General features: G+C 44.6%; 1 protein-coding gene across 1 annotated transcript; it reads right to left on the minus strand.

Annotated features, from left to right (window-relative positions):
• Positions 1–2,358: 2,358 nt before the first annotated feature.
• SLC30A1 (solute carrier family 30 member 1) lies at positions 2,359–28,217 on the minus strand. Its single transcript, XM_033939206.1, has 2 exons — positions 26,992–28,217; positions 2,359–4,642 (listed from the first exon to the last, which is right to left on the minus strand). The coding sequence occupies exons 1-2, from the start codon at positions 27,587–27,589 to the stop codon at positions 3,717–3,719; spliced, it is 1,524 nt and encodes a 507-aa protein (XP_033795097.1). The 5' UTR covers positions 27,590–28,217; the 3' UTR covers positions 2,359–3,716.
• Positions 28,218–69,552: the final 41,335 nt, after the last annotated feature.

Below are 69,552 nucleotides of genomic sequence, written 5' to 3' on the forward strand. Positions count from 1 at the left end.
AGCAGACCCCTGGGAGAAGGAAGTTTTTTCCAAAAGCTGTGCAACATCTTTCTGCAGAATGCTCATGAGAATGGACAGAGTGCCCTAAAGTCAGTACTCCGTTCTTATTGCACTGGAATAGGCCACATAGTTTTAGTTTGTCATTTTTTTCTGCTAATTGAAAGTACTATGTCACAATCCCTCAAAAAGGAAAAAAATAGTTCACCTTTCCTTTGGTCCCCAAAGGATCAGGCCATACGTGTGGGTTATGCCAATAAGTTAATATAATTCTGTTCTTTATTGTTCTAATCTAATCCTTAGACTTATATACTGGCTCATCTCTTATAGTTAAGAGCTCGACTGGTGTCAGTTGTTCTATTAAGATGTTTGAAACAAAAGCCGGTTAAGAGGGAGCTTGAGTGACTCTGTAGGAGGTTTAGGCAGATGCATTTCCTCTAGATACTCCTTAGAGTATTTGGAACCAGCGTCCAATTTAATGTCCAGGTCGTCAGCCATCTGATGAAGAAAGGAAGAAAAAGACAGCTAATCCGCCAGAGCCCGGCCTCGAGAAGGGCTCAAGTGGAGGCGCCTCGAGTGGAGAACAAAGGTGAAGCCTCTCTGGAGTACTGGTAATCCAAAGAATATGGAGACTTAGAGGAGGCACTGGAAGCAGTGGATTCCTCTGCGTCTGGAAGTGGTGACCTCGATCAAGGAGTTGGAGACCTCGAAGAGCTGGAAGTTCTGGAGTGAGGCCTGGATGAGGAAAGCTGCTCTTTGGAAGAAGACCTGTGTCTCGATGGACGCCTCGATGAGGGCCTCAATTGACGACGAGAGTGGTGCCTGGAAGCAGGTTTCGAGTAGGATCGAGGAGACTTCGCCTTATGTACGAAAACAGGTAATGCTGCTGGTGAATGAATAGGGCTAGAAGCTGTATATCGAAACTCAGTGGTTTGGATCGAGGAATCTCAAAGCATTCGCAAAGACTCGGCTCCTTGCATAGAGGGTGCAGATGCCAGACCAGACACTCCCAAAGACTCAGCTCCTTGCATAGAGGGTGTAGATGCCAGACCAGACTCTCGCAAAGAATCGGCTCCTTGCATAGAGGGTGCAGATCCCAGACCAGACACTCCCAAAGACTCGGCTCCTTGCATAGAGGGTGTAGCTTCAGCTCGAGGCACAGGCAGAACTATATTTGCTCAGTAACTTAACAAATTGCTGCTCCAACATGGTCTGGAGAGAAGCCTGCAATTGTGGATCTGAGTCTGAAACCACATGCTGAGGCTAAAGGCTCCAGTGGAGATATGCTTCGACTTGGAGGTCTTGGAGAGCTTGAGGACCACCACAGGAACCTTCTGCTTAGGAATCTGACCTGAGAGAAGCTCAGGTGAAGACAAAGCAGGTGTACTTGAGGCCAAAGACAATCCAAACGAGGAAGGTCTAATGAGACTTGAGGTCGGAGTCATGGAAGCAGGAGGACCCTTGATGAACGGTGGGACCGAGGCAACACTTGCAGTCGAGGGTGTAACTGAGTCCATCCTGAAGAGTTTTTCCAAAATCTAACGACATTTAAGGGCTCGCATGACTTTGGACAATGGTCAGGCTCGAGGCACTTAAGACACCAGCGGTGTGGGTCTGTGAGGGAAATCGCATGCTGGCACTTGCTACACTTCTTGAAGCCCATTGCTGGCCGGGATATAGGAGGAAAGATAGCTGCTGCGAAGTCAAAGCCTGCAGGCTGCGGCCGAGCAGCCTGCCCTGTCAGTCAGTCTACTAAGAAAAAGAAAAATAGTCTCTTTTTTTTAGAAAATAGAGAAACGAACACAGCGATTCGCGACTAAAAAGGACACAAACCGCGGTGAAGAGAAGGCACGAAGCAAACGAAGTTCAGCGCAGAGCTTCAAAGACAGACTTCTCGGCTCTGCGGAAAACTGAGAACTGAGGAGACTCGCCCTGTGCTGGGCGGGAAGGCACTCGTGCATGCGCGGTGTGGCTGACTCAAAACTTCTGAAGTTTTCTACACGCAAGTATGCTTGAAAGACTGTCCGCATCCGTGGATGACGTCACCCATATGTTGAGAATAGGCTGCCTTCTTGTCCTGGGATAATGCCATTAATAATAACACCAACATGACCCAATCTGATCAAGCAAAAGAGATTTATAGGCCTACCACTATGGCAACTCAAAAGGCCACAGAAATTGAAATAACTTAGTTGATCATTTTAATGTTTTAATCTCTGCATATTACTACTTGCCATTTTGAAAGTGTGCACAGTCCTTTTATCTAAGAATGCATGTTGTTAAAAGTACTTTCTAAGAACATACCTGGCTTACAGCAGTGCATAAACGTTTACATTAAAAAAAAGAGACAGTAAGCAGTGCTCAACGTTCAATTCATTTATATGCCCTATGTATTTTGTACAAGGCAGGTGTTTTGCAGAAAACTTGCAGAGTACATAAGTGCAAATTGCACATGCTTTTAAAAAACAAAACAAAACTTATTGGTACAAATTTAGAGTTTCTATAATCCTATCAGAAAAAGGAAAAGAAAAAGGAAAAGGTACAAGAAATTCCAGTCACATGACTATTTATGCAAAGTTGGCTTTTTCATGCAGAAAATGAATCTAAATTTATGAATGAGAATGACAGACATTGGTAACACTTGTCTTATCCAGGTGTTAAATTTTAATTGCAACTTAGGTCTTAATTTACATGTAAACCTGACCAGTTAAAATGAATATTTCCTAGCTTGTGTAATAAAAACACACAAGCACAAGACAAAATTGACTGTAAACAACTTACAAAGAGACTGGAGTGCTATACTGGAAAACATGGCTGGTGAGGTATAAACCCTGAAAGCCTTTGGTGTCTTATCATTACTATCCCCTCAATGGTTGTTTATTTAGAACATTTTATTCCTATAAAATTTAACAAGTCCATTTCATGTCTGGTGAGCTTAATCCAATTTCTTTTTGCCCCACTTAACCTCCCCTCCTCCCAAAAATCAACCCATTTTTCTATCCGAATTGCTGTGTTGAAGCTGTGCCAGGGGCTGAAGGGGGAGCCATTATACCACATTAGTAGCCAACAGTTTACTCCTCTCATGGAAACATGACAGTCAACACTTTTCATAAACCACTATGATTTTTGCAGTGTTAAATCAGCTAAAAAGATCAGCATAACCAAACGGTATATTTCCTGCAAGTCAAGAGAACAAGTTAAAATAAATATAGAAATATCTAAATATCTCACGCAGGTTCTTCTCATTCCATTACTGCAGGTCCAAAAATCTTAAGGATAAATGCAACAAATACTACCCAACTGTATCCATTCTCTATTAAACTTTGCCTCCTCCATAAAAATGAGCTGACTTCATGACATACTGCACGTAAACCTTTGTTAAAAAAACATCTTGGAACTATATTATTCAGCAGTTAAAAATCAGTAACCTGTATTTATAATCAGGTGATTTTGAACAACTGTATGTTTCAAGTTCAATATTTTTTTTAATGAATGGCAAAGAAAACTTTCCTTTTGTCTAGTGATCTCTTAAGATGAAATGCTATTTGGATGCAGTGTGTGCTACCAAATCAAAAGATGTCACAATAAAAAGATATTCCATTATGTTAACTACATAAAGTTATACATTATAAAAACAGGACCTAGCAATTATAGTGTATGACAAAAAGGAACCGAGTATCTGTGTTTATAGCCTGCAATAAGATTCACAACTTTTGGATTTACAAAGATGATTCAAACTGTTGTGTGTCTTTGTCCTCTTCTAGCACAACAGCAGCTACTGTGCATTCCTCTATGCATTTTTCTATACAGTTATCTAGATGTAGGCATTCCTCTGAGTTAGTTCTTTCAGATTTAATTTCTGGAGATTCCACAATGCATTCTAAAGCAGCTTTATTCGAACTGTGCTGTCTAAAGATGTGTCTTCTTTCACAACACTGCATCATTGGACACTGCCTTCTGCAAGACAGTTCACAGGAAGACCCTTTAAAATCGGTTGAACTGTCCACAGAAGAAAACTCAGGCTGTATGGTGGTTGCATGGATTCCTTCATTGTGAAAGAAGTCTTTAATACGCTTAGCCACATCCATATATGAAGCTGGATCACGGCATTTTATATGAGCTGTGGCAATAATTTTGCTTCCTGCAAGCTGCCAAACGTGCAAGTCATGGACTGCTTCAACGCCATCAACTTTGATTAATTTTTCATTTAAAGCATGAAAATCAATTTGTTTGGGCACGGTCTGTAAAAGGATGAGACCAGATTCTTTAAGTAATGGGTAAGTCGTATACAAAAGTATACAAACCATTATCAAACAGAGAGATGGATCCAAGTACAACACCCAACAGGGACCAGCTATCACAGCATCATCTGAGAGTGAAATAAGAGTATTATTTTTATGTTCATGGTCACTGCAGTGATTTTCCACACATGGATTAATACACTGCCCAACCACAGGGCAAGGCTTCCAAACGTAGTAAAAGACTGTAGCATTGACTACAACAATCACAGATCCCAAGGCATCTCCAAGCACATGAAGAAAAACTCCTTGCATATTGAGTTGTGTTTGAGTTTCTTCCAGCACAACAGGACTGTCTTTGATAATGTTCCCATTCTCTTTATGATCTGAATGCTCCTTTAGAGTACCTGTTAAAAACATATATGAAAATATGAACATATGGCTAAATATGTATATAAAAATATCAATTCACAAAACAGTTTAAGCAAAATATAGGCACAATTAGACCAAAGTGCAATTATGACCATTACTCAAACAAACAAATGAAAAGAAACCACTAGAGAAGTGCTTCTCAACCCAGTACATGGGACACACCTAGCCTGTCAGGTTTTCAGGATATCCATAAGGTAGACTGCATATACATTTGTGGGAATCCTGAAAACCTGACTGGTTGGGTGGGCCTTGGAAGACTGGGCTGAGAACCTCTGTACTATAATAAAAATATAAAAGACAGATCTCCCAGATTCTCTGTTACAAACAGATCCTCTGGGATTAAGACAAAACTACTGAATAAGCAAACACCTTGTGAGTCTAGGCACAAGCGATTTAAAAATCTATAAATTCATTAAAATCTTAATAAAATACCAAGACCCGACTTTTTTTTTTTTAGAATAAAACATAAGACTCATATTAGAACTAGTCCAGTGAATAAGTGGTAGTGTCATTGAAGCCTTGATCTTTGCTCCACAAGCTAACTAATGCTGCTACAAAGGGATCAGCCACTAAGTGAAAGATGATCCAGTTGCTGTATAATAGTTGTCATCTAGCAACCATTTAAGGTCCATGACTGCATGCTTCCAAGAAGAGACCTTGTGCTTGGTTCCTGGAAAATTAGTGGTATTGATTACTGGGACAGACAAATTAGAAAGAATGCTAAAGGTACCACAAAAGGTGAAATACCTGTTAAAATGTCCTTTCCTATAGCCCAGCTGTACCATCTTGACAATTGATTTAAATCCTTTTCCTACCACAAGATGGAGGTAGAAAAGCTGATTTTCCCCAGTGACATCAGTATAAGGTTCTCTGTGAAGACTCCAGTATACATCAGTCAAAGCACTTCAGCCTTTATCCACCAAAACATTGCTTATGCCTTTTAGTATATCCTTACTTTCTTGATGTTTTCTTTTCCTTCCCTCTCCCTTTCCTATTGTTTTTTTTTTTTTAACCTTAATTGTTTCTTTTATAAATACTGTATTTCTTCTCTCGCTTTTCCTTTTGTTTGACTTTATATGTATATGCTAATTTATTAAATATGTTCAGTAAATTTGTCCTTGTTAATTATGCATTTGCTGATTTTATAATATGTTCAGTACGATCTGCCCTTGTTAGTTATGTCTGTTTCCCCTGTTATTGTAATCTTTTTATCAATTGTACATCGCCTAGAATTTGGAATAGGCGATTAATCAAATTTCATAATAAAACTTGAAACTAATTATAATGATTTTTGTAACCAAAACGCAACTAGAAAGAACATATCCCCAAGAGTCTTGTATACCAAAGTCTTCTAAGGGAAGAGGAAGGGTTGTTCCGATGGTATAGCCAGACTAAAAAGTAAAATTATACAGGTATGACAAAAATTCACATTCCTTAGCATCCTGGCTGCAATGTCCCGACTACTGGGGTGTACCTGAGCAGAAACTCAAATGAGCAGGGGAAGACAAGGTCCCTTGTCTGAAATACTTAAAAAAAAAAAAAAAAAAAAGAGAAGAATGGAACAATAACCAAGTTGCTTGTTTCAGCAAATGTAAGCAGCCTCAATGGCTGTCTTTATCCAGCACATCAAGAAAGCTTTGAATGCAACCTGGTTCTTTTGGGGGCCATGGAAAATGACATACAGATGATCAGATAGTAATTATGTTAGTAAGTACGTTAGATTGTGAGCCCACCAGGGCAGACAGGGACAAATGATCGAGTACCTGAATGTAAAATGCTTAGACAATTAATAGATGGTATATAAATAACTAGCTTAAATGAAAGGTCTCCTGTAAATTTCAAAACAAGACTCTCTAGATGTCCAATCTATGGAGCCTTCTTGTTCAAGTCTAAACTCTGATCCATAAAAGTAAGCAGACCTCCTGGATCACCTTAGGAAGGAAAGAGGAACACCTTGGAGTCCTCCAAGAATGAGAGATACAAGTCAACAGAACACAGCCTGGGCCAACTCCAAGGCACAAAAGAGAGCTTCCAAGAGCACTCAGCACCAAATTCAAATCTCAGGAAGAAAAAGATGGATGAATGGGGGAAGGGAGCTTGCTGCATTTAAAGATTTTGCTGACAACATCCCTTTCAAATATTGTGCAACGCCCCCATGAGTTTTCAGAACCCCCCCCCCCCAAGAATCTAACCCCTGTAAAAAAAAAAAAAAAAAAAAACCCAAGAGGGCCATCATCTGGATTTTGAAAGAATTCAGGGCCAATCTCTGTTTGAATCTCTGGTGACCGAAGAAGAATGCAAACCTGAGACTGTGACCCATCGTCCTAGTCTCTGGGAAGAAACACATTTCTCTCCTATATGAATAAAAACATCTCCCCGATATACCTATAAATAGTACAGGAGAAAAGAGTGCTGTGCAAATTCGAAGAACTGAGGAAAAGAAACCACCCTTTTCGTGTCAGTCAAATGGCCCGACTGGAAGACGTCCGAATCAAGCAGTCAGTCAAGAAGAAAGTAGGTGAATCGCCTGGTAGTGCCAAAACGGTACCACTGCCCACGTTTTCTAAAATGTTCGTGAAGCCTTGGGTAAGCGAAATGGCATGTGCCAAAACCGAAAGCGCTGCTCCAAGAGAGGCAAGCAAACCTAGTGCCGATTCGGAGTCCATAGTGAAAATGTAAATATTCTTCCAGTATTTCTGCAGAAATGTGTAACCCTGAGAGAAATTAATTCAGCAGAATGGGATCCAGCCTGCCCAATGCCCCCGTCTTGGGCACCATGCAGTAAGTCCTTAAACTTAAGTGAAACATCCCTTAGTTCCTGAAGAACTACAAGAACTGCCCTGAGGACCAGTAACACTTAAAAGGGAAACACAAAACAGAGACTCCAAGAACGAACCAGAAACCTGAGGAGGATGCAAAGTTGCAAGCATCCTGAAAAACTGTTCACAGCCCCCTGGCCTGACATTATAGTGTCTTCCCCCTCATGAGAGAGCCTAGAGCAGCGACGGCGAACCTATGGCACGCGTGCCAACTGTGACACATGAAGGCCTTGCAGCTGGCACGCGCAGGGCCGCCATCAGGGCAGTACTACCAGGGGGTGCACAGGAGAGAGAGCTGAACGGGGACGATGGGGGACCCGCGGGATTAAATATAACTCGAGCCGCGAGGCTCGTCTTCTACTCCGACTGCCCTGCCGCTCACACAGCCGATCGGAAATCTTCCCCGACGTCAGCGCCGACATCGGAGGGAGGGCTTAAGCAAAGCCCGCCCTCAGACGTCAGCGCTGAAGTCGGGGAAGATTTCCGATCGGCTATGTGTGCGCGGCGGGACAGGCAGGAAATAGAAGACAAGCCTACGCGGCTCGAGCTACATTTTGCTGAGAAAGTTGCTAAGATGGGCTGGGAGACAAACGGGGAACACAAAAGGGGGAGTGAGTGCGTTTTGGACACAAGGCATGAACTTGGGAGAAAGGAAGGGAGGGAAAGAGTTGCTGAGGTGGGGGAGGGAATAGGTTTTTGCACACAGAAGGCATGAACTTGGGAGAGAGGAAGCGAGGGAAAGAGATGCTGAGGTGGGGGAGGGAATGGGTTTTTGGACACAGAAGGCATGGACTTGGGAGAGAGGAAGGGAGGGAAAGAGATGCTGAGGTGGGGGAGGGAATGTGTTTTTGGACACAGAAGGCATGAACTTGGGAGAGAGGAAGGGAGGGAAAGAGATGCTGAGGTGGAGGAGGGAATGGGTTTTTGGACACAGAAGGCATGAACTTGGGAGAGAGGAAAGGAGGGAAAGAGATGCTGAGGTGGGGGAGGGAATGGGTTTTTGGACACAGAAGGCATGGACTTGGGAGAGAGGAAAGGAGGGAAAGAGATGCTGAGGTGGGGGAGGGAATGGGTTTTTTCACACAGAAGGCATGAACTTGGGAGAGAGGAAAGGAGGGAAAGAGATGCTGAGGTGGGGGAGGGAATGGGTTTTTGGACACAGAAGGCATGGACTTGGGAGAGAGGAAGGGAGGGAAAGAGATGCTGAGGTGGGGGAGGGAATGGGTGTTTGGACACAGAAGGCATGGACTTGGGAGAGAGGAAGGGAGGGAAAGAGATGCTGAGGTGGGGGAGGGAATGGGTTTTTGGACACAGAAGGCATGGACTTGGGAGAGAGGAAGGGAGGGAAAGAGATGCTGAGGTGGGGGAGGGAATGGGTTTTTGGACACAGAAGGCATGGACTTGGGAGAGAGGAAGGGAGGGAAAGAGATGCTGAGGTGGGGGAGGGAATGGGTTTTTGGACACAGAAGGCATGGACTTGGGAGAGAGGAAGGGAGGGAAATAGATGCTGAGGTGGGGGAGGGAATGGGTTTTTGGACACAGAAGGCATGGACTTGGGAGAGAGGAAGGGAGGGAAAGAGATGGTTGTGTACACGGGGAATAGAAGAAAGGAGAATTTTTGGTCATAGGGAGGGAGTGAGGTACAGACAGTGGCATACCAAGGTGGGGGTGGGGGCGGTCTGCCCCGATTTTACGCCCCAAGGGGGTGCACAGCTGGCCACCCTCCAGTGTTCTCCCTAGGCTGGCAAACTGCTTCTCTTTAGCCACTTGAGTGCCACCGCCGCCATTGGGAACAGGCCGGTGCCAAGTTCTCCCTGCTTTTCCCTGTGGGGCCGACCAACTCTCGCCACCCGCGTAAATTCTGATGTCGGAGAGAACGTTCTGGGCCAGCCAATCGCAGCCTGGCTGGCCCAAAACATCCTCTCCGATGTTAGAATTGACATCGAGTGGCGAGAATTGGTCGGCCCCGTGGGGAAGAGAAGTAGGGTGAACTCGGCGCCGGCCTGTTCCCGATAGCGGCAGTGGCAGCCTATTCCCCAGTGGCGGTGGCAGCATTTTCCCAATGGTGGTGGCATAGGGGAGGGCAAGGAGAAAGAAAGAAAGGGGGAGACAGGGAGCCAAAAAAAAAAAAAGAAAGAGGGCTGGGTGAAAAAGAAAAATGGGGCACGGAGAGAGAGAGAAAGACAGACATACAGAATGAAAGGGGGTATGGAGAGAGAGAAAAAGAAAGAAGGGGGCAGGGTGAAACAAAGAAAAAGTTTGGGGAGGGAATGAGGTCTGGAGGAGAGGAAGCATACAGGAGGCTGAAAAAAGGGAAGAAATATTGGATGCACAGTCAGAAGAATAAAGTGCAACCAGAGACTGATGAAATTACCAAAGGTAGGAAAATGATTTTATTTTCAATTTAGTGATCAAAATGTGTCCGTTTTGAGAATTTATGTATGCTGTCTATATTTTGCACTATGGCCCCCTTTTACTAAACCGCAATAGCGTTTTTTAGCGCAGGGAGCCTATGAGCTTCAAGAGCAGCGTGGGGCATTCAGCGCAGGTGACTGCGCTAAAAACCGCTATCGCGGTTTAGTAAAAAGGGAGGGGGAATATTTGTCTATTTTTGTATAGTTGTTACTGAGGTGACATTGCATAAAGTCATCTGCCTTGACCTCTTTGAAAACCCGGGGAATATAAATGATAATTAACATTTTCTCTGCGTACAGCGTGCTTTGTGTTTTTAAAATTTTATTGTTGGTAGATCATTTTGACTTGGCCACAAAGGTAAGGGGGAGGGAGGGGAGCTGCTGAAAGAGTCTATCTTGACGTGGTTGCAGGCTTACAAATCTTTTGGTCAAAGAGTGCGGCGACAGAGAAAAGTATGTGTGTATTCGGCCCATGAATGAAATCATTAAAACATTATAAATTGCCAATAAATTGAAATGAAAACCAAAGGATTGTGAATCAAATTGATTCTCTGACAATACAAAGATTCCAACCTTTAAAAATGATGTTACATAGTTCAGGCAACTTTATAAAGAGTTTTTCGATACTAAAATCTTGTTATTAAGGTTTAATTGCTGTGCTGGCACTTTGAGGAAATTCTTTGGTTTTGTGCGGCAGTTTGGGCACTCGGGCTCAAAAAGGTTAGCCATCACTGGCCTAGAGTCATTGGAAGAAGTCAAGATCCCCTCAGAATGAAGTACAGAAGGTCAGGGAACGGCAGAATGAGAACTGTAGGATCTATAAGAAGAAAGAAATTCTCCTAGGAAAAATCAAGTTTTGCAATGTAAAGAGGAGTATACTGGAACCATGAAAACAGTACTAACTCCATGCAACGTGAGCGAAATACGTATGTCCTTTAAAGTGAATACGTACTAGATGCAATCATGATGCTGCATCTACCGCCCCGTGGAAAACAGCAGCATCCTAACAGGTATCAGACAAAGCTCACATTGCTAATGAAAGCTTCAGGGATGAGGTAACTGGCTCCTGGTTAGGAGCTGTATAGCCCTTCCTGTCTGGTCGGGGGTGGGGAGGGGGGGTCCGTCTAGCATGTGCCATGAGAAGTCCAGGCCCCCTCAGAAATAGAGAAAGAGAGTCCTGGCCGCAGGAAGATGCGAAGTGTCATTATGCCCATAGAGAAAGCCCAAACTTGGAAACTGTTTGTACTACGTTTAGGCATATATATCCTATGCCACTACTAGACACATAAAGCACAGCACAGAGGCCCAAATAAGAAGGACAGTTACCAACAGACAAAGGCTCAATCTGCAGGGACCCCAAGAGAGACAATGAGATACCTGTGTGAAATACAGGACACTATCTTACTGCTGATCTCACTGTGCCCTGATTTGCCGTATGTCGACCCAGTCCGGAGACAAACCGAGACTGGGTGACCTAGCACAGGTCAGAGTCTCTCTGGTAAGCCCCTTGAGTGCTAACCCCAGAGTCCGATTAAACTAGCGGCTTCCTTCAAATGAATACAGCAGAACACAGACAGACATATAAATCTGCCCAAGCTTGTCCCAAAGCTGGTGAAAACACGTACAACTTGTCTGAACTGGAAAGGAGAGAAGCCAAAGCATACCCTGACCAAAGTAAGCTGGAAATAAAGTACCAGAATACTGCAGCTCTCCCGCCATCGCGGGAGACCCAAGCGCACGCCTGATTCTCGCCGACACGTGGCCGCTGCATCAACGCTCCTAGAAACATAGTCGGATTCAAGCCCCGCAAAATTTACCCTGCTGCGGCCTGCATAGAAAGAAAATCAGACTCAGGAAATAACTAGAAGAATGGTGCGGTGCTTCCCACAGCGCCGGAAAAAACATGTCCCATCTCATGCGCGCTGCTGTAAACCAGCACCTGCACAATCAGCTGCACATGGCTGCGACAAACACCGACAAAAGAGAGCCTCGGAATAAACAGGACTACTATTGCTGCACTGAAACCCAACAAGGAGAACAAGTGTGAGCATGAAATCACACCGCTACTGCCGCGCTGTAACCAAGAAGGAAGCCAAGCGCATGCATGCAAAGGGCGGGAAAGTCCTGGCTCCCTCAACGGATTTCTAGCCATAAAACTTAGCCTCAATAAAATATTCATTCCTGACCAAACCCACAGTACTAAGACTCCCAAACAGAACCTGAAGTTCAAACAGTAAAAAACACATACTTTCTCACAAGCTTGTTGTTAGGGCCGGTTGAAGCCAGTAAGAGCTGGTTGTGCAGCACTAACAGGGCAGAATGTAGCAACTGTTGTCTCCTTTTTTTCCCCCAGAGAAGGGAAAGAAGAAAAAAAATCGAGACCCAGTCAGACCCTCTAGCAATGGAGGTAGGGTGAAGCAGGGACCTGGGGAGGCCCAGGTGTAACCCCTAAAGCTGGCACTGTTCAGCTGGACACCCCTGTCTCACTGAAGAGAAACCTCAACAGGAGAAAATAATTTTCCAGTCACAGCCAGAATTCAGGAGCTAGTTGAATAGCGACCATCACTGATGGGAGATATAGCATACTGAAGATACAGGAGGAGTGCCACCTGTTAATCAGTTTCTCTATCTCCACCTGCTGGTAGATGTGTGCTATCCCATTGATCTCTAGATTCATCTGCTGCTGTTGCTAAGGAGTCCAGCATTTCTACAATGGGACCTCCCCATTTGTTGTTGCTCAATGTCTTGCCATCTAAAGTGGTAACCAACGTCCAGATTCTATAAACTGTGCCTAAGCGCGTCTAAATTATATGTACCGCTCCGCTCGGTTGTCAGTCAACTGCTAGGCACTGCTTATAGAATCAGGCCTAGAAATGCCTAGGCAGACTTAGGCGTTGCTAGGCACCGATATATTAGGCCAGGTTTTACTGGGCCTAGTTTACCAGTGCCCCACTCAGATGCCTAGTAACGCCCAAGTCCACCACACGTATTCTCCACCATAACCATGCTTACTTTTCAGGTAGGCACTGGAAGGCGTGACTTAAGTGCCGCTAGGCACCACTTCGAACTCACCCGGAACTGGTTAATTTTTTTTTTTTTTTTAATCAACTTCATTGGCAAAGTCAATTATCACGCCATTTAATCTAATTGAAACAATTTGGGTTGAGCACAGATTTTAGTTAGGCATTGCTAGGCATCTGTAATTAGGGTGCTATTTATAGAATCTGGCCCCAAGTGTCTGAATGTTAGACACTATATGGAGATTACAGACAATACACATCAGCTTCTCCTCAACAAAGCGCATCACACCTCCCTCCTAAACGGTTTTAACATTACAGAGTAGGAATCACCTTCAATAGCTTGAAGAGTTATGTCTACTTCTCTCAAGCACAAACGAAAGAGTGACCCTTGAAACGCCACAATAATGCAAATCCAGCAAAAACAAAACAAAAAAAAACTCTGTGGAGAAGGTGATGTTCAATATGCAGTCTTTATTGAAAGTACAATTTAATAATCCATATAAAATATATCTAGGACCCAAAACGTTGGGCGCTATGGACCCAACACAGTCCATGTTTCGACAGTGCTGTCTTCCTCAGGGGTCCCTAAAGATCCATATATAAAAGCTTGTGGATTAAAAACTAAAAACAAGATAATTTCTCACCTGTGCTGTAGATTATTAAATTGTACTTTCAATAAAGCCTGCATCTTGAACATCACCTTCTCAGTTTTTTGTTTTTGCTTTTCTGCTTCTCTCAGTCATGCAATCAAATCATCAGCAATTATTTCTGCGCAAATCTTCCCTTTAGTTGCTTTTACAGAAAAAAAATGCCAGAGATCTGCTTCTTGGCTCCATACAAACTGTATAATATTCCTCTTTCACCATACCTGGATACATTTTGCCATTATCTTCTGCCTTTAACATAACCCTGGTATCATCATGACAGCAGTAAAAGAAAATGCAATTGAAGCTATTCTGCTGCAGTTCCTCCTCAAATGTACATCCAATTTTTTCATGGATTCTCTCCTGAGCCCTCTTCACCTTGTTGTGATCACCAAAGCAGTATCCAACTGAGTGAAGAGTCCTGCATCAATCCAGGCAGCAGTAACAATCTCTGCTGTCTCTCTCAGGCCAGTATGGTGTCAAACTAGTAAGAGCTACGTGGTTATATAGAAACATGACAGCAGATAAAAAAATAAATGGCCCATCCAGTCTGCCCATCTGCAGCATCCACTATTTCCTCCTCTCCCCAAGAGATTCCATATGTCTAGTTTCCTCTAGAACACATGTGTCAGACACAAGACTCGTGGGCCGAATCCGGCCCGCCTGGCTGTTTTATGTGGCCTTCGGTTAAGGGACGGCATTACTGGGGAGTAAACAGGGCTTCACAATGTTGCTTTGCTTTCTGTTTTGGGCCCTCACCCGACATGGGCCACAGTGATCATCAGTTTGTGTGCATCGGCAACACAACAAAAACTACCCCAGCGATGTACCCCATTGCCGGCCAGTAATTTACACCACCAGTGTGATTGTCAACTTGCGCGTGCATCGCTAGGGCCAGCGTAGTTAAATTCATTTCTGGTGCGCTACTGGCATGTGCAAGTTGACACCATACCAGCGGTGTAAATTACTGGCTGGCACTGTAAACAATTTTTATTGACAGAAAACGGGCGGAACCAAAGGAAAACAGTTGTATACAAAAGACAGCAAACAGAGGCGGGATATCCGTTAAAACAACTCAGAACAGTACAAAATCAAGTGTCATTTATACCCACCCAGAAACCAAGAAATCTCTTCCAATCACCCTCCCACCCGTTCACCCTACAAGCATGGAGAGAGATGCAGTCCCAGAAGGGAACAAAATATCACACATGATTCCCCCAGGGCAGTCAATGGGGCTAGACACCCTCTCCCCCCAAAAAAAAACAAACAAACCAAAAAACACAACCCAGATTCCCCTCCCCTCACCCGCTCCCCACCCCCAGAGCAGAGACGCACAAAAAACCAGAACCGACGTGGGTACACCCAACAATTAAGGTAGAGAAGTATTAGCCTGCGTCCCCCTAGGGGACATAGAGCGCAAATATGGGTCCCAAAGAAGCAGAAGACAACCCCGACGTTTAAGAGAGATCCTCACCTCCCGCGCCTCCCAAAGAACTAACGCATGGAGGTGGGTTCTCCACTACCAAAAAGTCAGGGGGTTCGGAGAAGTCCAATGGTGCAGAATATACCGGCGAGCCAGGAGACACACCTTACGACAGAGCCAACGAGCATCTCTGGGCAAGTCCCAAAAGCACCCAGAATGTCCAGCACCACCTGATCAACAGTACTAGCCACAGTACGACCCAAGATGGAACTCAAATACCAAACCACCTCAACCCAAAAGGCCCGAATGCACCAGCACTCTCACAGGGCATTTGAAAAAGAATTGCGGGCTCTACCACACTTGAGACACAAAGGTGAGGCAATACCTCCAATTTTATGAAGCTGAACCTGGGTTAAGTAGCCTCTATATAAGACACAAGCATAGCATTCCTGTAGCACAGCTCAATGGATTAAACGAGATAGACCCACAAGGTTCCAGGGGATATTCCAGGAGGCTAAATCCATGTGAAGTTCTGTTGCCCAACCCTCCTGAATCCTCCGATAGTACCGAGCAGTCTCGAAAGGAAGCAAGGCTTTATACAAGGCAGACACAAAGGTCTGAAAAAGCTCAACTTGGGCAAAAAGGTCCTAAAGATGAATGCTCAACGGAGGCCGGAGGGCCAACTTTGATAGCGAAAAGATATAATGCTTAGCCTGACAACAGGCAAAAGTGTCCCCCCAACAACGCCCCAAACAGTCCTGGAGAGCAGCCAGAGGCCTCAACCTCCCGTCAGCTAGCAAAAGATGTTCCACCAAAAAAACAATGATTGTCCAGCCCGAGCACAAAAAGAGGATTGCCCATTAGGGGCAACAAATTTACTCGCCCGCAGATTCCCCCCCAGATGCTGCACCAGGCCCTCCCATGCCCCCCTCATAGCAGCCAAAAGCACAGTGCTGCGGAATTCCCGAGGCAAAGCCTCGTGCGACAGATGAAGCAAAGCAAGAAAGAGAGTATGGAGCATACAAGGCAGCTTCAAAAGAAGTAGGGGTATATTGAGATTCCCCAAACAACCAATACTTAAGGTGGCGCAAAAGACAAGCTAAATTGTATAACCTAAAGTCTGGAATATCGAGACCCCCTTGCTGCCACCCACCCATCAGGAAATCATATCGCAACCTAGGTTTCTGCCCCTGCCAACAAAACCTGGAAGTACTCGATTTAAAGCCCGCAAGTCTTTCTTGAGTAAGCGCAATGAAAGAATCCGGAACACATAAAGCCATTGGGGAAAAATGACCATTCGAATCAACGCAATCTGACCAAGCAAGGCGAGTGGCATATCTCTCTAGCGGTCCAATTGTCGGGTGGTACGATCAAGGAGCTCCCGAATGTTAATCGAATAGAGGCGAACGGAAGAAGCTGAAAGTTGGATCCCAAGATATGAAAGGAATCTTGTCACCCAGCGAAGCAGGAAAGAAGCCCCCCCAACTGGCCCTGTAGCTCTGGGGAAGAGGGCAAAGCCTCCGATTTGCCCAAATGCAGGTGGAAGCCAGTGAAATCCCCAACAAAACTGGCAAAGAACTATGGGAATCCGTTAAATAAACTAGCAGGTCATCAGCAAAAGCTGCCACCTTGAAACAAAAAGTATCTAGACACCCCTTTCACCTCGGGAGTATGGTGAATGGCACGAAGCAGGGGATCTAATGACAAAATAAACAGGAGCGGAGAAAGGGGGCATCCCTGCCTCGTGCCATGAAAAATCTCAAACTGCGAAGACCTGCAACCATTCACCATAAGAAACGCTGTCGGGGACACATAAAAAGCCAGCAAGGCCGAAACAAATGCCCCGAAAACCCATACTTACTTAAGGTCGCGTATAAAAAAAATCCCAGTTGACCCAGTCAAACGCTTTCTCTGCGTCAAAGCTGATAAGAAGCGAAGGTGTGCAATGGCGTGTACAAAATTCCAAAGAGGCAAGAATCCACCGAAGATTCTTCTCAACCGAGCAGCCCTTAAACCCGACCTGGGCCTCATGGAGGAACTCTGGAAGAATGCGGGCCAAACGGTTAGCCAAAACCCTAGCCAACAACTTCACCTCACAATTGAGTAATGATATGGGGTGGTATGATTCCAACTTAGTAGGATCATGCCCCGGCTTGGTAAGAACAATGATTTGGGCCACAATTGAGATAAGCTGGCATAGTCCCCGCATCAACCATCACATTAAATATAGCCGTAAGGGGTGGAACAATATCTAGTCGAATCAACTTATAAAATTCAGCCCGAAAGCCATCGGGAGCGGGAGTCTTCAAGGTAGGGCTCTGACGAATAGCTAAGTCCACCTCCACTTCCGTCAGCGGGGCATTCAACAGTGTCAAATGAGCAGGGGTCAACCGAGGCAAGGTGTTCAAGTACATCTCCCCTGGCAGGCCTTGCAGTGAAAGCTCAGCATACAACGCACCATAATAGTCCTGAAACGCCCGACAAATGGCCTCATCATCAGTGAGAGACCCAGAACTCTGCGAGGTGAGAGAAAAATTTTCTGTCTGCTTTCCCGGTAAGAAATCAAACGGGCTAAAAGGCGGCCACATTTATTACCATAGGCATAAAGTTTATACTTATAGTAAGCCAAACCTTTAGACGCACGTTGGTGAAGCCTCTGATTCAAAGTGACTTGCATATCTAGCAAGGCCTGTCAATTAGCTGCAGTGGGGCAGCAAAGAGCCACCAATTGCCGGGATAAGCATAAAATTTCCCAATCTCAACTCTTCTGAGCCTGTGTGACATAGCTAATAACATGACCTTGGAGAACTGCCTTGGCAGCCTCCCAAAAGAGGACCCGGTCATCTCCATGTTGTCTATTATGAAAGGAGTAATCCTTCCAGCAAGCCGACAATGAATCATACAACTTAGGATCTTGCCCGAGCCAAAGAGGATATGTCCATGAACAAGGATGTGAAGTCTGACCAGGAGGAGCCCACTCCAACCACACCCAAATGTGATCAGAGATCGCATAAGGGCCAATCTTTGTCCGTATGGCCTGAGAAAAAATAGCCCACGAAATTAACAGGTAATCAATGCGGGACTGGGTAGAATAAGCTCGAGACATGAGTAAAGTCCTTCTCCAAAGGGTGCAAAATCCACCAAACATCCTCAAGCTCCAAGAACTGACAGAACGACGGAAGTCCCCTACCGTCCTGAGACTGATGATTCGGAACCGCAGTGACACGATCCAAGGAAGGATCAAAGACTGTGTTAAAGTCCCCTCCCATCAACATTGGAAGACCAAGATGAGGCGAGAGAATCGCATGTAAACACTGGTAAAATTTACAGTTATAGGAGTTTGGGGATAAATACTACCCAAGAGAACAGTACATCTCACAATGTGGGCCTTACAAAAAAACATATCGCCCATCCGAGTCAGCCGCCACAGGAACAAGTTGATCAGCCATCCCCTTACAAATAAGAATAGCTACCCCAAACTTCCTCCCCGAACCCTCCACTGCGACACATGAGTTCATCCAGCCTCGCCGAAGTTTGAGATGTCCCGCTGCGGTAAGGTGCGTCTCCTGCAGTAGCACAATGTCAGCCCGAAGCCTTTGTAAATTACAGAGAATTTTAGAACTCTTCACTGGGAAAGTAACCCCCCAATATTCCAGGTCACCACTCTAACCATGGAAAGAAAACAAAGAAAATGGTCGATAAAAGGTAAAAAAATACCAATAGAATCCTAGAGGACCGTTCCAGCAAGCGGTCTCCAGAATACAATCGTTCTCTATCAGAGGTGGCCAAGCCACCCATCATGCTCCTCCCACGTCAGTCTGGATAAAAAAAAAAAAAGAGCATATCCCTCTGCTCCAAGCCCCAAACCCCACCCCCACCAAACCCCCTCCCCCCTCCAAGTCCCCCAAAACCCCTTACTTACCCTCAGAAGAGAATCCATCACGTACCGACGCCACATGGATGTCAACTTTGCTTTAATCTTAACATAGCTGTTAACAGGACCACTGATTTTGAAATTTTCTTTGTACTACTAAGCAAGTAATCAGTTAGTTAGTCACTGACCAATTCATCAGTGCTATAATTTCATCTTGTCTTGATCACCGATGTTTCTTAAAATACAACCCATATCTAATAAGATCTCAGAGAATTGTTAGTTCAGCTACAGGTAGTTAGTTCTCTTCCTGATCCCAAATGATATAAAACAAATCCAAATTTGCAGCCTTGGGTTTTGTTTTGTTTTTTTGGGTTTCAATATTAGATAATCACTATGGTGACACTGTTGAAAACCTGTGAATAAGAAAATTATACTAATGTGTTAGTGTCAATATGGGAAAATAAGATAAAATTGATAACTACATTGCATATTAATGCCTTTTGTGCCTCAAACACATAACTATCAGAGCACTTAAACATATTTCAGTATTTTGTGGATTTTTACATAATTTCCTAGCAATTCCTGGTAAAATTTAAAGCTAGTTCCCAATTTTCCACATGAAATTGTACTTTTTTCCTTAGTGCTTTTTAAAATTTTCTCTAACACCCTATTGATAAAAGCCATTGCTGTCACATTGTCTTATCACTCAGCCTGCTCTTTCCCATATCAATGGAGGAGCCTCCCCCAGAGCCAAGTCAAACTACTCAGTCCCCAGGAAGATGATGGACCTCCCCAACAGCAAGGCCCCCAGCTGAGGGCTCACATCAGTTGTCAATACCTCCTAAATGGGAAGGGGGCCAGCAGGACCCCTTATAGGTGCCCTTGAGATAGCGGCAGATAGCAGTAAGTCCTACGAGACTGGTGCCCATCGATATAAGAGGCCACTTGGAGAGGTTCCATATGAGTCCAAGTTACAACTTATAAGGTTGCCACCAAGTAGTCCAAAAGCTGGACACTGAAAGACCCATAGGTCTGGGACCAAACAAGCCACATTTATGGACCTGCAACTTGCTCATGTGCTCTTTTGTGAAAAAGACTGCTCCCAAAGCCATATCAAAGCAAACTCACAAAATATTCCAAGGTCTAAATAGATGACAGGTGACTCTGCCTGATTCAAAGTGCTCCAGGAACAGGATGACAGCTATGGAATAGACGCCCCCCTCTCCCCCCAACTAGCCACTCATTCAGGTAGGGACAAAAACTGAATGCTCTGGAAATGCAAGTGAGCTGAACCACCACTATTCACCATTCAACCACCTCAAGGATCCACTAGTCTGAAGTGATGCAGGCCCTCTGATGATGACTGAAGGGGGCCAATCTGTCCCCTGTCTGAGCCATCAAGGGGCAGGCCCAGTGCACCCTTAATGGGAAATCCTGGATCCTCCATCCGAGTCAGATGGCTTCAATTCTCCTGCCATTTGGAAGGCTGCATAAGGGCCAGCTAGGTTCTGGGACTGAATCATACTGTTGCTTATCTGACAAAGTGACCAAATATCCTGAGAACAGGCCTTGGCTGGGGATGGGGGTAAAGAGATGCACTAGATTCCTTTCTGGTGCAATTCCAGGAGTCACAGAAAATGAGCCTGCCCCAGCTTCACCAAAGAGTAACTGGACACAGCTGTGAGATGCTTGTTGTATGCTGCATCTGCAGTCCAATGACACAACCAAAGCCACCTCCAGGCAACTACCTGAGGCCACAGAGCACAATGTGATGCAAAGAACATTAGTTAGGAAGGCTACCACAGATTCAAACAGGCGACCAAAGTAACATGGTTCTTGCCACATACCTTACCTTGCCACCTTACCTTTTTCCTATGCCATTTCCTAGACAGCCATGCCCCCCTTCCCCAGAAAAGCATTCATCTTGGTAATAGACACTACAGGATATCCACATTGGGGTATATCCAATATTTGACCAAAAGGGATGCAAAAGGGCAGAAAGGGGCAGAAAGAGTATGGATTAGGACCCAAACCCACACCTCCTGCTGCAAGGGCCCCATGGATTCCAAGCTATGAGAAAATACAAGTTATTACCCATGAACAATGACTTGGGACTGCAGAGCCAGGCTCCATGCTCAACCAGGTCTGGTCTTTGAACCCGACAGCACTAGCCTGAACAACCTAGCACCTGCTGAAGTACAGAAACACAGTTTTCTCACAGAGGACTAGCTATTATACTACCGATGTTACTAGGAAAAGTCAGAATCTCTACCATCATCTGCTGTTAGGGAGACAATACAACCCAATAGTCAGGATGGTTCAGCCTGAATGCTATATGAAACAATGTTTTATTTACATGTTTGCTGTTAATATGGTTCTCTGTACTAATACAAATTAAAATTTACCTCATGGTACATGTCTGCTGGTAAAGTAGTACCCTCAGCTGACTTACCTACCAGCAGTAGTATGGAGCCAAACTTTACCAAAAATTTTTGTTCGTGAATTTTTTTGCCTACTTTGCTGACCTGTAGAAATGGAAGCACGTTCGCAAAAGATTTCAAACTTGGCACAGAAACTTGCCCCAAGATGTTGTACAAAACCTCAAAATTTCAGACTCCTAGGTAGTTCCCTTCTGCCGCAGTGCTTAAGCAAAGCTGGTGTTTTAGGTCGCACGAGGCATGGAGTGGATTGATTGCTTTTGTTCAACCACCCTTAGTTCCTGACCAAATTGAGATAGATCCCAAAAATTTTGTAGTTTCATTTGAGACCCTAGACAATACCCCTGTAAAATTTGGTTGGATTTCAAGGGGGTCGAGCGTGGGCGGTTTTCAGTATTGGTCCACTTGACATGGAATGACCCCCGAGGCAGCTAAGAATCTTTTGGTAGATTCTGCCCATTATGTGTCTACAAGTGCAGCTGCATTTTCATTGGCAGATCTAAGGTGGTGAACAAGTGGGTGCTCTGTGTTTGTGTAGGACTAGAATACAGTTCCACCACTTGCTGAAAACACATTTGTTTACACGGGCATTTTTCTGCTGAATGTGATATGCAGTGCTTGAGATTAGCAGTCTTGATTTTTTTTAAATTATATTTTATTTTTTAGCCCACCTAGATTTTAAGTGGAAAAGAAGTTTTAAACATTTAGCAACTAGCTGTAAATAATTACTGCCACAATTTTTAACCTGCCATTAATTTACACACACACTGCTTTTAGCAAGCTGCGATAGTTTTGGAGCATCTTATGCATCAGCCCTCAGGAAGGGAATTACCATATTTTTTAGTCTATAAGATACACCTGACCATAAGATGCACCTACCTACATGTAGAGGAGAAAAAAAAACCCCAAGAAATAAAATTTGGTTCAGAATTTTTTTCCTTGGTTTTAACTCCTCTACACGTAGGTGCAGCTGGTGGTAGGCAGCCCCCCCTTTTTTTTTTAATGCCAGTGGTCCAGCGTAATCTCACTAGGAGTTTTCCATGCTCCTGCTGGTTGGCTGACTCCTTTGTTGCTGCAGAACGGCGAATAAGGCAGGAGCTTTTTGCTTCCTGCCTGGTCCCACACCGCTCCGAATCGCAAGAACTGACAGCAGCCATTCATGGAGTTATGCGGGACCAGGACCAGGCAGAAAACGAAAAGCTCCCGCTCCTGCCTTATTTGCCGCTCTGCAGCAAGAAAGGAGGCAACCGTCCAGCAGGAGCACTGAAAGCTCCAGGCGAGACCGTGCTGGACCACTGGCATTTAAAAAAAATAAAAAAATAAAAAATATATATATATATAAATATAAATTAAAAGTGTTTAACATTAAGTTATGGACTTTTAATATTGCCAGGGAAGGGAGCTGGGTTCAGAGGCACAATTTGGTTCGGAATATTTTTTTTGTTTGTTTTTCCTCCTCTAAATCTAGGGTGTGTCATAAGGACAGATGCATCTTATAGAGCAAAAAATACAGTAGGTATTGATGCTCCAGTACAAGTCAACAATAATTTATTATTTCTATAACACTACCAGATGCATGCAGAGCTGTACTTTAAACACACAAGAGAAAGTCCCTGCCAAATAGAGATAGAGCATACAATCTAATTGTGACAGACACATGACAGAAGGGTGAATCTATATACGGTGCTCAGGTAGGGAATTAGAAGGGGAATGATGAGTCAGATAGGGTAAGGAAATATGGAGGGAATGTCAAGCAGAAATGAGTGCTTTACAAGTTGGTTGATGAAGCCTCATTTAGAGTATTTAGACTATTTTGCTAAAGACACACAAAAAAAACTTGAAGAGGTTCAAAGGAAGGAAACAAGTGTCTTTTGGTTCAACCCCCAGAGTTATATGGACTGTCCAGATTTAATCATATTTCTTTAATGCTTAAAAGACTGCACTAGTTATCAATAGAATATGATAAGATCTTGTTACTCATGCTTCAAGTCCTGACAAATAGTATTTCACAAGCTATTTCTGCTAGTTTACATATACATCAACCTGTTTGATCTCTACACTCTTCTTCAGCGCATTTCATAGATGTTCTGTCATTTCTATTAATCAGGCTTGAGGAATAAAGAACCTCAATATTTTAAGTAGCAGGGCCTAAGCCAGTGATCTTTGCAAATTTTAAGTTGGGGCCATTTTGGGTCCAGAAGGGCTGAAGGCGAGCCAACATATATATTCCTATATGGGACCATGACATTGACCAAGCCCCTCCAGAACACCTGCTCTCGGTCACACATGCAGAACACAAATAGCTCTTCAAATACAGAATAAGTGACTAAAGCAGACAAATAAAACCCTGATAAGAGTGCAGTGACCTAGAAATATGCCCTGTACAGCCCCCCAAGCACCCCTGCCTGCCCACTAGATTACAGCTGGAGGGCAATGGACAGCTGTAATTTTGGTACCAGCTCCCTTGTGTGGCTGCACCAGTAGTGTAGCTGTGAGTGGGTCTGGGTGGACATAGGCCATCTACTTTGGGCTCAGACCCAGTGGCACATCTTTACTCTCAGCCCATGGGGAAAACCTGGACCAGCTGAGGAACAAGATAGAGGACCTAGAGGCCAGTTCAGAATGTTTTTAAGACAATGTTGCAGAAAGTGGCTCACAAGTACCGATAGAAACATTTGAAAATGTTTTGTCATTACCTGTTTTGCTATTACCATCACTATCCTCTCCATCATACTTATTGCCACAGGGGGGGGGTGTCAGTCATCCTTACCTAACTAGACTGTGTCACTTTGTAGCCCCTCCTCCTCTGCCCTGTTGAAGTGCATGCTCCAAGGCCATGATGTGGTTGGAAGGGCCAGCTGAAGACTCCTGGCATCAATTCCTTCCCCTGCAGGCATTTCAGCCTCTCTCAGCTCTATCCCATCTACCCCCCTCTGTACCTTTTGAACTTTGCAGTGATTTGCCAGCAGCAACTCATGTGAGCCCAGAGCCTTCCCTCTGATGAAACTGCCTGTTTCCTCATAACTGGTACCAGGTCAGAGGGAAGGCTCTGGACCAGTGCAAACAGAAGATATGAGTCACTACTGGCGAAGCACTAAAGGGTTGAAAAGATATGGAGGGGTGAGAGGAGAATTTGAAGACTATCAGTCACCCGAGGGGAGGAGGGAGAGTAAAAGGAAATATGCTAAGCAGGGAGAATGGGATTATCATGCCCACCCAAAATTGAGTGGCTGGCTAAGCTTCTGGGTTGCATATAGCTAGGTAAGGCCCTGTCCTAAGAAGCCAGACTCTGAATGTACTGCACCACCAGAGAAATACAAGTTATACATTTCTTTGTGTGCAATCCAAAATACAAAGACAATAGATATAATTCTCAAAACTCACATTTTCATTAATTAGACTGAAAATAAATTTTTTTCCTACATATTTGTCTGATGATTTTATTTTTCTATCTTGTTCTCTGCTCTTAATTCCATTCCCAAGGCCTCCTGCTCATTTGTTATTTTTTGTTCTCTCAACTTTCTGCCTTCCTTTGCTTTGGTGCTAATTTTTCAAAGAGTTTTTTTCCCCACTTCCTCAAAATCTACTTTTCCTTTCCTTCTCTTCCTGTTCTCCATCTGTGTGCACCATCTCTTCCCATTCTCCATCTATGTGCAAAATCTCATTTCTCTTCCCCTCAATATGTTCCATCTCCTTTTCCAACCAATATTGCATCCATGTTTCTCTTTTCCTTCCCCTTTTCAGCATTACCTCATATCCCTGTCCTTATGCTTCCTTGCTCCTTCAGTGATTCTTTGCTGTCTCTTTCCCTCCCCACATCCAGTCTCTCCAATTCATTTCTCCTGCACTACTCATCCCCCATCCCCCATCCCATGGGCCAGCATCTCTCACTATGGTCCTCACTCCCTGAGATTGACTTTCCACTTCTACCTGGTCAGATCTAGAATCTCCCTTTCCCAGCCCTTTTCAAATCTGGTATTTCGCCCTCACCACAACCACAATCTTGATCGCACACTCAGCTTCTCCTCTGCCCGATACAGTCTGGTCTTTCCAGCCTCCTCTCCCCTTTAGCAGGCCTGCCTACCACCCACAGCACCTGATACTCTTACAAAGTTGGGTTTTCCTGGCAACTATTCATCCAGACTTCTTCTTGCCACCTCAGGGGCCTTCCCTCTGTTTGTCCCTCCCATGAGGCAACAGATGTTGCAGCAGAGAGAAGGGCCCAGAGTGGCCAGATGGCCTAAGCTTGCCATTGTAGGTGTAGGCAATTAGATCAATGCCAATGTTAAAAGATTCTAAAGAGAACTGTTTCAGCAGACATTTAGCGAGAGGATTTCTGATGGTTAAGGTAGCAATGTTTTTAGATCGTGCATTTTTTTTACCTTGAGTAAGGTATGATTCTGAAGGTATCATACCTTTATGGCAAAGTGTTTATATTCTGCATTTTATTTTTTGTATCTGGTTTTAAGCTGTAATTTATTTACATGTCATTGTTATTAAAATGTACATGAGACTTGAAGATCTGAATATGTATACACTAGAAAAAAGAGATGATACAAACATTTAAATATACAATAAAAATCTTTTCCAGAGACAGAGAAATGGTAAAACTAGAAGATGTCAACTGATACTCAGTATAGTGCACTTAGGAATAAGGTCAGGAAATACTTTTTCCACAGAGAGTCAGTGATGCCAGTGGAGGTGGAGAAAATGTGAAAGAATTCAGACATCGGATAAATAGAATGGTATTTTTTTAAAAAAGTAAAATGACCTCATGAATGTTTGTGTGTTATAATGGGCAGGAGAGGTGCCTAGAAAGCAATTCTAATAAAGAGGCTGACCAAATTTTGTTTTTGACCATAATTTGCATTTTAGCTGAAAATGCCTGAGAAATTTTGGTCAGAACTAAAAACATGGTCCTACCTCTTATCTCCCCCCCCCCCCTCTCTGGTGGCTTCTCTGGAGAAGCATCCCATGTTTTATTCCTGCTCCCTGTTTAACAGCCACTATTTTGGAACTAGGAATAGCACAAGCAAGAGCACATCTCCTGCTTATGCCATTCCCCAATTACAAAATGGAAACTGACCTCCCACAGTAGTCGCATGTGGCTGCTGCAGAAAATTATAGCCACTCCTGCCCTGAAAAAGCCACTAAACTACCAGGACTTTTAGAATATAGGCCCAAGGAGGGCAGGTGGGGCCAGGAAAAGGCCACATCTCCAGTTTTGGTTGGCTTCTAACTTCTATAGTATGTGTCCCACAAGTAGCAAAGATCAGGATCAAGTATACATACATTTTAAACCACATTCATATGTTATGAGTGCGAGTGTAGTGTCTCTCAATGGGAAAGTGGGGAAGACAAAGTTAAATTTTAGTGAGTAAAAAATGATGATACCAATCTTGCTGGTTTAATCATAAATCGATAATGAATAACTGTTGGGCAAACTGGATAGGTCCTAGAAATCTTATCTGCCATCATACACTATGAGACAACCCTAATCTGTGATTTTATAAGTTATTTATCTTAAAAATGGCTAGAATCCACTTTCCAATGATACTGCTAGTTAAGCCTCTGCCCTTCATGATACCCCCAACCACGGGCTGCTGCAGAGGGCGATCTTCAGGCGAAATAATTTGAGAAGGCCAGCCAGCTCTAAGACCCCGTGCAGCACACCATCCCTTACAGTTCTCACCTCCTTTCTCCTGCGCCCCTTCCACGCTCATGCCATTCTCTACCAAGTTGTTGGTCTCTTCATTGCTGATAGCAGCCCCTTCTTCAGCACTGCGGTCCCGGCAGCGTTGGCTCTTGGCGGCCGCGTGGGAGTGGCCGTGGCCCCGGCCCCCAGCGCTTCCGCCATGGGAGTGGCCGTGGCCACCGCCCGAGCTACCGTGAAACATGAACAGGCCGATCAGATTGATGACCAGCCCCCCAACCCCGACGCCTATGACCACCAGCGGCTTCTCGATCACCTGTGGCTCAGTGAAGCGCTCGATGGCCTCCAGCACGATGGTGAAACAGAGGGCGGTGAGGAAAACCGCGTTGACCAGAGCCCCCATAACCTCGGCGCGGACCCAGCCGAACGTGTTTTTTTTGGTGGACTGGGTCTTTTCGGCGAAGCGCACGGCGATGAGAGCCACCACCAGGGCGATGACATCGGACAGCATGTGGAAAGAGTCCGAAAGCATGGCCAAGGAGACGGTGATGCGGCTCACTACCACCTCCACCAGGAAGAAGATAAAGGTCAGCGTTAGCATGCAAAGCAACCGCAAGCGATTCGGCTCGCAGGCCATTTTCCACGTCCAGTAACACCGCTCTCTATTCCGTCTAAAGTTAGCCGAAGAGTTCCTCCGGCCCTCCGAGAGACACAGCAACTGTGGGGCTGGAAAGATGGAAGCCGGCCTCCCGCCCCTCTCCTCACGGTTTGACAGGAACCAACAAGCGACTCTCCAGCCGTTCTAGAACGCTGTAATCCGTTTGAATTTTTTTTTTTTCTTTCTCCGCCTGAGGAGTCCGTTAACAGTCCCCAACTTCCTTCCAGGTCCCAGTCAGCCAGAGAGACCAAAGTTCAAACCCGGCTGCAGGAAGCCGGTCTACGCCCGGGCTCATCTCCTCACCGGCCAGCTAAAGAAACCCCGCTGTCAGCCGCTCAGCCGAGCTCGAGGTAGGAGAAACCGGAATTGTTCTCAGCGCTACCTTTGTCGACGGCGAGAACCCGCTCGGTTTTCCTCTTACTGGACATCGCAGCCTCTTGCAGACGGCTTAAGAAAAACTTTGCACCCGAAACCTGCAGTTTTCACACGGAACGAGTCCGACGCCAAACCCATGCTCCTCGAAGCCACGGGATTGGCTGACTCGCCGGCAACACACGCCAGCCATTGGTTGCTCATTTCAGACCCGGCAACGCAGGGGAAGCTTCTAGTCCTCTCGAGATAAGCCCCGCGGTTCCCGCCCCCTTACTCTTTGACCATTGGTCCCCTTGTTGCTTAGGTCACAGTTGGTTGGTGGTTGTGCTTTTAGCTTTTTTTCTCATTTCGGAAGCGTTGAGGTGCTCGTTTCCCATCCTTTGGATTTCCTCCTTTGGGTAGGCTCATCTTGCTGAGGGGAGTCTTTATTGAGCATAGCGGTTGTCGGTCATTGAGTTCGTAATATTTCTTCCCTCCCACCTTTTCTTTGCACTGGGAACGCTATTTGCGCGACAGATGCAAAGTAATTAATATTCAATTTTCCACACATTCCTCTCGGCTTTCTCGAACAATGATTTCATGGATCTGACTCAGTAGCAGAGGGCGGGGATGTGCTGATTGAACATGAGTTACTCCCTACTTCGAAGAAGTGGGAACCGGGGCGAGCTCACCATTTTAATGATCTTTTAAAGCCGGCGTATTTCTTTACTGCCATCCCAGCATTACACGTTCCTGTTAAACACTGTCCCGATCACTAAACACCAGTCTAAAGTCCCGGGCTGTGTTTTCAGTAAATGGAATATAGGACTAGCCCTGTTTTAAAACAATTACCTTCTGGCAGAGCTGAAAACAGACCCAACTTCAACTGCTATTAATATCTATATATTTTTTAATAGCTTATTTAAAAAGAAAAATGTCTGAAGTGTATAGTATTATTGAATTGTATCTACTTGGTGTTCTTCAACCTAAGCTCTGTTAAGGGAAATTAAAAGAAACAGCCTTTTCACTTCCTGTCACATGAAAGTGTCTCGCTTTCTAGCACCCAGCAGTGGTTAAAGCTTTTGAATTCTAGAAAGTATATAAATGCTCTTGCTCTAATAACATGCTATCCTTTAACTGCGATCCTGGCCCGAAGTTATTTCATACAGGCTTCTGGAGATGGAGATTGCTCCACAACCTGAGGGTCACAAGAGGGGGGGGGGGGGTTTGTTGTTGTTGTTTTTTAAGTATTCCCATGCCATTTCTTTAAAAATACTGAGATCTTGTTGTGTCTCACATGGGCCACTAATAAAACTCAGATCTTATAATGTCTCACTTGGGTCACCACTACTGAGCCTTAGCAAGCTAATAAAGTAATACATTCGGTATTTTAAAGGATTAACAATTAGTATAAAAAGGTTAGATGAAAAGGGGGATTATGTATGTTAACCTGTAACCCCGTGTGTCTCAAACTTTTTTAGCTCAGGCACACTAAACAGAGCAAATGTTTTTCACATTATAATTGAAATTATAAAACTGCAAAACCAACAAAAAATTAAATTTGAGAGTTATTTATTTAAAATTCTTTAAGCTATGTATGGGTAATTGAAACAACAGTAAAACTAAAGTAGATATAGAATAGAATTTCTAATCAATGTGATGGATGAGCTCATTTATCAGTGCAAATTAACTCAAAACATGGCTCGATAGTCAACAAGCAAAAACGCATGTCATCCACCATCTGCAGTTCTCTTTTTTTAATCTTCCTGTAAGAGCTGAAAATTCAAGTTCGCAAAGATAAGAAGATCCAAACAATAACAAAGCCTTGATTACTTTGTTGTTCAAGTTAGGATAACTATTGCATAAAAAATAAAATTGCTTGGTTAGTTTTCAAGGACCAATCACGTCAAAGAATGATGCTTGTCTGGGCGGTTGTAGCTTTATGCACACAGATTCTCATAACATTGATAGGCTTGCATACACAATGTACGTCATCTATTCTAGTGTATACTTATGAAGGGAATTTTTTAAAATAAAGTAAAATTCTAGAATCTCTCATGGCACACCTGGAATCTCTTTGGGGCACACAGTTTGAGACTTTGTTGGGGAGAACGGGATATAACTCATTGTGAGCTCGTTGGGGAGAATGGGATATAAAATGAAATAAAATACATTTTTATTATGGCAGGAACTCACTTGTCTACAGGACTCAGGATTACAGTGGTGCCTCGCACAACGAACTTTATGTCTTGATCCGTACAACGAACTTTGTTTCACACAACGAAGTCGCCCGAGCTGCATCCTTCCGCGCAGGCACTGCGCTTAACTGCCCTCTCTCCGCCTGGCTCCCTCTTGCCCCCCCGACTCCCCAACACGATCGGGGCAAAAAGGAGCCCAAGCCCTCTTGCCCCGCCGATTCCCCAACTCCCCACACAATATCGGGCCAGGAGGGAGCCCAAGTCCTCCTGGCCACGGCGACCCCCTAACCCCACCCTGCACTACATTACGGGCAGGAGGGATCCCAGGCCCTCCTGCCCTCGACGCAAACCCCCCCTCCCCCCAACGACCGCCCCCCCCAAGAACCTCCGACCGCCCCCCCAGCCGACCCGCGACCCCCCTGGCCGACCCCCACGACACCCCCAACCCCCTTCCCCGTACCTTTCTGTAGTTGGCCGGACAGACGGGAGCCAAACCCGCCTGTCCGGCAGGCAGCCAACGACGGAATGAGGCCGGATTGGCCCATCCGTCCCAAAGCTCCGCCTACTGGTGGGGCCTAAGGCGCCTGGGCCAATCAGAATAGGCCCGGGAGCCTTAGGTCCCTCCTGGGGGCGGGGCCTGAGGCACATGGGCCCAACCCGACCATGTGCCTCAGGCCCTGCCCCCAGGAGGGACCTAAGGCTCCAGGGCCTATTCTGATTGGCCCAGGCGCCTTAGGCCCCACCAGTAGGCGGAGCTTTGGGACGGATGGGCCAATCCGGCCTCATTCCGTCGATGGCTGCCTGCCGGACAGGCGGGTTTGGCTCCCGTCTGTCCGGCCAACTACAGAAAGGTACGGGGAAGGGGGTTGGGGGTGTCGTGGGGGTCGGCCAGGGGGGTCGCGGGTCGGCTGGGGGGGCGGTCGGAGGTTCTTGGGGGGGCGGTCGTTGGGGGGAGGGGGGTTTGCGTCGAGGGCAGGAGGGCCTGGGATCCCTCCTGCCCGTAATGTAGTGCAGGGTGGGGTTAGGGGGTCGCCGTGGCCAGGAGGACTTGGGCTCCCTCCTGGCCCGATATTGTCGGGGAGTTGGGGAATCGGCGGGGCAAGAGGGCTTGGGCTCCCTTTTGCCCCGATCGTGTCGGGGAGTCGGGGGGGCAAGAGGGCTTGAGCTCCCTTTTGCCCCGATCGTGTCGGGGAGTCGGGGGGGCAAGAGGGCTTGAGCTCCCTCTTGCCCCGATCGTGTCGGGGAGTCGGGGGGGCAAGAGGGCTTGAGCTCCCTCTTGCCCCGATCGTGTCGGGGGTGCCAGGGACCACACGGAGTCACCCACCGTACCACCCGATTCGGGTAAGCGCAGGTATCGGTGGGTGGCTTATTTGCGGGGGGGTGCCTTATTTTACATTTTTTTCTAAAAAGGGGGGGGCTGTCTTATTTGATGGCCCTGCCTTATCATCGGGGAAACACGGTAGAAAAAAAAAAAAAATGAACAGTTAAGTCCCAGTTTTTGCCGCTGAGACTCTGCCCTCTCTCACTGTAAAATTAGACTCTACTTAGTCTGTCTTTAAATTTAAAAAATGTGTGTTGTTTTAAAAAACAATTATGTTTTTAGATGTATCTAAATAAAAATAATAACCAAAAATTTATCTTTTTTTATGTCATCTTAGCATATTTTATGCTACAGAACGAATTATTTTTTTTAACATGTATTGTTATGGGAAAACGCGTTTCACATAACGAACTTTTCGCATAACAAACTTGCTCCTGGAACGAATTAAGTTCGTTGTGTGAGGCACCACTGTACTGTGGTTTTGTTTTTTTTTCTTTTTTTTTCCAGTGGGGTCTGAGGTGCCGTCAGTCTTCTAGTCATTTTCGGACTTGTCATGTAAGGGTGAACTAAAAAGAAATCCAAAGCATCTCTAGGTTTCTGTCAGATAGCATAGCTGGTTTTAAGAAAGGTTTGGACAATTTTCTGGAGGAAAAGTCTATAGTTTGTTATTGAGAAAGACATGGGGGAAGCCACTGCTTGCCCTAGATCGGTAGCATGGAATGTTCCTACTTCTTGGGTTTTGGCCAGGTACTAGAGACCTGGATTGGCCACCATGAAAACGGGCTACTGGGCTTGATGGACCATTGGTCTGACATAGTAAGGCTGTTCTTAATGTTCTTATCAGAAGAGCTTCACAGCATTCAGAGGCTGTATCTGCACAAACATTTCACTCATCTGCAATCTGTCACTTCCTCCTCAGTCATGCTTCCAAATCCTCTTCATTTGCAATAAACTCTACCACTGTGAGGTAACCACTGTAGAACATCGGGAGTTAACTCCTTACGTTCTGACAGTCAGTGATGGTGTGGCTAAATAGATATAAGGAGAGAGTTTTTTTTATAGAAAGATGTATAACTAGGTAATGAACTTAATTTGCTACATGGCAGTGCTACATGTTTGACTTTTTGCCATTCAGCCTTTTTGAAGAGAGAAGTTGACAACTTGTATACTGTACTAACAACTTGACTGGTACCAATCTACATAAGATATTGATTTAAATTGTTAAAGAAGGCTGTTTCATTCTCTCCTCCATATCAGATATTTTTCCCACAGTTGACATTTGCTAACCAAATGTTACTTCAGCCATATCCTAGATATTTGAGTATTATGTTAGCTTCATGGTCAGATTTATAGTTGGAGTAGGCATGCATCACAAGGGCAGGCCATGCAGCCAAAGCACTACAAATGTTGGAGACTCATGACCCCAAAACTGCAAGAAAACTGTCTTTGCTGCCTCCCCAGCTACCTATCCTAGGCCACATTGCTGCCATGTGTCAGGGCATTCCTGCTGGTTGCATGTTCCCAGGAGATATTTCTGTGGTGATGGATGGAAGTTAAGTTGTATACAGATATAACTACTGTATTTGGTTTTCCAAAATATTATTGCTAATTTTCCAGCTCTTTTTTAAATGCCATGATCTGAAAATCTTACATGAGCATAACTTCAATCATACTTGCATATTTGTACGATGCTCTGTAATTATTTCAATGACTATAACCACTTGGCATCTACTATTTACTACTATTTATCATTTCTATAGCTCTGAAAAGCATATTCAGTACTGTACAATCAACACGCAATAGATAGTCCTTGCTCAAAGCTTGAATCTATTGGGCTGACAAACAGGACATATAGGGGGTTGGAGAGTTTATTGTAGAGAGAATGAAAGGATGGACATAGGAAAGTTTATAGTTAGTGGGAGTTAGGAGTTGAAGGCAGCATTGAAAAAGGTGGGATTTTCAGCTCAGATTTGAATACTGCCAGAGGCAACACTTGACGTAATGACTCAGATAGTTTGTTCCATGCATATGGCACAGCAAGATAGAAGGGACGGAGTCTGGAGGAGAAGGGTACAGTTAGGAGGGACTTTTCTCAATAAACAGAGCTCACAGGGCAAGAAGTATGGAGAGATATTGAGGGGCTGCAGAGTGAGTGCATTTGTAGATCAGTAAGATGAGTTTGAACTATATTTGGAAATGAGTAGGGAGCCAGTGAAGTGACTTGAGGAGAGAGGTAATGCGAGCGTGGCAGCTCTCACAGAATATGTTATGATGCAGAATTTTGCACAGATTGAAGGAGAGAGATGATTGAGTGGAAGACTTGAGAGAAGCAAGTTGCAGTAGTCTAAGTGAGAGGTAATGAGAGTATGGATAAGGGTTTTGGTAGAGTGTTCAGAAAGGAGAGGTCAGATTTTGGTAATACTATAGAGGAAGAAGCAACAGTTTGTTGGATCTGAGTGGAGGAGAGAGAGGACTCAGATAACCCCAAGGTTGTGAGCTGATGAGACAGGGAGGAGGAGAGTGTTGTACACTGAGATAGAGAATGGGGGGGGGGAGAGGGAAGTGGGTTTAGGCAGGAAGATAAGCCTAGCCATATACAGTTTTAGATGGTGGTGAAACATCCAGGAGGCAATGTTGGACAGGCAGGCTGAAATGCAGGCCTGGATTCCTGTAGAGCAATCTGATGTGGAGAAGTAGATTGGGAAAGGTTAGCATAGAGGTGATACTGAAAACTATTGGAGGAGATCAGGACACCGATGGAGCGAGTATATATGGAGAAAAGGAGAAGTCCCAACACAGAGCCCTAGGGTACACTGATTGACAGCGGGATAGCAGTGGAGGTATGGCTAGTATGAAAAAGGAAGTATTGATGCCCCTGTATAAGACTCTGGTGAGACCTCATTTAAAATATTGTGTACAATTCTGGAGACTGCATCTTCAAAAAGATATAAAAAGGATGGAGTCGGCCAGAGCAGTGGTCTCAAACCTGCGGCCTGCCAGGTACTATTTTGAGGCCCTTGGTATGTTTATCATAATCACAAAAGTAAAATAAAACAGTTTCTTGATCCTATGTCTCTTTAGCTATAAATTACAATATTATTATTAAGACTTAGCTAAAAGGAAAGATTTATAAACTATAAAGCGTTTTACCTCATGCAAAATTGTAATTTCTTTAATAAGACATTAACTATTTTTTCTGAGGCCCTCCAAGTACCTTCAAATTCAAAATGTGACCCTCAAAGGGTTTGAGTTTGAGACCACTGGTCTAGAGGAAGGCTACTAAAATGGTGCATGGTCTTCTTGATAAGGCTGAGTGTAACGCCCAACTGCAAAACATTCAGGAAAGAAATTTCTATTCAAGAAATTTATCAAATGATCTAACTAAACCTGATCGACCCTCCACAGATCCCGATGCATACTACATCTATTAAACATGTATTCTCCCTGGAAATTCCCAGGCCAACTCTTGTTGTAAACCACCTGGAACTGAAAGGTATTGGCGGGATAGAAGACACCAATATAATGTAATGTAGTGTGTTGCAGTAGTCCATACATGATAAAATAGGTTTAAAGCAGTTGGGTGGCTTCTGAGAAGTATGGACGAATTTCCATAGCTGGTGCAGGTAGTAGAAAGAGGTTGCTACTACCTGTGATACATGGCTCGTTAGTGATAGGTTGGCCTCTAGGGTGATTCCAAGGCTGCGTACTTGATCCTTAGCTTTAAGAGTCGTATTATCACAGGAGAAGACTGGGCGAGGGTGGAAGCAGTTTTTCTTGTGAATCCAGAGTAGTTTGGTTTTGGATGCATTAAGTTGGGAGTTTGTTCGTTGTCATCCAGTCTTTGATTTCAGAAAGGCAGTGCATGCTTAATCCATTAGGGCACCTTAGTAAAAGGACCCCTAAGTTACGTGAGAGATTTAAATAAATGTGTACAAGGTTTGTTAACTATTTAGTGTCATGTGTGTAATATTTGGAGCTATGATTAAAATTTGACCCATCAGAGTACTTTGTGGTACAATTACTAGTAGACATAATATGCAATAAGAAATAGGGATGAGTGCTTTGAATTCCTGCTAGTATTAAACATGACTGATTACATATATCTATTTAGTAATCCAGTTATTATACCTTAAAAGAATGCCACTCCTTATTCTGGGGAAAATATGTTAAAAGGAAATAATTTTCATATACAAAGAATTATTGGTGAGACATAATAATAGTAAGGCATGGACTATGTAATTTAAAGAAGTACAGTCATAAAAACATGCCATACTGGGCCAGACCAATGGTCCATCTAGCCCAGTATCCTCTTTCCAATAGTGGCCAATCCAGGTCAAAAATACCTGGCAGAAACCCAAATAGTAGCAACATTCCAATCCCAAGGCAAACACTGGCTTTCCCCATGTCTGTCTCAATAGCAGGCCAGCAAATGAAGGCATATTTGATGTGATAAATTAGAGTAAATGTGAATCCTTACCTTTGTAGCTCACCATAGTGCCTCCCTGGAGCAGCCGTAGGCAAAACATGGCCAGTTTAGGAATACAATATATAAGGAAGAAATTTATTTTAACACCTGATGTTAACAAGTGGAAGGTAATTCCATAACAGTGTGCCTATTTTAACCTTATTCTACAAACAAAAAGGTGTCTAATTTTCTTTATAGAATACTAGCACAAATAGCCAAAAATGTGAGTACATTAAGGTGTGATCAATTGTACAAGTCCAACAGCTGGTTTAAATGCCAGCACCTAGCTTTTAATACATATGCACATAAATTTTAGCATTCTATAATATATCTGTGTATCTGTGTGCTACACCCATGCTTCACTCAAACTCTACCCATGTTTACACCCACTAGCAAAGTATGTTTTTTCAAACTGTGGTGAATACTGTTCTGCTAGGCAGTGTTCTATAATATACACACAAGTGGTTACTTTCATATAAAGACCTCATAGAATATTACCCATGGTTTGGTGACTTGAATACTACCATTTATGCATCTTTTTGAAACCTAAAATTAAGGCACTGATAGCAATCCTCACAGGCCTGTTCTGGGGCCATCCCTCTACTGGGTTCTGCCTTCTAATGCAAGTTCCTGGAGGAAAGGGAGTGGGGTGCTGGACTCATGGGAGGTGAGCTGCTGGAGGGAAGGGAGAAAGGTGTTGGACCCATGGGAAGTGGGCTGTGGAGGAAAGGGAAAGAAGTGTTGGACCCATGGGAGGTGGGTTGCTGGAGGGAAGAGAGAAAGGTGCTAGACCTGTGGGGGGGGGGGCTACTGGAGGGAAGGGAGACATGCTGAACTAAGGGGATGAAGGAATTAAATACTGAACACGTAGCAAAGGGAAGATGAGAAAAAAGAGGGAGAGAGACACATTGGTATGGGGAAGGAAGAGAGGGGAGAAGATGGACACAGGAAGGTAAACAGAAACGGAGGGAAGTTGATGGGAATGGAGGAGTATAGGGCTAGGAACACAAAAGGGAGATTCTATATGCAGATGGTATATGGACACAGAAGAAACATACTAGACATGGGGGAGAATAGGAACACAGAAGGGAAATGCTGGACTTGGGGGGCATAGGTACACAGGAGTGATGCTGGACACGTGGAGAGGATAAGGACATAGAGTTGTGATGATGAATGTGGGGAAATACATGCAGAGGAGATGCTGGACAGGGAAGTATAGGGGACAGATAAGGGAGATGTTGAACGTGGGGAAAGATAGATACAGAAAGCTTGAAGATGGATTGGAAGTATGCAGAAGAAATGCCAACAGGACAGGAGACCCTTTTAAGTGAGTTAAGAGATGGTGGAGGGAAACAGAAACCAGAGCCTAGGACCAATATGATTTTTTAAAAAAATCAAATGACCAGAGAACAAAAGATAGGAAAAAATGATATTTTCTATTTTGTGATTAGAATATGTTAGACTTGAAATGTGTATCATGCCAGAGCTGACGTTAGACATGGCTGTTGCCCAGGGCAGAAATCTGGGAGGAAACCCCCAAGCCTCACTATCAGGCCATGCCTTCTTCAGCTTCAGTAGGGATTAAGGCAATGTCCCACAACCTTTCTCGAGCCACAGCACATTAAAGGTAGTGGCCGTGGCTCGAGGCACCTGGAAGTGCGTGGATATCAGCGTGATGACATCACACGCATGTGTGACATCATCATGTCAATGTCCACTTGTGTTTGAAGGCCCTCCAAACGGGCCCTGAGACACCAGTGGGGGGTGCCAGAAGAGAAGAGGGCTGAGAGAAGGATAGGTGCTGGCACCTACTGATTGCCTCTCGCCATAACTTAAATAGCTTTAAAATATATATGTGGCCAAAATGGCTAGATATGTCATAAAAAATTTTTTTAAAAGGATAAGGCATCTTGCTGTTTCGAAAACGGACATTTCCTCTATTGGATTTCTGGATGTCTTTCTTAAATGTCCAAACTCAGACTTAGATGTCCTATCAAAAATGCCATTCCATGTTACTATATTTTAGCTCAAACATTTTTAACATGCAAAAATCACTAGGTAATAACATTGCTATGTAGTAAAATGTCAGTAACATCAACATAGCTTAAGATAATTAAATGTTGTTTAATTATAATACATGTTTGATGATTAAATAAGTACTTAAAGTTTCTAAATGAAATTCAAAGCGTTTCCTGAAGTAAACTGCAAAAAAACCAACCTTTTTTATGCCTCATCCTGTATATATGTTTTGTTTTGTTGGTTTTTTTTAAAATAAAATATGCACATACATCACAACCTGCACATATAGTATATCACATAAAAGTAGGCACATGTATGTATACTTGTTATGCATCTACACAGTTTTATAAAAACCAATTTCTTCATGTAAAACAGACTTCATGCAGAAAAGGCTTTATAAAATTGCACATAACTGGGAATTCTCCAACACTGATCATGCAGGTGCTGAAAATACAGTTGCATCCCAGCATCAGGTCACTCTCACACACAGACTGGATTTTGAAAAGGACAATAGTGTACCACACTTTTGGATGTGGGCTTATGGTTTTAAGAGGAGGTTTCCTGTGTGGCTGCCCTAGTTCCCTCTTTTTGCATCACACAAAATCTGCACGAATATCTTCTACATCTCTGAGTCAGGTTTAAAGACCAATTCTACTAGGCTTCACCATAGTGCAGTTGATGATTATCCTCACCATGCAGGAGGGAAATCCATCTCTGAGCAGCCTTTAGTTTGCTGTATGTGGGGGCTGCTTTTTCTGAAGCCTCCACATTGTACCTTCTATGTTCACATGGGGGGACATTTTGGAATTCTTGATCCTTATCTGGCCTGTCATTATTGCAAAGTCATAGAACAGCAACTTACTCATCAGTCAAGTAGAAGGGAGTGTCTTTTTATGTAATTTTAGAGATAATAAAAGACCTTGTTTCCTGGAACTTAGAGGTTTCTTCTTTTCTGTGGATGCTCTCAGGAGGCAGGTTGCCCTGGACAAGCTTTACAAATGACTTTCCCCTATAGCCCACCAAGCACAGCATTAAAAATCTAGTTGAGGCCTCAGCTCATAGCTCTATCAAAAAAGGTGCCGAACTGGCAGACCCAAGATGTTATCAATAATGACCCAAGCTACTGCAGCTACCCTAATCTGACCATGTGGAGGCATGGGAGGCTGAAGAGGTTTGATAGGACAAAACAAGTTCCCAGCTGCCAGAGACTGCTCCAAGTATAGATTTTGTTACTCCAATATATACAGAATGGATCTATATATGATCCAGATCCATGCCTACCTTTTATTAACACAGAGAAACTATATAAGGATTGTTATTGCTCTCGTAACACACATTATTTTACCGTATGTGCTTATAATTAGATGCAAAACATGCAAAACACTTCATTATTATGCTAAATGAATAACAATGGGCAGTAAACCCACAAGCTGTGCTATTAATGGAAAAATATGCAAAATTTGAGCTTGTGTTATCTTTCCTCTCTGGTATTAGAATTTTTAATCTGCAGAAGTCTCTACTTTAGAAGGCATGATCCATCATCATTTTCTGCACACTATTGTATAACACACCCAACTCGTTCTTGAGAGCAGATTGAGATGGTGTAGGCCAGCATTACAAAGTTCTTACTGCTATCAAATCTCTTCTCTTGCAAAAATTGCTTGGACATGATGGATTCATCACAGAGTTCTACAGAGCATTTTTGGATCAGCCTTTAGTACTGTTGCTAACTGAATTCCATAATTTTGTGTCTTCTGTCTTTGCTCATGGCACTTTTATGGAAGCAAAAGTAATTATTTTTCCCAAGCCAGATAAGGACCCTACTTAAGTTGGTAACTACAGACTTAGCTCTGTTAATAGTACTGAAATATATGTGCTAAAATCTTGGCAAAGATCAAAAAGATATGGCAGGCAGAGAAACATTTGATACAGTAAATCTAGGCTGCTATGTAACATCCTTTCAGTGGTTGAACTAAGACACGGAAAAGTCTTGGATAGAATACATTGGGGAGGGGGGTGTTCTGTGTACTCCAATTGTTTAACTTTGGCTCAAATCTCATATTCTTGATTAAAATGCTGTACTATACCACCACTGTGTATCAGTTATAGATCTTCCAATTCCTTTAAGACCCACTATGATACCAGATAAGGGTGCCCTTATTTGACCTTGAAACTACTGGCTCTAGCCATAAGACAAGAGAACTGCATATGGAGGTTCAAGTATAGCTACTTTATGTGCAAATTGTCCAAGTATGTCAATGGCATATTGGCCTTTATAAGGGTAGTTAGGATTTTTGAAGGCTTGGTCCTAATAACTCTGATGCAGCTTTTGGTGAAACGCTAGCCACTGTTGATGGGACCTTGCTGACCACAGATAAATTTCTGTGAGTCTGCACTTTAGAGTTGAATTTTCATTTTTCTCTTTGTTTAAAGGTTTTTGGAAGTATTTTCAGCAGATGAGGGAGTTACCTTTTGAATCCAATAAGCTACTGTACGTAACATTTTCTGGACATGGTTCTGAGGCTTTTTTCTCCCATATTTTGACTAAGTGTTATTCACCTGTTCACCATATTTATTTTTACTGTTATGTGGTATTTTGTGTTGTGACTAGAGATGAGCTCCCCACCCTATGCCGGAAGCATCTGTTTTAAGAATGTACTGATGCTGGGGTTGTTGGAAATGGAAATCCTTCAACACCACGTGTGATGCCCACCAATAAAATGGGATTCCATTGAATTTCAGTTCCTGTTGAGATCTCCTCATATGGATTCTTGTAAAGGAGTCAAAGTTTCTGAAACGGAGTTCTGTTGAACCCGCAGAAGAGCTTTATGAAGAGGGGTATCGTTTTGCCAGATAAGCTTTTCTTTATTCATTTTTGATGTTAAGTTGGTGAAATTTGATTTTCAGCCAATTTTGAACACTGTTGAATTTATTGGTGGACTTGGCACAAGCGGGACTAGTTTTGATATATTGTTTGCAATGATTTTCAGTTGATTTAGAGTCACTTTTTTAAATGAGAAGCCTATTGATGTATCAGGGACCTTTAAACTCCCTTTAAGAGGTCCAAGACACAGAACCTTGCTTATTACGATGACTGGAGCTCAATTTCTGGTTACGGAGGGTTTCTATTTATTTCTTATAAAGCTTGTATTTATTACTTTTATATTCTTAATTCTTGAGACAGATATTTAGGGCCCCTTTTATCAAACTGTGGTAGAGCTTTTTAATCACAGGCTGGTGCGGTAAATGTTCCAATGCTCATTCAATTCTTATGTACGTTGGGGCATTTACTGCACTGGCCCATGGTAAAAAGCTCTACCACAATATGATAAAGGGTACCTTAGTCTTGAGGATTTTGTTTTTGGATATTGTAATGTAGCATACTATGCCATACATTGATTATAATTTGAATATTTTTACTGCTGTAAGAGGGGCCGCTGGAAAGGTCTCAGCCCAACCAACAAAATTGGGGTAGTCTCCATCAAGGGATATACACTTAGTCCAGTGATTTTCCACTTTTTTCATTCTGACAGAACACAAAATGTGGAAAATCACTAGACTGAGGGCTAAATTCTCAAAACTTTGCGTTAAAAAACGATGGGCCGCTGTCCGGTGGCATATGTGACACCCGGAGCCCATAATTTTTTGACACCCCCCCATTTATATGAAAAATATTATTTTTAGTAACAATCCACATATCGCACAACAAGAGTGTACCTAGGAAAAGACAGCATCTTAAAACACTGCAGTGAGCACTATAACACCAACACATACATTGTAAAACTAAACAAGCCAGATCCTGCACAGTCAATTGATCCTAAAGTCAATGCCAACTGAAAACTATGTTCTTTTCATACACACAGATCAGAGATACACCCTCGCCCAATATGGAATAATCACAAACTAAAAATAGAAATATGTAGACAAAAGTTAAACTGAACCGCCAAGAAGCCAGACTCTGCATACAATGCAACACCACAAAAACAGTAACACGTGTCCTCTAGTACTGTGCAAAATATAAAGACAGTAGATGTAAATTTGAAAAAACTGATACATAACAATCACCACTTTACAAATTAACAAATAAAAATAAAACAAATAATGAGAAATAAGAAAATGCCATTTTATTGGACTAATCCCCATCCCTGCAAACCACCTGATTCCATCTACACAAGCATTGAATTGTTTTATATTTAACTTAATAAGTATAAAAAGAAACAATATTATCCCAGGACAAGCAGGCAGGTATTCTCACTAGTGGGTGATGTCATCCGACAGAGCCCCGATACGGACATCTTGCAAGCATGTCTTGCTTGAAGAAACTCAGAAGTTTCGAGATGCCCGCACCGCGCATGCGCCAGTGCCTTCCCGCCCGATGTACCGGGCGTGTCTCCTCAGTTCTTTTCTTTCCGCGGAGCTGAGAAGTTATCTTCATTCTGCGCTGACTGAATTTCAGTTTTTCTTTGCCTTCTTTCCCCGCGTTTTTGTTTATTTCTTTGAATTTCTTTCATTTTTACTTTCTTTAAAAAAAAAAAAAAAAAAAAAAGTTAAAATTATTTCTTCCGGCGGTTCGGCCGGGCCGGCCTCGTGGCTGCGGCCTACCGCTTTCGACCTTGCAGCGTCGATTTTCCGGCCTATGTCCCGGCCAATCACCGGTTTTAAAAAGTGCAGCAAGTGCCAGCGTGCGATTTCGTTAACGGACCCGCATCGACGCTGCCTGCAGTGTCTTGGTCCGGAACACGTTCCGAAATCGTGCCGGCTTTGTTCCACGCTCACTGCGCGCTCGTTTAAGAGGCGTTGCTTGCTTTGGGAGTCGATGTTCAAGATGGAGACTGCCAAGGATCTGTCTGCTTCTACGTCTGCTGAGATTTCGCCGGTCCGCTCGAAACCTGCATCGACGACTCCCGCATCCAGCATCATGAAGCCAGCATCGTTTACACCGGCTACGGCTTCAAGTACTGCTGCGGCGCCTGCCTCCGTCTCCTCGGTTCAGGTACCGCCTTCCACTATCCCTCCCGTGGTCATTAAAGTGCCCAAAGCTAACAAGCAGAAGCACTTGGCCACGAAGGAACGCGAAGACTGTGCAGGAGGACCCCCTTTCGGTGCGGATCCCTCCATATCGGCTTCGCTTCGATCCCTGCTAGAAGCTCAGTTTGTCCAGCTTATGCAGACTATGGGACCCCGGCTTATCGCCAACATTCAGGGAGAAGTCCGGGCACCGGTTTCAGGGGGCGGTCCGCCCCCTCCCCCTCCTCCTCGCCGTTCGATCTCGCTGCTCGACGAGGGGGATCGGCGGAGGGCGGCGGAATCCTCCAGAAGGGCTTCCCTTCCTGATATGCCTCCTTTAGAGCCCATCACAGCTCCACGACAACAGGGTGCTGGGGCAGCTCCTGATAATCGGAGTCCTGGGCATACTGCATCGCAGGAAGAGTTCTTCCGCACTCCATACCAGACTTGGGTGGCGCTGCGTGAGTCCGCATCCTTACCACCTCTGCGGTCCACCGCATCGAGCCCCATCCATTCCTTAGAGGCTTCAGGGGATCGTGCGATGCACAGAAGATCTCGCTCCCCATCCCGTCACCGGGAGGGGCATCGATCTCGACACTCATCTCGACACTCCTCACGCCATTCGGAGGTGTCTCCGCAGAAAAAGATGCAGCGTTTGGGATACTCATCGTCGGATGTATCCCAGCCGGAGGGACCAGAGTATGAGGAACCATCTACCTCCTATTCTCCATGCCGGTCTCAGCTCTCCCTGGACCCGGAGGCTTCCACTTCGTCTAGTCCGTCTCGGCGGCCGGCCTTGGCAGACCAATTATCTTTCTCATCTTTTCTCCGACAGATGGCGGATGACTTAGATGTGACTTTGGACACTGGGTCTAAATATTCTAAAGAGTATTTGGATACTATGCATTTGCCTCACCCTCCAGCGGAGACTCTTCGGCTTCCTTTGCATAAATTGCTGGACCAGACTTTCATGCGCTGTTTTGAGACACCGTATTCTATCCCTGCGGTTCCCAGTAAGCTGGATGCTCGATACCGCATCGTTCACCACAAGGGGTTTGAGGGGGCTCAACTTTCTCATCAGTCCCTTCTGGTCGAGTCTTCTCTCAAGCGTTCTCACCCTTCCCAGGTCTACGCTTCGGTGCCTCCGGGCAGGGAGGGGAGAACGATGGACAAGTTTGGTAGACGTGTATACCAAAACTCGATGATGGCGACTCGAGTGCTCAATTACAATTTTTTCTTCTCGTCATATTTGGATTTCTTCTTGCCGGTACTCCGCAAGTTAATCCCTTTCATCGATGCTCAGGCTCGTTTCCAATTTGAGGAGGTGGTGGCGACCCTGTCCCAGTTGCGGCTGCAGCTGATGCAATCCTCCTACAATGCCTTCGAGCTCTCGGCGCGTGCTGCGGCCTGTTCAGTCGCCATGCGTCGCCTGGCCTGGCTTCGCACTATTGATATGGATCCGAACCTCCAAGACAGACTGGCTAATGTGCCTTGTGCGGGAGCGGATCTGTTCGATGAGTCTATCGAGACTGTTACTAAAAAGCTTTCGGACCATGAAAAGTCTTTTCAGTCTATTCTGCGTCCTAAGCCTAAGCCTCAGCAGTCTCGTCCCTCTAGACCGCCTCAAATCTATCAGAGGCGTTATCAACCGAGGCAGGCTCCCCTGGCGAGACAGCCTGCGAAGAGGCAGCCTCCACAGAAGACTCAACAGAAGCCTCAGATGCCGGCTGCACCCAAGGCTACTCAGCCCTTTTGACTCTCTCCCAGGGAGCATAACCGACTTCGTTCTGTCTCCTCCCGTTTTCCCCATCGGGGGTCGTCTCCACCATTTTTGTCATCGATGGGAGACGATCACCACGGACCTCTGGGTCCTTACCATCGTAAGAGAGGGATACTCTCTTCATTTCCAACGGGTCCCCCCGGACCACCCGCCAAGAGAGTATCCTTCCAACTCGACGCAGACCGCTCTTCTTCTACAGGAGGCGCAGGCTCTGCTTCGGCTTCGAGCCGTCGAGCCGGTGCCAGTAGATCAGCAAAACCAGGGGTTCTACTCCCGGTACTTCTTGGTTCCGAAGAAGACGGGCGATCTGCGTCCCATTTTGGACCTTCGAGTCCTCAACAAGTTTTTGGTCAAAGAGCGGTTCCGCATGCTGACCCTTGCTTCTCTCTACCCCCTACTCGAGCAGAATGATTGGTTATGCTCTCTGGATCTCAAGGAGGCCTACACTCACATCCCGATACATCCGGCCTCCCGCAAGTTTCTCAGATTTCGGGTGGGACATCTACATCTGCAGTATCGAGTGCTTCCATTCGGCCTTTCCTCGTCTCCCAGAGTCTTCACAAAGTGTCTGGTGGTGGTGGCCGCTGCACTCCGGAACATGGGTCTCCAGGTGTTTCCATACCTCAACGACTGGCTCATCAAGGCACCGTCGGCTCCAGAGGTCATTTCGGCGACCTTGACTACAATTTCTTTTCTGCAGAGTCTGGGCTTCGAGATCAACTTCCCCAAATCACATCTTCAGCCCACCCAGTCTCTCCCCTTTATCGGGGCTGTTCTGGATACCATTCAACTTCGAGCATTCCTTCCTCCTCAATGCATGGATGCTCTCCTTCTACTCTGCCAGTCGGTGTCTTCTCGCCCGTCCATCTCGGCGAGACACATGATGGTCCTCTTGGGCCACATGGCCTCTACAGTTCATGTGACACCTTTTGCCAGACTACATCTCAGAATCCCTCAATGGACCCTGGCATCTCAGTGGACTCAGGTGTCCGACCCGTTGTCCCGTCACATTGTCGTCACTCCTGCTCTACGGCAGTCTCTTCTCTGGTGGATGACCTCTTCGAATCTATCCAGAGGTTTGCTGTTTCACTCTCTTCCCCACCAGAAAGTTCTCACGACCGATTCATCGAACTATGCATGGGGGGCCCATCTGGATGGTCTACGAACTCAGGGGTTCTGGACCCCTGCGGAACGACTCCATCAAATCAATCTTCTGGAGCTCAGGGCCATCTTCAATGCTCTCCAAGCTTTTCAGCATCTGCTTCACGACATGGTGGTCCTTATTCGCACAGACAATCAGGTCGCCATGTATTATGTCAACAAACAAGGGGGCACGGGCTCGGCCCCTCTTTGTCAGGAAGCTCTTCGAGTCTGGGATTGGGCGGTTCGCCACAACACCTTCCTCAGAGCTGTCTACATTCAGGGGAAAGACAACGTCTTGGCAGACAAATTGAGTCGTCTTCTCCAGCCTCACGAATGGACGCTCCATTCCAAACCCCTTCATCAGATCTTCGCTCAGTGGGGAACGCCTCAGATAGACCTCTTTGCAGCCCCCCACAACTTCAAACTGCCTCAGTTTTGCTCCAGGATCTACACTCCTCTCCGCCTCGAGGCAGACGCCTTTCTCCTGGAGTGGGGGAATCGCTTCCTATATGCGTTTCCTCCCTTTCCTCTCATTCAGAAGACTCTGGTCAAGTTGAGATCAGACCATGCCACCATGATTCTGATTGCTCCTCGGTGGCCCAGACAACCTTGGTACTCCCTTCTACTTCAACTCAGCAGCAGGGAACCAGTACTTCTTCCAGTGTTTCCTTCACTACTTACTCAACATCAAGGTGCACTACTTCATCCCAACCTGCAGTCTCTTCACCTGACAGCTTGGTTCCTTTCAACATAACTCCTCACCAGTTCTCTCAAGCAGTGAGGGAGGTCTTGGAGGCTTCCAGGAAGCCTGCTACTCGACAATGCTATTCCCAAAAATGGACTAGATTCTCTTCCTGGTGTATTTCCAATGCCACGGAACCTCAGCGAGCTTCCCTATCTTCGGTATTGGACTATCTTTTACACCTGTCCCAGTCTGGTCTCAAGTCTACCTCTATACGAGTCCACCTGAGTGCTATTGCGGCTTTCCATCAGCCTCTACAAGGGAAACCTTTGTCTGCTCATCCTGTGGTTTCCAAATTTATGAAAGGGCTTTTTCATGTCAACCCTCCTATCAAACCTCCTCCTGTGGTTTGGGATCTCAATGTTGTCCTGTCTCATCTCATGAAGCCTCCGTTTGAACCTCTCAACACGGCTCCACTTAGGTGGTTTTTCTGGTGGCCCTCACGTCCGCTCGCCGGGTCAGTGAGCTTCAGGCCCTAGTGGCGGATCCACCGTTCACTGTATTCCATCATGACAAGGTGGTTCTCCGTACTCATCCAAAATTCTTGCCTAAAGTGGTCTCTGAATTTCACATCAACCAATCCATCGTGCTTCCAGTGTTTTTTCCAAAGCCTCATTCTCATCCTGGGGAATCTGCTTTGCACACTCTGGACTGTAAACGTGCTCTAGCTTTCTACTTGGATCGCACAAAGCCACACAGAACTGCTCCTCAACTTTTCGTCTCCTTTGATCCAAACAAGTTGGGACGACCGGTATCGAAGCGCACCATCTCTAACTGGATGGCGGCTTGTATCTCTTCCTGCTATGCCCAGGCTGGATTATCCCTTCCCTGTAAGGTCACGGCCCATAAGGTCAGAGCAATGGCAGCCTCTGTAGCCTTCCTCAGATCGACACCGATTGAGGAGATATGTAAGGCTGCCACTTGGTCCTCGGTTCATACATTCACCTCTCATTATTGTCTGGATACTTTCTCCAGACGGGATGGACAGTTTGGCCAAACAGTGTTACAAAATTTGTTCTCTTAAGTTGCCAACTCTCCCACCATCCCATTGGGGTTAGCTTGGAGGTCACCCACTAGTGAGAATACCTGCCTGCTTGTCCTGGGATAAAGCAATGTTACTTACCGTAACAGTTGTTATCCAGGGACAGCAGGCAGCTATTCTCACGTCCCACCCACCTCCCCTGGGTTGGCTTCTCAGGCTAGCTACCTGAACTGAGGAGACACGCCCGGTACATCGGGCGGGAAGGCACTGGCGCATGCGCGGTGCGGGCATCTCGAAACTTCTGAGTTTCTTCAAGCAAGACATGCTTGCAAGATGTCCGTATCGGGGCTCTGTCGGATGACATCACCCACTAGTGAGAATAGCTGCCTGCTGTCCCTGGATAACAACTGTTACGGTAAGTAACATTGCTTTCTGTACAATTGTCAATTTATAAATCAGCGTCTTCTCCCCACTCTCTCTTCCCCATTTCCCTTCAGCGTCCTCAGCCCACTCTCTCTCCACTTTCCTTCAGTGCACGCATATAAAAACAAGCAAGTAAATTTATATCATTTTCATTCTATTCATTCATAGAAATTAAAGTCTAAATAATGCCAGTCACATAACAAAACATGATTTTACAAAAATAATTCCCTGCACAGTCAAGCCTGCAAGGATTACTAGATGTCTTTCAGCAGCTCCCCTCCCTCCCTCCCTCCCCCTTAACTTTGTAGCCAAGTCAAAATGATCTGTACGCAGAGAAAATGTTAATTATAATTTATAGTCCGTGGGTTTTCAAAGAGGTCAAGGCAGATGACTTTATGTAATGTCACCTCAGTAACAACTATACAAAAATAGACAAATATACCCCCTCCCTTTTTACTAAACCGCGATAGTGGTTTTTAGCGCAGGGAGCTGCACTGAATGCCCCACGTTGCTCTCGACACTCATAGGCTCCCTGTGCTAAAAACCGCTATTGCGGTTTGGTAAAAGGGGGCCATAGTGCAAAATATAGACAGCATATATATATTCTCAAAACGGACACAGTTTGATCACTAAATCGAAAATAAAATCATTTTTCCTACCTTTGTTTGGTAATTTCTGGTTGCACTTTATTCTTCTGACTGTGCATCCAATATTTCTTCCCTTCTTTCAGCCTCCTGTATGCTTCCTTTCCTCCAGACCTCATTCCCTCCCCCAACTTTTTCTTTGTTTCATCCTGCCCCTTCTTTCTTTCTCTCTCCATGCCCCCTTTCTTTCTGTATGTCTGTCTTTCTCGCTCTCTCTCTCTCTCCGTGCCCTATTTCTTTCACCTTGCCCCCTTCTTTCTTTCTCTCTCCATGCCCCCTTTCTTTCTCTATGTCTGTCTTTCTCTCTCCGTGCCCCATTTCTTTCTTTGTTTCACCCTGCCCCCTTTCTTTCTTTCTTTCTTTCTCCCTGCCCTCCTCAATGCCACCGCCATTGGGAAACATGCTGCCACTGCCGTCATCGGGAACAGGCTGGCGCCAAGTTCTCCCTCCCTGCTTTTCTTCCCCGTGTTGCCAACCAACTCTCACTGCCCGACGTCAATTCTAACATCGGAGAGGACGTTCCGGGCTAGCCAGGCAGCCATTGGCTGACCTGGAACGTCCTCTCCGACGTCAGAATTGACGTCAGGTGGCGAGAGTTGATCGGCCCCACGGGGAAGAAAAGCAGGGAGAACTCGGTGCTGGCGTGTTCCCGATGGTGGCAGTGGCAGCCTATTCCCTGGCAGCAGCCTATTCCCCGGTGGGTGGCCAGCTGTGCACCCCCTTGGGGAATGCACCCGGGGCGGACCGCCTCCCCATCCCCTCCTTGGTACGCCACTGCCGCTGTCACAGTTCTTATTGTAGTGATTTTAAAAAGGCAAGTCATTCTCCAAAAAACGCACATGCAAATGAGATTGGTGGAGAGTAGCAAAGGTTTGCTAAATTTGCATGTGCCAATCACTGATGATAGCGATCAGCACATGTGCAGAATAAATGCACAAAAATCCCCCAAATCGAAGATCGGTGGCAGGAGGGAGTGGGTATCTGAACTGAAAGGTATTTGCGGGATAGAAAACACTAATGTAATGTAATGTATCCCGACCTGCTAAAGTCAAGCACCCCCCCCACAGCAGCATGAGAGATGCCCACTTCCTCCCGCCACCAAGCAACACCCCCGACACTCCCTGGCAGCGGGAGAGATGCTCATGGGGGGGGGGGGGTTTGCATTAAATGTTGGGAGGGAGTTGGCATCTTTCCCGCTGCCAGGGAGTGTAAAGAGGGGCATTGCTTGGGAGTGGGCATCTCTCCCACTGCTGGAGGGTGTCAGGGGCATCTCTCCTGCTGCCGGGGGGGGGTGGGTTGAGGGCATTGTTTGGCGGCAGGAGGGAGTGGGCATCGCTCCTGCTGCCAGAGGGGGAGGGTGTCGTAGAGTTGCTTGACAGCTCAGACCTGTCAGAAAATTTTGCTGCCGTCAAGCCTTACTTTCCTGTCGGTGCCTGAGCCAGTCAGTGCTCAGGCATTGATCAGAAAGTAAGACAACAACTCAGACCTGTCAGCAAATTATGGCCACAAATGTGGCACAACGAGGTTTAGGGAATCACTCGACGATTATAGAGAATTGCTCAGAGTGCTCATTTTAATATTAACGACCTCATTGTACTACATTTGCATGGTAGTATCGAAGACTGCTAGACAATTCAGAAAAGACTACGGTAAGCTGTTTTAATAATCCGCCACTAAAATACATGCACACTAAACTGACTGGAACCTGTTTAGTGAGCATGTTAAAGGCAAATTTTAGTTTTGAGAATCTGCCCCAAATTTGTTGGTTGAACTGAGAACTTTTTGGCAGCCACTCATAATTGTCTCTTGCTTATTATGTTTGACTTATTCTTGCTGTACACTGCCTTACTACTACTAATCATTTCTATAGCACCGAAAGACATACGCAGCGTTGTACATGTGGAGGGGCATAATTTAAAAAAAAACGTCTAAGTCCCCTTTTGGCCTAAGGCCTTAAACGTTGAAAGTAGAAGCAGGGAAAATGTCCATAATCAAAAAAAACGTCCAAATGGAGGTTTTTTTTGATAATGGCCTGCCTCTACATTCAGCTGTTTAAATGCCCAGACCACCTCTACATCTACACTTATACCCCATAATGAACCAAAAAAACGCCTAAGCCCCAAACATCCAACACAAGGGCTTTTAGGCTTAGCACCTATGCTTCGCCTAACTTTTAGATGCACCCATTTAGGCCAGCTAAAATCGGGCCTAAATGCCTGTGCCTAAGTTGTGTGCATACTGGTGCATAATCTATAAACTTAAGCATAACTTAAAAGAACACCCACCGTCCACCCCTAACCACATCCCCTTTTCAGCAGCACACACTTGAACTGATACATAACTTTTATAGAATCATGCTTATCAAACTGTGTAACTTCAATTAGCACCAATGAGGCCTATTAATTAAATTGTACGCATACATCAGTTACACACACCGATATGCACGCACAACTTTAGGTTCCATTTATAGAATTTGGGGTTCTGTTCTTTGTGCCAATACTTTGAATACTAACTGTGAGGTACTAGTGCAGGAGAGGCAATATACAGGAATGGCCATGTGTAGGTTTTTTTTTCTAAGCTCAGAGAGAACTACTTCATCCTGGCACCATCAGTTAATGTCACTCACACATGAGACTGATTCTTCCTGCCTGTTTATGGACAAGCTCTAGATCAAAGTCCGCAATAGGCTCTAAGGGGTTAAACTGAAGTAATATTTTAGGAAGGCAGGTATGTACATTTTTATTCTGAACATTGTGGGGATATGATGGTGTCAGTGAACACAGGGGGAGTGTGTATGGGGTCTTTACTTTGTCTCTACAGTGGTTATCTGGTCACTTAGGATACCTTTCCGGCACTTATACCTGCTTTTACATCATCTAACTCAGTGTTTTTCAACCTTTTTACACCTATGGACCAGCAGAAATAAAATAATTATTCTGTGGACCGACGGTTGAGGAACATGGGGCTAAGTTGTGGGCCAGACCCTGCCCAACTCTACCAATCTCCACCCCAGACCCCGCCCCCATAATAGTACTAATTGCACCTTGCACGTCCCATGCCTCATCTGGAAGCCTTCCCTCTGACATTGCAACGTCAGAGAGAAGGCTTCCGGTTCAGGCGCAGGATACCCATAGGAGCCACTGTCCGTGGCTTTGTACATTGAATCAGTTAGGAAGAGGGAGCTGGCTCGAAGATAACGCTGCATCGACCGGCAGTTGAAGAACACTGTTTTGGGCCTGAATCAAGTGCTGGCCCTGTGGACCGGCAGGAAATTTCTGTGGACTGGCACTGGTCCATGGACCGGTGGTTGAAGAACACTGGCCTAACTCACAACATATAAGTATTCTCAAGCCAGTCTCATCAAACATTCAATTATCCCTCAACTCTACTGCCAAATAGGTGCCTCCTGCAGCATAAGGGCTATTGGGGTTGTAGACAGGTGGGTATAGTGGGTTTTGGGGGTATAAGGGAGTTCTGGTGAGATGTTTATGTGGCACCCTTTTTGTGAAGTTCACAGCAGTGCCCTATAAAGTGCGCCTCTGCTCTGTTACCATGTCTTGGTGACCAGTCCATCACAATGTAGGCCCCTCCCATGTCCAAAAGGTCATGTTCTGGGCGTTTGGAATGTGGACAAATTTTTGGTTGAGAATATGGTATAAAAATAGACGTAGTGGCGAACTAGATGATCAAATATCTGGATGTACAGATTGATGATTTTAAAATATATAGATATTTTAGACATACTTTTCGAGAATGGATATTTTGCCGCTGCCGACTGTGGGTGACTAGCACCCTACGTTGAAATCAGACTTAGACGTATCTTTTGATTATGCCCCTCTACATATATTGATATTGTATCCCTAGTATGTGTCAAATTAGGATAAAAACGTGTATCAAAAAAACTTGTACTGAAACTATGGCAAATTGTAACCTGTTAATTATACCTGTATATTATGTTTGTCAACCTGTAACCCATTTTGAGCTCTTTGGGGAGAATGAGATAGAAAATGAATTTTAAAAAAATCATTAGGTCATTAGTTGCAAAAAGCCTAGAGGCACATGCTTCCAGGTGCATAGCACCAACCCTGCCTGATTCATGTAATTAGTGATGACCTGCCAGAATGAATGATAAAATAGTTACTATGAAATGTTAGATATGCTAGATGACTCATAAGCACTCAAATAGCTTTCATTTTTGGGAGACTACACAGGAGGGTCAGATGTTCAGGCCATTATTCTAGTATTATTAACTAGGGATGTGCAAGCAAATATTTCTGTTTTATTTGATTTCCCATGTCAGCTTTTTTTTTTTTTTTTTTTTCCATTTTGCAGCAATATCTTAAATAATGTAGATGTAGCTGGAATGTAGATTTTTTTTTTCAGTACATACCTTCTTTCTAACACAGGACCCCCCCCCCCCTAAAACAAAAAGAGGAGAAGTCACACATGTGATTATAATCTGCAGCTGTCACTAAGGATCTAACCTTTGTGGGAACAGAATAACTTTGTAGACTGAATGGTTCAATGGTATTTTTCTGTCATTTTCTGTATATTTTATTTCTTTAATTTGTTTTCTATCCCATTGTCCCAAAGAGCCCAGAACAGCTTGAATGAATTACATGCATAAATAGAATTTATCAGTTGTGATATCAATTAACATTTCTGCTTTTAGCAAATGTGCATGATTACAGTTTATAGTAAGTGACAAAAACACCCATGGTACTACTAGGTCCCTAGAAACCATCCACATATGACTTTCTTCTGCTCTAGTTTATCTTGTCACAGCACAACCAAGCAAAAGAGGAGTGGTTGTCTGTTTTCCACAGTAATTATTATCTTCTTGTGCAAACATCTGGGTGTGCCACTATCTGCCCAAGTCTTGCTTAACAATTCAATCAGGTTGGTCAATATCAACTTCTTGGCTGCTTTTTTTTGTTGTTACAATCATAAAACTATGTGTTAGTCCAGTGGTCTCAAACTCAAACTCTTAGTGGAGCCACATTTTGGATTTGTAGGTACTTGGAGGGCCGCAGAAAAAATAGTTAATGTCTTATTAAAGAAATTACAACTTTGCATGAGGTAAAATTCTTTATAGTTTATAAATCTTTCCTTTAACAGTTAAATGAAAGATTTATAAACTATAAAGAGTTTTACCTTATGCAAAATTGTCATTAACTATTTTTTCTGCGGCCCTCACATTTAAAGTTTAATATCTTTCCTTTCTCAAAACTGACACATTTCAATCACTATATTGAAAATAAAATCATTTTCCCTACCTTTGTTGTCTGGTGAATTTATTTTTCTGTGCATTTAACTATGTTTCCAGGGTCTTCTTGTCCTTTGACTGGTTTTCTCTCCGTCTTCACTTTCTGCCTTGCATCCATCTTTGGCATTAACTTAATATTCAATTTTTCTGCTTTCTTTTCAAAATCTACGTATCTATGTCCCTTCTATCTCTCTCTTCTGTCCCTATTTCCATGGTCTGACATCTCTTTCTTTCCCTTCCCTCCCTCCTCCTTCCTTCCTTTCCCCTGGTCTGGCATCTGTCTCCTTCCCTCACCAACTTTTTATTTCTTTCACCCTGCTCCCTTCTTTCTTTCTCTCTCTCTCCATGCCCCCATTCTTTCTATATGTCTGTCTTTCTCTCTCTCTCTCTCCATGCCCCCTTTCTTTCTTTTTTTTTTTTCTTTCTCCATGCCCGCCCTTTCTTTCTGTCTTTCTCTCTCCATGCCCCTTTCTGTCTGTGTCCCGTTTCCCTTCTTTCTTTCTGTCTCCCTCCCCTCCCCCAAGCCACTATCATTGGGGAACAGGCCGCCACTGCCGCAATCAGGTAACAGGCCGCCACCACCGCAATCGGGGAACAAGCCAGCACCGAGGTCTTAACTCTTCCTGCTTATCTTTCCCAGTGCAGGGCCGACCAATTCACGCCACCCGACGTCAATTCTAACGTTGGAGAGGAACTTCCGGGCCAGCCAGAATTGGCGAGAATTGGTAGGCTCCGAGCTGGAGAAGATATGCAGGGAGAGCTAAGACCTTGGGCACTGGCCTGTTCCCCAATTGCGGTGGCTTGGAGGAGGGCAGTGGGAAGGGAAGCAGACTGGGAACCCCTGCTTTATGCGAGGACAGATCGCGGGCCGCATGTTTAAAACCGCTGTGTTAGTCTAACAATTCTTAACCTTGAGACTTGGTAGGCACAGAAGACTTTTCATACTTTGGCAGGTTAAAACAGAAGGCTGATCATCTTGGACACAATTCATGACTCCTAGACTTGGCTCAGGCTCACTGCTGAAGTTTCTTACTGAGAGGCACATCTTGAGCAGTGGCATGCTGGGTAAGAGAGAATTTTATGGGTATTGCATCTAATAAATTGATTTCTGTACTGTATTATGAGATTGCATTCTGTACTGTAAGACCTGAATTCTGTGTCAATCACCCATAGGTTTCTCAAATTAAAGGGAATAATTGATGAAAAGGACTGGTGACAAGTACTGTACTGGTATTTGAAACTTCAATATTCAGGGAGTGTACACACGTGTAACTATAATACTGTACTATGTATTTCATATGCTTTGTGTCACTGGTAATGTGCTCAGAGAAACCTGAGCTGGTTTATGAGACCATGACATAAGTCAAGCTCACTAGCTACTGTCTTATTGTTCTCAATCATTGCACATTGTAACAATTGACTACAAATATAATAAGAAAAGATTCTTGTACAATCCCCCTTTATTTTGGGACTAGTGGGTTATGCATCCCTTGCCGCCAGGCACTGTAGTTAGCCTCAGATAATTGAAGTCTTAATTACTCCATGATACACTTCCCCCTCCGTGTTCGCGGTTTCCATATCTACGGATTTACTTATTCGTGATTTTAAACCTAAACTTCCCTTTTCTTTTTTTCAGGCTATTTTAAGCCCTGGTGGTCGAGCGTGTTTTCAGGGCAGGAGCGTTCTTCCCACGCTCCTGCCACATGCAGATTGCTCACAGGAAATGGCTTAAGAGACTACGGGAGCTCAAGGCAGCCATTTCCTTTCAGGGCAGGAGCGTTCTTCCCACGCTCCTGCCACATGCAGATTGCTCACAGGAAATGGCTTAAGAGACTACGGGAGCTCAAGGCAGCCATTTCCTGTGAGCGATCTGCAGGGGGCAGGAGCGTGGGAAGATCACCCCTGCCTGAAAACCTGCCAGACCACCAGGTAAGGCTTAAGGGGGGCTTTCAGACCTTAAAATAGCCAGGGGAAGCAGAGGGTAGGGACAGAACTGGCCCGAATATTATTCGAGATTTTTTAATATTCGCAGGCTGGCTCTGCCCCTAACCACCGCGAATACGGGGGGGGAAGTGTAGCATAACCTGGAGTATGCTCCCAGTCTTGTCTTCCTACATGCAAGCCTATGGGAATTTATGTCTTCTGCTCATGTTTCTTTCCTTCGTGGTTTTGTCCATGTGCTGTGAAGGTTCCCTGTGGGGATGACCTTGCTGCAGGAGATCGTAGACTGTTGGAGAACAGCTGCTTTGGGAGAGGGAGGGGTTCCCTGCACTATAGTAAGCCTCCTGGACAGCCTGCAAGTCAGATCGGGGCTCCGGGTTGGGAGCTAGCTCACCCCAGCTTCAGCTGGGCGTACCGCAGGCTGAGTGATTCCATGGAGGCATAACTGAGATCAGAACCAAACTGTGCCTCTGCCAGCTGGTTGTGCAATGTATCTGAGGGTGGCAGAGGTCAGAGGTCACAGGCCGTGGTGGTCAGACTGGTGGGGGAGTCAGAAGACTTGAAATCCAGCTTCCTGAGGCTTTAGATCTCCCTACATGCTATTTTGAGCAGCAGTTTCTGAGCACATTACCAGCGACACAAAGCATATGAGGTGCATAGTATTTTATAGCTGTACTGGTGTACACCCCCTACTAATGAAATCACACATAGGCAATGGTAAAGTAGGCCAGGTTTTTAAAGGTCTAAATTAAAGAATGACACAGCTGCCAACAGAGCAAGTTCACAAAGTCAGGCTAAAGGGCACTGAAGACTGAGAACCCCCTTCAACAGAAGGGTTAGAGCCATCAAAACCTTTATTAGGCACCGGCATTGCATCACAGGACCCCAAGGAGAGAAAGCCATCCCCTATTTATCCCAACACTCATTTGGCAGCATTAATAAGGTAGTCAAACTAAATGCAATGTTCCCACCTCCCCAGCATGCGTGGTGGAACATGCGATGCAAAGGCACTCTTCAGATGCCCATTCGGCACAAACTTGGTACGAATTCATGTCAGTGAAATATGACGACTCCATCCCTGGTGGTTAGAATAAAAAAATTAGGCTTTTTGAAGAAGTTTGAGAACTTAGAATTGAAACTGGGAAAAATCTAAGATAGCTGCCACCAGGATTTCTCACTGAAAAAACAGCTGTAACTGCAACAGACCTAAACAAAACAGAGCGATTTTAGGATTTCTGGGGGTGGGAGAACAAGATAATATATAACCTCAAAAACCACAATTTCAGACTCCCCTCCCCAAACTGCCCGGTGGCCTGCGACAGCCCTACTCACAAGACCAGACGCTGGGAAGATGTGCAGCAACCTACTACAGCTCATCTCAGGGATAAGGAGAGGGCCTCTGCACCAGGAAAGCTGCTTCTTCAGCTGCCAGTTGAGACATAGCCAGACTGAGCCTCAACTCCTGGGACCAGAATTCAAACACCACAGAGAAGGGGGAGGAAAATGCAGCTGAAACCATGTGCACTCTAAAGAAATGCAATTGGTACCCATAAGCCTGTGCTGAATTCCTGATCAAGTCAAGGAGTGAGTGAACAGCAGGGGAAACCCCTGAGCTCCACAGTTCCAGCAGGCTGGGTGAGCAGGTCCCCAGCGGGAGATTGTAGACTGTTGGAGAACAGCTGCTGTGGGGGAGGGAGAGGTTCCCTGCACTACAGTAAGCCCCCTGGACAGCCTGCAAGTCAGGCAATGAATAGAAGAAGATGCAAAAACTCATATATCAACAGTTCAGTAAGCAACTATGAGCCAGGGAGGGCATAATGTTCCAGAAAGGCTCCCAAGTACGCTGAAAACAGTAGCCCAGCAAAGAGGAAAAATCCAGGACATCTCTGCGTTCCCACATCAGGAGCGTAATCAAGCGACATAGCCAAATGGAATAATCAGGAGCCTCCACCTCCAGCCATTTGAGTAGAATGCATTTCAGAGCAACAAGGACCGTCCACTTGAGAAATGCAGCAGCCCCCCTTCTGAGGGGGAAACAATGTAGAGGAAGACCAAATAAGAAAAGTGGAGAGCATGGTATAGTAATGTCCCAGAGGTGTTCCACAAAAAAGAAATAAAGAGTCCCAATAGGACTGAATAGCAGGGCATGTCCAAAACATATGTTCCAAACCAGCCTCGGGTGCCTTACAACGAAGGCAGGCAGCCGATGCTCGGAACCCAGAGAGGTAAGCCTTCTTAGGAGAAATGTACAATCGGAAGACCAACTTATAATGTTGCTCCCAAAAAGTGGTGTACTTACAAAAGATAAACAATTTCCTAATTGCTAGTAATATCACATCATCAGGCAATGCAACTTGAAGATCATGAGCCCAAGCATCTCGTAATCTAGTATGGTCAAGCAATGGGGACTCATCCTTCAAGTGGCGATGGTGGAATCTAAGGGTACGGGGAGTTGGGATGGATGGGATTATAAGAAGATTTTGAGAATTGGATTGCAAATTTCAAGAAGAGTGGTATGGAATTATGAGTTTGTAAATGAAGGCTAGGCAGTCACTGGAGCTGAGTAGAAACACAAAATCCCACAAAAGACTAAAATTTACTTGAAAAATAAAAAAAGACCACCAAGCAGATCAAAGTTGCTCCTGCAGGCTCGCTTACAGAAGTAGTAACTGATTTGGGGCAGCAGAGAGCAGGGTGAAGGAGGAGGCCCTGAAAGCAGTGATCAGTTATCTCCTGCAATGGATTCGCAGGAGTGGGAGCAAGACCCTTGGTTCAGAATAACATCCTTATTGCACTGGAAATAAACTTTATACCATATAACCCCTAGTGGGAGTATGACAAGATTCAGCGGTGCCACTCTGTGTTCAATACTATACAGGCTAAGGGCCTTAAATGTCCCCTCTCTCCATTGCTTCATCCTCTTAAATCAGCATGGATGTGGTGGAGAGGTAAGACGGGGGAACTGTTGGCCCATTGCTCTTTCTAGAACTGGTAAATAATCTGGCATTTTCTGCAGGTCAAGGGATATCCCCCATTTTTGTCTAAGAGTCCACAAAGCTGCAGATATGTGGGACATGTTTATGAGCTGGGACAGGGGACTGTGCTATCTTTTCAATTATGCCAACAATCCTGGAACTGGCATGGAGATTTGTTTGTCATTTTTCTGTCTTGTACCCAACTTGCTCATTTGTAAAAGTATGGAATTAAAATTGCTCTGCCTGATTTTCAAAGCATGTAACATTGATTAACATGAATATTTGTCAAGATATCTACCAGCGCTAGACCCTTGTGTTCTTTGTAAAGGGATCTATTCAAACTGCCAGGTTTGAAATTAATTACATTATCTACAAGAAGTAGGGATCTCTTATGCTGGTTATCTCTTTTGCTATTCATTATTAAGTAGCTTTCATAGCAATTGCTCTTATTTAACTTTTCATAAGATGATTAAATCTTATTTCAGCAATATTTTATGTAATTGTTATTTTGAGGGCTGCTTGAGTATGATCCAAGTTGTAGACTGTTTTTTGTTTGTTAGACTAAGATCTTTTGATTTTGTATGTCTTTTTACTGATGTAATATTTTTTTCTAGTAACTTGTTTATACTGTAAACCACTTAATAGCTGATTGTCAATAGCAGTATATCAAATTAATAAATCCAATCCAAATAGTTTTGTATAGTTTCCCATGCCATTAATTGGGGATTTTCATTTTCTGTGTTTAAATTTTTTTTGCTCATTTTTCAAGCAATGTTATAAATAGTGCATACTCTTTCCAAAGAAACTCCCTAATTGCTATGATTCACTTTAGCTTAGGCCCGATATTCAAAGAATTTGTGCTTCTAACTTTCAGTTATGCTCATGACTTGTCCTCTATGAAAACTGACTAGAGCTGAGCACATACATTTTTATTCAAAACTTCAATAAACTCTTAAATTTAGGAGCATAAAAAATGGAAGACACTAGATGCAGATTTAGGCCAGGAAAAAAAAGGTTATGAGCTTAGCACTCAATACTAGGCAAACAAATGGCAGCTCACAACAGTTGCCTTTTTAAAATTGTTGGCCACCATGCTAGAATTAGCCTTGGATATTCAGTGCTAAGCTAAGTCCAGGTATTAGCACTGAATATCCAGGGCTAAGGCTGAAGGAGTTGGCCACCATAGCTTAAGTGGGTCCTGGTTGACATTCAGCTAGGGACCCACCCAAGAATCATATGCAGAGCCCAGCTGCCTATTTGCTAGGACCCACTTAAGTGTTTCTATCAGTCTGGGCTTACCCCCTTCGCTCCCCCAAACAGCAAGTCCCTTTTGATCTTTCCCTTGTTTATTGAAGCACAAAAGCAGAACCAAGCTGTCTGTTCCAGGTCTACCTTGATGTGCCCAAGGGAAAATGGGCAGGAGCAATGCCCACTCACTTCTGCTTGGTGCAGCAGCCTATACAAAATGGCTGCTGTGACCCCCAGCCACTCCTGGTTGTTTAAATGGCTTTGAATAAGAGGTGGTTAACTTTTAAGCTCCTTTATTAAGATGAATTTTCAGCTAAAACGCTATGCTCCCAAGTGTGACCAAAAATAGGACCCTAATTTAGAAGCTCAGCATTTTCTGATTGTTGGGTCCCTTAACCCAGATTCTCAAAGCAGCACCGATATCAGTGGACATTTTAAAAACAGCTGCCATTTGCATGTCAATCACACATTGGTGCTGGTTTTGGAATCACACTAATGTGAAAGATAGGTGCTGGAAATGTTAGGGCAGGGTTTTCAGGGCCTACATTTCCAGTGCCTATCTCCGTGTGAATCATGCCTATGTAGGTGCTTTAGGTCACCTAACATTACTTCCAACATAAGCCAAACTAGATGTGGCCATAGGCAGCCTAAAGCACCTACATAAGCATGATTCCAGTGTCGAATTTCTAGGTGCTGGTATGCACCTCAAATTTCAGTTAAAAATGCCATTTGGATGGCATTTTTAACAGATGTATGGATGCATACAAGTGCCTAGATTATCGAGAATCTGGTCCTTAGTTTCTAAGCTGCAGATGTTTCTGCCATAGAAATATATTGGTCTATTGTTTTATTTCTGAACTTGTTTCATATAATTCTTTTCAGTTTTCCTTGACTTGGAAAAAAAAAGGCTTGATACAAGAAAACCAGACATTGTAGTAAGGGGTTAAAGCTCAAGAACAGCACTGCTAACAGAAGTATCAGTGCCAACTGACTATTCTAGAGAGAAAGAAAACCTCAAATATCAACTAATGAGAGACTAAGCAAGTGTGACAGCAAACTACAGAAAAGATCTCAATTGTCTTGGGTACCATGAGCCTGCTTAAATAGAAATTCCAAGCACAGCTGGATGTATTGCCTGTGCTTATTACAACTTATTAACACCAGAAGGGAATAACAGAAGGGTTGAAGCAAGCACTAGCAGTCAACTGGTAGAGGTGGTGAAGACAAAGACTGTGTGGATTCAAGAAAGTGCAGGACAGGCACTTGGGATCTCACAGGGAGAGAAGATAGTAGATGCTTCAGCTGGGCAGCCTGGAGGGGCCAGTTGGCTTTTATATGGCATGACCTTCTAAGAGAGATGATAGAGACAGACAGTGACAATTCAGTACAGCATAGCAGATTCTGACTAGTGAAGTAGTACCACGAAAGCAAAAATAAAATATGAACCAGCATCAATGGTACTACAAGAAGGATAAAATGGGGCAGACAAGATAAAAACCCTGAAGTTTATCTGCCTTCTTTTTCTGTTTATACTGTAGTGTTAAGGCTGTTAAAGCTAAAGATGCGTAGCTATGCCAAAAGTTGCAGCTAGAAATAGCAGTGACACCAACATCTTGAGTGACACCAAATGTTGAATGCTCTTGAAGTCATTAATTAGCTAGTATCATACACTTTGGGATCCTGATGCGCTCTAGGTCATGTGGTTGTGGGGAGCAATGAAAAAGGATGTGGAGATGAACAGGTAGGTTGATTTTTTTTTTGTTTTGTTTTGTTTTAATCTTTATTCATTTTCAAACTTTCAAGTGTAAAACATGAAAACAGTAACAATGTATACATCACTTGATATTTTTACTATTATATCTTATAATACAATTATTTAACCCTCACCCCACCCATCCCAAAATATCCTCTCCCCTCCCTATAACTGATGTATACTTCAAAATAAAAATGGCGTTTAATCATTACAAAAGGATGTTAATGGCTCCCAAATCTTAATAAATTTCTTATAATTTCCATGTTGTATAGCTAATGATCTTTCCATTCTATACATGTGACATAATGAATTCCACCAAAAATTAAAATCAAGTCTGCTGTGATCTTTCCAATTATTAGTAATATGTTGAATGGCGACTCCAGTCATGATCAATAAAAGGATGTTATTATGCGAAGATATGACTCTTTTTTCTCATAGACATTCTAAATAATACTGTATCATAAGACAATGCCACCTGGTTTTCCAATAAACAATTTACTTGATTCCATATTGAGTTCCAAAAGGCTAAAATAAAGGGACAATGAAACAAAAGATGATCTAAAGTCCCTAATGCAAGATTACAATGCCAGCAACTATTAGACTTTGAACTATTTAACTTTTGTAATCTTAACAGAGGTCCAAAATGCTCTATGCAAAAGAAAAAAAACATGTTTGTCTCATAGATGCAGACATTGTACATCTCATCCTCCAAGACCAAATTTGTGGCCATTGAGATGCTGATATCTGATGCTTAATCTCAATGCTCCAAATATCCCTAAGACCATTTTTAGGCTTTTTTCCAACAAATTCACCAATACTTTTATACCACTGTGCGGCCTGGTGACCCAGAAAGTCCACCTGAAAGCATAAAAATTCCAGACCATACTGTGTATTAAAACTTTTCCATTCAGGGACCCCTACCTGAATGGCCTGCTTCAATTGCAACCATCTAAAACTTTGTGATTTATTAAGCCCAAATTTATGTTGCAATTGTGTAAAATCAAGCAGTTTACCATTTGAAATAACATCATTTAAAGTCTGTATTCCTGCAATGATCCAATGCTTCCAGATGATTTTAAAACCGCCAATTGGAATCTTGGGGTTTAGCCATATGGTTTGATTTGTTGATTTACTAAAGTTGTTAATAAATCGTAAAGTTTTCCAAGTATCCATTAGAATTCTGTTGTCCTTATATAACCTGGGCATCTTGATACTAAGAACATGACAAAGATATAACGGAAACATGAGTCGCCATTCCAAATATAGCCAATCTGGAGTATGTTCAATGAGATCAGGGAGGACCCAATACATACCTTGACGTAAAATATAGGCTTGATGGTACCTATAAAAATTGGGAAAATTTACCCCATCCTCCTTAATTAGTTTTTGTAAAGATACTAGAGCAATTCTGGGAGTTTTACCAAGCCAAATAAATTTAGTAAGAATAAAATTCAATTTTTTATAAAAAGACCCCTGAAAAAAACACCAGAATCATTCCCATTTAATAATAATAACAAACCACAGGTAATATCATCATTTTAACAGTTTGAACTCTCCCCCACCAAGATAAATGTAAAGGATTCCATTGTTCACACAATTCTGTTACCTTCTTTAATAAAAGTTTTTCATTCTCTTTTACAGTGTCATCTATCGTGTTTTTAATCCAGATTCCTAAATATTTTAATCCATCTTCCTTCCATACAAAAGAGAATGTATCAAACATGCTTTTTATACAAAGCACATTAAGAGGAAGAATTTCAGACTTATTCCAATTTATTTTATATCCTGAGAATTTTCCAAAACTCTCTATCAAATTTAACAGGCAAGGGTAGTGGTAGTATTTCGCAAATAAAAGTAAAATATCATCTGCATATGCAGAGAGTTAATATTCCCATTCTTTACGAGGAATACCCTGTATCTCTCTTGTCTGTTGAATCGCTAACAATAAGGGTTCTAAAACAATATCAAAAAGCAAAGGAGACAAAGGACATCCCTTTCTAACTCCCCTATGCAAAGTAAAACGTTCAGATAAATTATTATTAATATATAATCTTGCCATAGGAGAGCTATACACGGTTTGAATCATTTGAATGAATCCAGAACCTATACCAAACCAATCCAACGCCTGATACATGAATGTCCATTCCACTCTATCAAATGCTTTTTCCGCATCTAAAGATACAGTGAAAGCGGGTTCATTCAAGTTTTTTGTTAAATTTAATGTGTGAAAAGCCAATCTTGTATTACTTTTTTTTTTTGAATATATTTTTATTGTAGGAACAAATCACAAGAGATACAATAAGCAACCAAGCCAAAAGGGAATAACACTATAGAAACAATAATACAGATAAGCAATACAGCTAGGCAAGAGATCAAACAATCAAACAAAGCTCTCTCATGAAAGTCCATAATTTTCAATTTTTAAACAGAACAGCAAGAAAACAGACCTCCCACCTCCCCAAACCCGCCCACCCCCACCCCCCTTGCATCCTTAGAAACCGACCCAGCTTAGAACGAGTTCCAGCACTCCAGATAAGCCACTGATTGCCAGCTAGTGGCACCCTTCTTGCGTTGCCTTTCCCAGACCGCCATCTGGGACATACTAGCTCTCCATTGTTGGAACGTAGGACACACACTCCCCACCCAGTGCTGCAAAATAAGCTTCTTAGCGAGCCCTAGAGCCAATAGCACAAAGCGTTGCAGAGGCGCACTAATACCAGCCTCAGCCAGGGGACCCGTGACACCAAGCAGCAGAGTCTTATATGACCATTCCAGGGAGCGCCCCAAAACATCCTCCACCTCTCGAAGTACACGCACCCACAACGATCCCACTAAAGAGCATTCCAAAAAGTGATGCACCAGCGTCCCCTTAAGAGCAGGGCACCTGGTACAAAAGGCATCAGGCCACAGGCCCATAGCGTGTCCGGCGCAGCGGGTTATATACGCCCTATGCAAGATCTTAAGATGAATTTCATGTAAAGCAACGTTAGGAGTCGCCCCCGCACCGTCCACAAAACACTGAGACAACTCATCGGCCGTAACCTCTTCTCCAACTCAGAGCTCCATCCCTCTGCCATCCGGGACAGAAAAACCTCAGCAGGTTTCCAATCTCTCCCTAGCTTGTACCAAGCCGATAGCGAATTAAATTCAAGCGAGGGGGAAAGGAAAGCCCTGTCCAACGGGGAAAAAGTGGGCAATCGCCTGGACGGCAACCGAAGCGAAGAACAATAACTACGTATTTGTAGATAGAACAGTACGGACCCTGCACTCCACGCCCAGTATTTCTGACAGGCAGGAAAACCTGGCAGTCGCCCCGAACCCAACTCTATAAGCTGGCCAACAAATCGGCACCTGGATTGACTAGCCCGCACAAAGAAAACATGCTTACCCGCAGGGAAGGCAGGGTTAGCCATGAACTCCAAGAAAGGAGAGGGGCCCGATGAGCCCCCCAATTCCCTGCGCCACCAACCCCAAGCGGTGCGCAAAGGTCGTAACAAGGAAGCACAAGAGCCAGCCCCGGGTCTCAAGATATTAAACACCGACACCGGAGCCGCCAACAAGGACCAAAACCCCAGCGGGGCAAACTTGGTCTCACCCGTGTAAGCTTCATGCACCCAGCGAAGCAGAGCCGCCACGTTATAGAGACGAAGATCTGGGAGATTTACACCTCCCTGAGACCGCTCTCTAATAAGCTTATGGTAACCAATTCACGCCCGTCTAGATCGCCATATGAAAGATGAAACAATACCTTTATATTTCCTAATATCTCTACATGTGACCCACATAGGCACCATTTGCAGAGGATAGAGCAGTGGTTCCCAACCCTGTCCTGGAGGACCACCAGCCCAATCGGGTTTTCAGGCTAACCCTAATGATTATGCATGAGAGAGATTTGCATATAATGGAAGTGACAGGCATGCAAATCTGCTCTATGCATATTCATTAGGGCTAGCCTGAAAACCCGATTGGGCTGGTGGTCCTCCAGGACAGGGTTGGGAACCACTGGGATAGAGCAACTTTGGCAAGAGGACCATCTTAATAAGAGCAATACGACCAAGAAAAGAAATTGGAAAGTCCATCCACCTCTTACAAAGCGCTCCAACCGCATCCAGTTTGTCCAGAACATTTTTCCTATATACCACCCGAGGGTCCGCATGCAGAAACACTTCCAGGTATTTAAGCGTACCCCCAGACCATTTTAGTGGAAAGGAAGGATCATGATGTGCCGCACACTGTGAGTGGACCGCCAAAGCTTCCGACTTTTCAAAATTAATACTCAGACCGGAGAATATACCAAATTGTTGGATAAGCTGAATTAGTACAGGCACTCCCGTAGTTACATCCCCCCAAAATATAAGCATATCATCAGCAAATAGATTAATTTTAAATTCTTGCGTCCCCATTTGTATACCCCGAAGTTCTGTAGTATGCCTGATCTTAGCTGCTAGAGGTTCAAGGGCCAGCACGAACAACATGGGAGAGAGCGGACATCCCTGAAGCGTGCCTCGAGCTAGGGAAAAGGAGGAGGTGAGCGTCCCATTCACCAAAATCTGTGCAGTCGGCTGCTCGTAAAGCGAACGGATCCCGGCCAGAAAGCTCCCCATAATACCCATCTGTGGTAGAATCCAAAACAAATAATCCCAGAGGACCTTATCAAATGCCTTTTCCGCATCCAGACTGACAATAAGGGCATTCTCCTGACCCGGATGTTTCCGTATCAGTGCAGGGTTCTGCAACACAGAAAGTGCTCGTAAGACATTAGCAGAAGAATACCGACCTGGGACAAAACCGGCCTGGTCCGGGTGAACCAGAATGGGCAAGACTTGGCCAAGACACGCAGCCATAAGGGCCGCAAAAAGCTTAATATCTTGATTCAACAGAGATATAGGCCGATAAGACCCCAGCTGGTCCTCCACTCTCCCCGGTTTCGGTAACACAACAATATGAGCATGAGTAAGTCTATGTGAAGGCAAACCCACCTCACATAAGGCCTGACATAAAGCCTGAAAGGGACCAATAACCCGATCCCCAAGCAGTTTGTAGTATTCAGGGCCCAGGCCATCCGGGCCAGGAGCTTTCACAAGCTTTAAAGCCCGTATAGCTCTCTGGATCTCAATTCCCTGCACCGGAGCGTTAAGTGCATCTCTCTGGGCCTGGGACAACTCAGGAAGAGGAAAGCCACGAAAAAACTCTGCTCTCTGCTCAGTGTCACAGCTCCCCCGATCATAGAGAGCCTGATAAAACTTTACAAAGCTCTGTTGAATAGCCGCGGGCAAAGTCGCCTCAGAGCCATCAGGAGCCCAAACTTTGGGAATATTTCGCCTGCGGGCCTTGTGATTAACCAAGGAGGCCAACAATTTCCCTGCCTTGTTTCCCCACCTATGTAAACGGTATTTATACATCTGAATATCCCGTAGGGCCCTCTGCGCCAGTAAATCATTAATTTGACGTCGCAGCTCCATGTATTGGCTCTTGAGGGCTATGGACCCCTTTCTATGCAACTCCCCCCGCACCAGGCCCAGCTGACAGGTCAGATCCAGTAGTGCCTTATCTTGTACCTTCCGCTTATGGGAGGTGTAAGCTATAATTTTACCCCGTAAAACAGCTTTACTGGCCTCCCAAAACACCACCTCGGAAACATCAGAAGAGGAGTTATCGGCTAGATAAGAATCCCATTGGTCTACCAAGAAAGTGCGGAAATCATTATCCTCATACAGTGTGGGATTCATTCTCCAGCCAGACAAGGTCCTCTGGGGCGCCTGGTGATCAAGAAGCTCCATCCAGACCACATGATGATCGGAAAGTACTCCATCCTCAATCATCACTCTCCGGACTCCAGACAAAAGGGGTGGGGCAACTAACAAGTAGTCCAATCTACTGTGTACTTTATGCACTGGAGAATAATAAGTAAAATCAGATTCGTCTGGATGGAGCATGCGCCACAGGTCCACAAGGCCCAACTGCGAAGTAACAAAGTTGACCCCCTTGTGTTCCCCCTGATGTAAACGAGACTTAGGAGGCTTACAGTCAATAAGGGGATCAGCAGTAATATTGAAATCCCCACCGAGCACCATTTGGTACTCAGAGAAGGGAGCAAGAGCAGCAACCAAAACAGAGAAAAAACGATGAGAATACACATTAGGGGCGTATATAGAGCAAAAAACATATTTCTTTCCCTGAAACACCCCTGCCCAGATTACATACCGGCCCTCAGAGTCCGAAATCACTTTGTGCACAGTACAAGTATGTTTCTTATGGAAAAGCACAGCTACACCTCTCTGTCTGCTATTAAAGGAAGCAAAGACAAGCTCACCCACCCAATCCCTACGGAGCTTAGCATGCTCAGAAGCGCTGAGGTGTGTCTCTTGAAGAAGCAAAACATCCACCTGTAGTTTCCTACAGTACTGAAGTACCTTACTACGCTTAACAGGAGAGTGCAACCCATCTACATTAAAGCTAGCAACCTTAACCCCAGACATAATAACCAGATATATCCAAAAAGCACAAAGAAGACCAAAGATCATACGGGACGGTAGCACCAGCCTCCCAGCCGAGCCGGCGCTCCGTCCACTCAAACAAAGAATCAGACTGAACCAGATTCCCAGGATGCAACCCAGTCCCCAAACTACCCATCAACTCGACTGCCAACTCCTTCAAACAAGCCCCCCCCATACAATCAAAGTGGCCCGCCCCCCTCCCTCCCAACAACCCCGCCACCCCTTCCCCCATCCATACTGGTGACCACACCCCCATGTCACCAACACCCACTGCAAACAAACACAGATGCTCACACTCACCCCTCACCCTCCCCCAATCTCCCCCCCCCCAAGCAAGTCTAACCACAAGTACCAGTCTCGTCCATGACCGAAATGACATAGAACAGTAGAGAACTGAGGACAGGAAGACAACCCAACCTCTGGACATAAAGTCCAAACACAAAAGGTCAAAAAGTAACAAAAGAGAGACCAAGACAGCCAGACCCTCACAGTAAAGGAAGGCATCTAGCTCTCTCGGTCAGGCCAAAGAGAGAGTCTGAAAATGTTTATCAGGTGTCCAATCCCGCTCTAAAGCCGGCTGAAAGGGGCAGGAGCATCCCCTCCACAAGTATCTTTCCTGCAAACCGCCAAAGTTCCCCCACCCCGTATCTGGAGGCAGTGCAACTATGTCCAAACAAAGAAGCTCCATCCAAAGGGCAGCAAAGTAATCCAGACAGGCAATGATGGTCCTTGTCCTAGATGAGACCATTGGAAAGCACGGGAGGCCCTAAGGCTCACCCCCAGATCAAAACTCTCCTCGTCCTCCGGCAGGAATGCCCCCTGAGGAGCAGGCTCATTACTGAGCAGGGAGGCTCTCAATGAAGCGCTTCAGCTCTTCTGCCTTAGATACCGTAAAGGTAATGGGCTGGTAATGGGTAAAAGTACCCTAGAAAAGGACTTGGGGGTGATGGTGGACAGGACAATGAAGCCTTTGGCACAGTGTGCAGTGGCCTCTAAGGCAGCGAATAGAATGCTAGGTATTATCAAGAAAGGTATTACAACCAGAACGAAAGAAGTTATCCTGCCGTTGTATCGGGCGATGTTGCGCCTGCACCTGGAGTACTGCGTCCAATATTGCTCACTGTACCTTAAGAAGGATATGATGATGCTCGAGAGGGTTCAGAAAAGAGCGACACAATTGATAAAAT

This window comes from Geotrypetes seraphini, chromosome 3 (genome assembly GCF_902459505.1).
Source record: "Geotrypetes seraphini chromosome 3, aGeoSer1.1, whole genome shotgun sequence".
Lineage (NCBI taxonomy): Eukaryota > Metazoa > Chordata > Amphibia > Gymnophiona > Dermophiidae > Geotrypetes > Geotrypetes seraphini.

Bases quoted from the DNA above. Each gene is read 5' to 3' on its own strand.
- SLC30A1 (XM_033939206.1), bottom strand. From the start codon at position 27,589: ATGGCCTGCGAGCCGAATCGCTTGCGGTTGCTTTGCATGCTAACGCTG. The intron at 4,643-26,991 runs GTGAGAACTGTA...TGTTTTTAACAG, and splicing joins AGGGGCGCAGGAGAAAGGAG to GTACTCTAAAGGAGCATTCA.